At 36.5% G+C, this 72,089-nt stretch overlaps 3 protein-coding genes and 2 long non-coding RNA genes across 12 annotated transcripts; 2 read left to right on the plus strand and 3 right to left on the minus strand.

Annotated features, from left to right (window-relative positions):
- The first annotated feature begins 21,110 nt into the window (after positions 1 to 21,110).
- LOC113705479 (probable sarcosine oxidase) lies at positions 21,111 to 22,780 on the plus strand. Its single transcript, XM_027227341.2, has one exon. The coding sequence runs from the start codon at positions 21,334 to 21,336 to the stop codon at positions 22,561 to 22,563; it is 1,230 nt and encodes a 409-aa protein (XP_027083142.2). The 5' UTR covers positions 21,111 to 21,333; the 3' UTR covers positions 22,564 to 22,780.
- Positions 22,781 to 36,654: 13,874 nt separating this feature from the next.
- Positions 36,655 to 38,474, plus strand: LOC113705859 (uncharacterized). Its single transcript, XM_027227767.1, has 2 exons — positions 36,655 to 37,948; positions 38,053 to 38,474. Exons 1-2 carry the CDS (start codon positions 36,655 to 36,657, stop codon positions 38,472 to 38,474), a joined length of 1,716 nt encoding a protein of 571 aa, XP_027083568.1.
- Positions 38,475 to 39,478: 1,004 nt separating this feature from the next.
- On the minus strand, positions 39,479 to 42,555 carry LOC113705293 (uncharacterized). Its single transcript, XR_003451848.2, has 3 exons — positions 42,301 to 42,555; positions 40,613 to 40,687; positions 39,479 to 39,829 (listed from the first exon to the last, which is right to left on the minus strand). It is a non-coding gene; the product is annotated as an uncharacterized lncRNA (long non-coding RNA).
- Positions 42,556 to 45,299: 2,744 nt separating this feature from the next.
- Positions 45,300 to 59,297, minus strand: LOC113707389 (uncharacterized). 7 transcript variants are annotated; one of them, XM_072063735.1, is made up of 10 exons: positions 59,063 to 59,297; positions 58,830 to 58,899; positions 57,666 to 58,170; positions 51,994 to 57,569; positions 49,728 to 50,508; positions 48,934 to 49,619; positions 47,030 to 47,156; positions 46,852 to 46,933; positions 46,563 to 46,721; positions 45,300 to 45,757 (listed from the first exon to the last, which is right to left on the minus strand). In XM_072063735.1, exons 2-9 carry the CDS (start codon positions 58,881 to 58,883, stop codon positions 46,619 to 46,621), a joined length of 7,914 nt encoding a protein of 2,637 aa, XP_071919836.1. In that variant the 5' UTR covers positions 58,884 to 58,899; positions 59,063 to 59,297; the 3' UTR covers positions 45,300 to 45,757; positions 46,563 to 46,618. The 7 variants fall into 7 exon arrangements, with proteins under 7 accessions (XP_071919836.1, XP_027085495.2, XP_027085494.2 ...); XM_027229694.2 differs by having other exon boundaries at positions 51,994 to 57,558; positions 57,679 to 58,170; positions 58,830 to 58,954; XM_027229693.2 differs by having other exon boundaries at positions 51,994 to 57,558; positions 57,670 to 58,170; positions 58,830 to 58,954.
- Positions 59,298 to 70,883: 11,586 nt separating this feature from the next.
- On the minus strand, positions 70,884 to 71,568 carry LOC140013917 (uncharacterized). 2 transcript variants are annotated; one of them, XR_011820769.1, is made up of 3 exons: positions 71,423 to 71,568; positions 71,054 to 71,202; positions 70,884 to 70,934 (listed from the first exon to the last, which is right to left on the minus strand). It is a non-coding gene; the product is annotated as an uncharacterized lncRNA (long non-coding RNA). The 2 variants fall into 2 exon arrangements; XR_011820768.1 differs by lacking the exon at positions 71,423 to 71,568 and having other exon boundaries at positions 71,054 to 71,206.
- Between the last annotated feature and the right edge of the window lie 521 nt (positions 71,569 to 72,089).

The raw sequence follows: 72,089 nt of genomic DNA on the forward strand, positions 1-72,089 counted from the left end.
GAAAGTAGTGGAAAAGAAAAACAAGAGAATTAATAAACAAAAAAGAAATAAGATAAAAAAAAAGTAAGGCCACTTTTATTTTTAAGTATCAAATAAGGGGAGCAAAGTGGTTATTTAATGAGTTTAGGAGGTAAAATGCAACTAAGGGTAAAGTTCAAGGGGTTTAGATCATTTAACCCTTTTTTTTGGACCAAAGGCGAAATTTCTCTTCTTGACGGCTTAATATGTGTCTTCCTCCATGGGTTTTACTTGAGGTAATATTAAAGATGTGGAATGCCGCTTGGTGGCTTGAATTTTGAAAACTTTTATTCCATTCTGGTGTCTTTGAGGTTTGAATTATGTTGTACCTAGACGTTAAAGGTTGGTGACATAAATTCACGATGGTGGAAGTTGTGATTGTGGTGGCGTGTTGTCGGTGATGTGCAATCTGAAGTTAGGATTCTGGAACTCAGAAGAATCGAGGAAGAAGACAACTAAGGTCTTTGAGGGGTATTTTAGGCTCTCCATTTTTTTTTATGGGGAGGTTAAACTTAGCTAGTGAATGTTCATTGACTGAGGGAAGAGGCGCAACTGTTATGCAGTTGCGAGTTTTAAGGAGTTTCTAGTCCCGTTTGGATTGCAGGTTTTTGAATTTTTTGTAAAAAATATATTATAACGATATAATGTGAGAGCCCGTAAAACCCTAATATTTTTTCCTAGGGTTATTTCCCCTTTAATTGCATAATTTTGCATTTTCTGGCTTAGAAATATTTTTTTGAGAGGATTTTATGAGCAGTTATAGTTTTAAGATGATTTTTCTAGCATTGGAGAGATTTTTGAAAATTAAGAGTAAATAGTGGACGTGGGACCCACTAGTGCGATAAGTTCGGAAAAATTCGGCCAATAAGGTTAAGTTTCGGATACTGTGTAAAATTTATCGGATGTTAAGTGATAAGTAGTGTGTGTGAAGTGATTGATGTGAGAGAGAAAAGAATGATAAGATTGCATTTAATAGGGTGACACATGTCACTTTCTTATTGGATACCTTTTATGAATCACTATTCACCTTTTGACATTTTTTTGACTTTTGACCCAACTAAGTAAATATCCAAAAATTCACCAAAAATCATCATTTTTTTCTCTTGTTGGCCGGCTCTCCTTAGCTCAAGAAGGAAGGGAACTTCTCCATTTTGCAAGCTTCCACTTGGTCCAATCTACCACAAACCAAAGCCTAGAGTTGATTTCACTCCATAAAAACTTTCCTTCTAGTGTTAGTAAGTAGTTTGGTGAGATTTGTTTGAAGGACTAAGGTGCTCCACATCTTCCTCTCTCTTGTTTCTTGGTAAGTGAAGCTTGAAACACCCTACTACCTTTAATGATGGTTATATGATGCTTAGAAGTGGCATGAGTGTGTGAAAATGTGATTTATTTCTTGATTTGAAGAGTTTTGGTGAAGTTTTTATTTTATTGGGATTTTTTCTGGTTTAATATGATCTTGATGTTGGGGGCTTGTATGATGAATTGTAATGGTTGGAAATGACTCTAGTGAGTGTGAATTGTGGTTAAATGCAATCAATTTTGGATTTGGTGTGAAATTTGAAAAGTTAGGGTTCTTGAACCCCAATTCTGTCCGGTTTTAGATCACTGTGTTAGAGGCCGAATTGGACTTTGCTCAAAACATGAAAGTTGTAGGTATTGATGAGGTTGATGTGCTTGTAAAATTTCAGGTCATTTGGATTAATGTAGAATGAGTTATGACGAAATTACTGTAGCTGTTCTGCTTTGAGCAGAATGCGAAAACTGCGATAGTAATTGGCCATTTTGACTGGAATTGGTTTGGATTTTGGAGTTGGTGTCTTCTGATGAAATGTAGCTGAGTGTCTTAGCTAACATATTCCTTTGGAATTTCGGCATTTGGACTTGTAAGGACTGAGATATACTGATTACAGTTTTTTGTGTTTTGCGAACCTGTTTTAGGAATTCTGGGTTAGTATTTGGCATTTTCGACCTAGTTAAGCTAGGAACTGGATTGAGTGGTCTTCTACATTATTGTAGCCCTGTTCCATAGCTTCGAAACGGTGGGTCTTACATCCCCAACCGATATTTGTAGTGAGAGTTGTACCATTACCGCATAATGAGTGTAAAACAGTTTTCTATTTGGGGCCAAGACTAAGGCCATTTTCTAATTTCTGGTTTGCTATTATGCTCATTTATGCATATGAAACCCTATTAGGGTTGTGAATTGGTGTTGTTTATGGCTCGGCATGGAGTCTTATTGTATGTGTTGCATGATTCTAGGGCGTGAAGGTAGTGCACGACGGCTTGGTGATCGTGGTACATGAAATACCACTTACTTGCTTGGTGAGTATACCACTCACTAAATTGTTACTATGTGGCTTTGTTAAATGTTATGTGATGCCTTGATGGCTTATTCGAATATTGAAATTGATTAAGGTGAGGGTGTACTTGATCGCCCTCACCTCTTTTGATATTGTCACTGAATGGCTACCGTTTTATTGCATTACTGAACTTGATATATTGGTTGGTGAATTCCATTTCATGGAAACTGAATTGATGTCGTTTGGACGATGTCCAACGGCCTTACTGCATTACTGAGCTCAACCCCGTTTGGTAGTCAATTGGATCGAGCCGGCGAGGGCTTGGTCGTGAAGATTGAATCGCCACGGGGACTGTACTGGGGAACCTTGTGGTAATGAGACCCTTGGTTCCGGTAAACTCGAGTATTACCAAAAATATTACTGAATGGAGTGCGGGCCCGGTTGGGGTATGTTGGGTGGAAGGAATGGAAGTAAAGAGTTGTCTACGGTTTGGTATTTTAACATTGACGGAGAGTCAATGAGGTTGGTTCAAGATTGCAAGCGTGGAAATGGGCTCTTGAGAGCCGACCGTATCCTTTTACCGTTTTGCTTCATTGCTTATTTGTGCACTTTAAATGAAGGTTCATTCTTATATGACTTTGATTGCTTATTGGGTGGTATACCACTGGGCTTTGGCTCATTCCGTGTTATTTGTTTTCCTTACAGGGATATAATTGCTTTTGAAAATGGACTGGATAGTCAATTGCCATACTGAGCTTGTAAATGTCTTTTGTATAGCTCTTGAAGTGAAACCCTAATGTATAACGGGTTCATTTCCTTTTGATAGGCAAATCGAATATGTACTCCTTAATGAATGGTTTTGGCATGCCATTATGGTTGTAAATGTTGATTTCCGTTGTACATATATGCTTGGCTATGGTTTAGATAAATTTCGGCTTCGGTTTTCGTTTTATTTTATTTTATTTTATTTCGTGTTTTGACTTGTTTGCGCGCGATGTTATGTTCCGGAACGTTTTAGATTGACGTAAACCGTACCGTTAGTCCTGGCGAGAGCTGGGCAGGCAGTCCGCTAACCCCTTTGGTTCGCCTTAGGGGAAGGTGGGGCTGTCACAGGTGGTATCAGAGCCTAGGTTTGAATTAGCCTGGGTGTAATAGAAGTGCTCGACTTGAGGGTTTTATTGATTATGGTTTTTTAAGGTTATTCATGTTGTTTATTCCTTTGCTATAGGATGGATGCCAGTGGTGACCCGAGTGACCGTCCGGCAGGAGATCGTCCTCATAGCACGTTGCCACCGATTAAGTATCAACTTAGGCAGAAGGGGGCCGTGGTCCGTTGGAGCCCGGCCAGCCGCGTTCGACAGTGTGGGTGTCGTAGCAACTTTGCCTACCCAAATACACTAGTTTTGTCGGTGGCAAAGGAACGCGAGGAGTTTGCTAAGGAAAATACTAAACTTGAAGCTGTGGTTGCTGCGTTGGAAGCTGAGGTGACTCAGGCTAAGGCGACCAATGAGAAGCAAGCCTCGCGTATTAAAGAGCTAGAATATGACGTGCAAGAGGTCGAGGAAAGAGTTGATGATCTATGTGATCAGTTGAGAGATGCACGCGAGCGCGAGACTAAGCGAGCTCGTAAGGTCAGGGGTCGTGCTGAGGCGATCCTTAACCTATGCGACGACGGACTCGAGGAGTCTAGTGACGAGGCCTCGTATGCTGGGGCCGAGGCTGGGGAGGAGTCTACCCCATCGCCTGGGTCTCAAACCCCGGCGACTGATTAGGCCTTGATCTTAGAGGCTTCTTTTGGCTAGTGGTGGCTCTTGTATGTATATAGGGATAGGGATAGTGCCTTAGCTAACCGTTTTGGATGTAGAGTTAGCTATGTGTAAATCTCTTTTGATAGGCCTATCCTCAGGTGGATCTTTTGTGTACGTACGTGCTTTGGCCGTACCTGACTGACTGCTTGTATATATGTTTGGCTTGTATATGTGTGTGCTTTTGATCTTGTTTGAAATGCATCGCTATGTGCTAAGTGAAAGTTTATTTGTTACTTACATGCTTTGTTACTGCTTTGGTTTAGTAATCTTGCCTAGACCAAGTATACCTTATGGAAGGAACACGAAGTGGTCGGGGACGTGGGCGCGGTATTAGGCAACCCACACCAGTTAGGGAAACGGGGGAAGCTTCTACTGGACCAAATCCTGAACCCCAGATAGACCCCAACGTTCAAATAGCTGCTGCTATGCAGCAAATGACCAACCTACTTGCACAAGTAGTGCAACAACAGGGCCAAAACCCAAACCCTAACCCCGAAAATCCTGGTAACCACGTTGAGAGCGAGGATAGAGCTCTTGAGCGTTTTCAAAAGTTTTCCCCACCAAAGTTTATTGGGGGACCCGACCCTGACGTCGCCGAGAAATGGCTGGAGAAGATGGTTGATATATTCGCGGCTTTACACTACCCGAACGAACGGCAGGTCACTTTTGCCGTGTTTCAACTGGAAGGAGCTGCCCGTTCCTGGTGGAACGTAATTAGGCAGAAATGGGAGCGAGAGCAGACACCGAGGACATGGGTGAACTTCATCCGGGAATTTAATGCCAAGTTTTTCCCTCCTCTAGTCCAGGAGAGGAAGGAAGACGAGTTTATCCGGCTCCGGCAAGGGGCTCAGACTGTGGCGGAGTATGAGAGCCAGTTTACCCGCCTGTCCAAATTTGCGCCTGAATTAATCATGACTGAGCAAAGAAGAGTGAGGCGCTTCATTCAGGGCTTGAACGTTGAGATCCAGAAGGACCTCGCGGCGGCTCAAATTACAACGTTTAGCGAGGCTATGGAAAAAGCCCAACGCGTTGAGAGTGCACGGCTTCAGGTCCGAAACTTCCAGGCTAAGAAGCGGGGATTTCCTGGGAGTACGTCTGGACAAGGTGAGAAGAGCACTCCCTCCAAGTTTGGACGAGGAACTGGAGGTGGTCGTCATTCTGGACCAGGCAGAGGGACTCCGTTCAGGGGCGGCCAAGCTGGGCGAGGGCAAAGGGGAAACATCCAGAGTGGCTCGGCTTCGGCACCTCATGGACCCTGTGGGCACTGCGGAAAGACAAACCACACCGAGGACAATTGCTGGAGGAAACTGGGGAAATGTCTGCGGTGTGGAAGTGCGGACCATCAACTGGCTACATGTCCGGTCCTGAAACAAGACGAAAAGGGGAGCCAACTACCGTCGAGAACCAATACTGGATCGGCCAAGAGAGACGGATCCAAACCAAAAGTTCCGGCTAGGGTATATTCCTTAGAGCCTCATCAGATCCCAGAGTCTTCCGAGGTGGTGGAAGGTACGATCCCTATTTTCCACCGCTTTGCCAAAGTTTTAATTGATCCTGGTGCCACTCATTCGTTTGTTAACCCTGATTTCATGTGTGACATCGATATAAAACCTGCTAGTTTACCATATGACTTAGAGGTTAGTACACCTACGGGGAACCAACGTTTGGTGACTAGTATGGTTTATAGGGATTGCGACGTATGGATAGGTGAAAGGAGGTTTTTAGGGGACTTGATTAGCTTATCCATTAAGGGGTACGACGTGATTCTGGATATGGACTGGTTAGCCAAATATAACGCCCAACTGGATTGTAAAACGAAAATAGTTGAATTTCGCATTCCTGGCGAGACAACCTTAAGGTTAGATATAAGGGGTAGGTTAGCCTCATCTGCTCTCATTTCGGGCATTCGAGCTAGGAAACTGATAAGTAGAGGGGCGCAAGGATTTTTGGCCTTCTTAATTAACACCCCTACGGATAAGTTAAAAGTGGAAGACGTGGCCGTAGTGAGGGAATTTCCGGATGTGTTTCCTGATGAGTTAGTGGCCTTACCTCCGGAAAGGGAGATAGAATTCCGAATAGATCTTTTACCTGGAACCGCACCTATCTCCAAAACCCCTTACCGAATGGCGCCTGCAGAACTTAAAGAGCTTAAGTTGCAATTACAAGACCTTTTGGAGCGGGGATTCATTCAGGAGAGTGAGTCTCCTTGGGGAGCTCCGGTCTTATTTGTGAAGAAAAAGGACGGAACGTTGAGGATGTGTATTGATTATAGGGGGTTGAACAACGTTACGATCAAGAACAAGTATCCACTGCCCCACATTGACGAGTTGTTTGACCAGCTGCAAGGAGCAGTGGTCTTCTCGAAGTTGGACCTCCGACAGGGATACTATAAGTTATTGATAAAGAAGGAGGACATTCCGAAAACTGCCTTCAACTCGAGATACGGGCATTACGAGTTCGCCGTTATGCCCTTTGGATTGACTAATGCTCCCGCCGCCTTCATGGACCTAATGCATAGGGTTTTTAAACCCTATCTAGACCAGTTTGTCGTGGTGTTCATTGACGACATTTTGGTCTACTCTAAGTCACGTGAGGAGCATGAGGAACATTTGAGAGTGGTGTTGCAGACCTTGAGGGAACATCAGCTATACGCCAAGTTTAGCAAATGCGAGTTTTGGTTGGAGAAAGTGGCATTTCTAGGGCACGTGATCTCTCATGAAGGTATTTCGGTGGACCCGGCGAAGGTTGAGGCCGTGACAAATTGGAAGAGGCCAGAAACCCCCACGGAAATTCGTAGCTTTCTAGGGCTAGCTGGGTACTACCGAAGGTTCATTAAGAATTTTTCCAAACTAGCAGGACCTCTAACTGACTTGACAAAGAAACATGGCCAGTTTATCTGGAACGGCCGATGCGAAACGAATTTTCAGGAATTAAAGAAAAGATTGACCATGGCTCCAGTACTGGTCTTGCCAAATGGAGTGGACGGGTTTGCAGTATATGCAGACGCGTCGCGAGAAGGATTGGGATGTGTTTTGATGCAGAACCGGAATGTGATTGCTTTTGCCTCTAGGAAATTGAAGCTTCACGAGCAGAACTATCCGACTCACGATCTAGAATTAGCTGCAGTTGTGTTTGCTTTGAAAAAGTGGAGGCATTACCTATATGGGGTGACCTTCGAAGTGTTTTCGGATCACAAGAGTCTTAGGTACCTCTTTTCCCAGAAGGAACTGAATATGAGACAACGGCGATGGATGGAATTTCTAGAGGACTACGATTGTACAATCAACTACCATCCGGGAAAGGCAAATGTAGTAGCGGATGCCTTGAGTCGTAAAGTGCAAGTAGCAGGGCTAATGATTAAGGAATGGGATTTGCTAGAATTCGTGTGCGAGTGGAAACCCTGTCTTAGGAGCCATAAGGTGATATTTGGCAATATTAGGGTTACATCCACTCTACTGGAACGTATAAAAGAGGCGCAAGGCAAGGATTTGATGGTGCGGAAGTGGAGAGAGAAAGTGGAAAAGGGAGAAACTACGGACTTCAATTTGAGTCCTGAGGGTCTTCTGAAGTATCGGAACCGAATTGTAGTACCAAAGGACGAGTCATTAAAAGCAGAAATTCTGGAGGAAGCTCATCGGTCCAAGTATACAATCCATCCGGGTAGCAGCAAGATGTATCAAGACCTGAAAGGGACCTACTGGTGGGATAATATGAAGAGGGAAATCGCGCAGTACGTGCAGAAATGTCTCATTTGCCAGCAAGTGAAGGCGGAGCATCAAAAACCATCGGGTTTGTTACAACCCTTGGAGATACCCGAGTGGAAGTGGGAAAACATCACTATGGACTTCGTTTCAGGTTTACCAAGGACGCAAAGGGGACACGATGCCGTTTGGGTGATCGTTGATCGATTAACCAAATCGGCCCATTTCTTGCCGGTGAACATGAAGTACTCAATGGACAAATTGACCCGCTTGTACATGGATGAAATTGTAAGGTTACACGGCGTGCCTGTGAGCATCGTCTCCGATCGGGATCCACGGTTCGTATCACGATGGCCAGTCGGAACGGACGATTCAAACTCTTGAGGACATGCTACGAACGTGCATTCTGGACTTTGGAGGCAGTTGGGGTCAGCACATGACCTTGGTGGAGTTCGCGTACAACAATAGCTTTCATTCATCGATTCAAATGGCTCCGTACGAAGCTCTCTACGGACGCAAGTGCCGCTCACCGATTTACTGGGATGAGGTTGGCGAAAAGAAGGCACTGGACCCGACAACTATTCCATGGATGGAAGAGGCTCACGAGAAGGTCAAGTTGATAAGGCAACGACTTCAAACCGCCCAGAGTCGCCAAAAGAGCTACGCGGATAACCGAAGGAAGGATTTGGAATTTGAAGTTGGAGATCAAGTATTTCTTAAGATCACACCCTTACGAAGTCTTACAACGGGGAAAGGAAAGAAGCTTCAACCGCGGTACGTCGGACCCTACAAGATCCTTCAAAGGGTTGGAGCGGTCGCGTATCGATTGGAACTGCCATCCAGTCTATCTCGAATCCACGATGTCTTTCACGTCTCGATGCTAAAGAAGTATCATCCAGACCCATCTCATGTGTTGCAACCGGAGGATATCGAAGTGGATGAATCACTGGTTTATGAAGAGAAACCAGTCCAAGTACTCGATCGAAAAGTCAAAGAGCTCAGAAACAAGAAGATTCCGCTAGTGAAAGTGTTATGGAGAAACCACGGAGTGGAGGAAGCTACTTGGGAAATGGAAGAGAAAATGCGAAAGAAATACCCAAACCTTTTCGGGAATTAAGGTGAGAAATTTCGAGGACGAAATTCTTTTAAGGGGGGGAGAGTGTGAGAGCCCGTAAAACCCTAATATTTTTTCCTAGGGTTATTTCCCCTTTAATTGCATAATTTTGCATTTTCTGGCTTAGAAATATTTTTTTGAGAGGATTTTATGAGCAGTTATAGTTTTAAGATGATTTTTCTAGCATTGGAGAGATTTTTGAAAATTAAGAGTAAATAGTGGACGTGGGACCCACTAGTGCGATAAGTTCGGAAAAATTCGGCCAATAAGGTTAAGTTTCGGATACTGTGTAAAATTTATCGGGTGTTAAGTGATAAGTAGTGTGTGTGAAGTGATTGATGTGAGAGAGAAAAGAATGATAAGATTGCATTTAATAGGGTGACACATGTCACTTTCTTATTGGATACCTTTTATGAATCACTATTCACCTTTTGACATTTTTTTGACTTTTGACCCAACTAAGTAAATATCCAAAAATTCACCAAAAATCATCATTTTCTTCTCTTGTTGGCCGGCTCTCCTTAGCTCAAGAAGGAAGGGAACTTCTCCATTTTGCAAGCTTCCACTTGGTCCAATCTACCACAAACCAATTCCTAGAGTTGATTTCACTCCATAAAAACTTTCCTTCTAGTGTTAGTAAGTAGTTTGGTGAGATTTGTTTGAAGGACTAAGGTGCTCCACATCTTCCTCTCTCTTGTTTCTTGGTAAGTGAAGCTTGAAACACCCTACTACCTTTAATGATGGTTATATGATGCTTAGAAGTGGCATGAGTGTGTGAAAATGTGATTTATTTCTTGATTTGAAGAGTTTTGGTGAAGTTTTTATTTTATTGGGATTTTTTCTGGTTTAATATGATCTTGATGTTGGGGGCTTGTATGATGAATTGTAATGGTTGGAAATGACTCTAGTGAGTGTGAATTGTGGTTAAATGCAATCAATTTTGGATTTGGTGTGAAATTTGAAAAGTTAGGGTTCTTGAACCCCAATTCTGTCCAGTTTTAGATCACTGTGTTAGAGGCCGAATTGGACTTTGTTCAAAAAATACAAGTTGTAGGTATTGATGAGGTTGATGTGCCTGTAAAATTTCAGGTCATTTGGATTAATGTAGAATGAGTTATGACGAAATTACTGTAGCTGTTCTGCTTTGAGCAGAATGCGAAAACTGCGATAGTAATTGGCCATTTTGACTGGAATTGGTTTGGATTTTGGAGTTGGTGTCTTCTGATGAAATGTAGCTGAGTGTCTTAGCTAACATATGCCTTTGGAATTTCGGCATTTGGACTTGTAAGGACTGAGATATACTGATTACAGTTTTTTGTGTTTTGCGAACCTGTTTTAGGAATTCTGGATTAGTATTTGGCATTTTCGACCTAGTTAAGCTAGGAACTGGATTGAGTGGTCTTCTACATTATTGTAGCCCTGTTCCATAGCTTCGAAACGGTGGGTCTTACACCCCCAACCAATATTTGTAGTGAGAGTTGTACCATTACCGCATAATGAGTGTAAAACAGTTTTCTATTTGGGGCCAAGACTAAGGCCATTTTCTAATTTCTGGTTTGCTATTATGCTCATTTATGCATATGAAACCCTATTAGGGTTGTGAATTGGTGTTGTTTATGGCTCGGCATGGAGTCTTATTGTATGTGTTGCATGATTCTAGGGCGTGAAGGTAGTGCACGACGGCTTGGTGATCGTGGTACATGAAATACCACTTACTTGCTTGGTGAGTATACCACTCACTAAATTGTTACTATGTGGCTTTGTTAAATGTTATGTGATGCCTTGATGGCTTATTCGAATATTGAAATTGATTAAGGTGAGGGTGTACTTGACCGCCCTCACCTCTTTTGATATTGTCACTGAATGGCTACCGTTTTATTGCATTACTGAACTTGATATATTGGTTGGTGAATTCCATTTCATGGAAACTGAATTGATGTCGTTTGGACGATGTCCAACGGCCTTACTGCATTACTGAGCTCAACCCCGTTTGGTAGTCAATTGGATCGAGCCGGCGAGGGCTTGGTCGTGAAGATTGAATCGCCACGGGGACTGTATTGGGGAACCTTGTGGTAATGAGACCCTTGGTTCCGGTAAACTCGAGTATTACCAAAAATATTACTGAATGGAGTGCGGGCCCGGTTGGGGTATGTTGGGTGGAAGGAATGGAAGTAAAGAGTTGTCTACGGTTTGGTATTTTAACACTGACGGAGAGTCAATGAGGTTTGTTCAAGATTGCAAGCGTGGAAATGGGCTCTTGAGAGCCGACCGTATCCTTTTACCGTTTTGCTTCATTGCTTATTTGTGCACTTTAAATGAAGGTTCATTCTTATATGACTTTGATTGCTTATTGGGTGGTATACCACTGGGATTTGGCTCATTCCGTGTTATTTGTTTTCCTTACAGGGATATAATTGCTTTTGAAAATGGACTGGATAGTCAATTGCCATACTGAGATTGTAAATGTCTTTTGTATAGCTCTTGAAGTGAAACCCTAATGTATAACGGGTTCATTTCCTTTTGATAGGCAAATCGAATGTGTACTCCTTAATGAATGGTTTTGGCATGCCATTATGGTTGTAAATGTTGATTTCCGTTGTACATATATGCTTGGCTATGGTTTAGATAAATTTCGGCTTCGGTTTTCGTTTTATTTTATTTTATTTTATTTCGTGTTTTGACTTGTTTGCGCGCGATGTTATGTTCCGGAACGTTTTAGATTGACGTAAACCGTACCGTTAGTCCTGGCGAGAGCTGGGCAGGCAGTCCGCTAACCCCTTTGGTTCGCCTTAGGGGAAGGTGGGGCTGTCACATATAATATATGTGAAATAAAAAAACGATTGAGAGATATATCAAGAGAATTTTTCTGTGAAAATTATCAATCCAAACAAAGCCTAAAAGTCTAATTCGTAAATATGGTCAATTTTATTCCTCAACAATTTACATTACTCCTACATTAATCTACATTACTTCTATACCATGGGCAAGAAAGAGCCCAGTTAGGATTGTATGAGGATCGGAGGTGCACTATTAAACGAGACAAACGCACTATTGCACTCTTTCTTTCTTTCTTTTTTATTTTAAATGAAGGGGCAAATGTAGAGTAAAGGGTCAAAATAGTCTCTAAACTATTTATCAGAAACCAAAATAGTTCCTAAACTTTAATCATGACCAATTTAGTCCCTTAACTTTATATTTCTTGCCAATCTAGTCCTTTTTGGATTGTGCCATCAATGATACCAAATTCCGCCGAAGGACAGAGACGCACAAAAAAAAAATCCACATTCTAAACCCTTATTAATATCATTAAAAAAAATTTGGCAGGACAAAATTTTAAAAATTTTGGGCAAAGTTTGGCCCATATTACAAGCATTCCAAGACAATAATTCAATACACAATGTCCTTAAATTAAGACATTCGACAACAATTATGAGAAATAATTGTATCAGTCACTAAATCTAGTACATAATTCATTCATCAATAAAATAGTTGTTATCAAAAAACAAAAATGTAGATGTCCCTTTGTATTCTTAAGGGAATTAATTCATGATTTTATGACTACTTATGTGTAGAAGTTACAATTCATAAATCTATTCATGTAGTGGAGAAACCGTTTCATAGGTTTCTTCATATTATTGTAGTAGTGGATATTTAATAGGATTTATGTACCTTTAATCTTGTAGTACCTATATATAGAGGTACATTGAGACCCTTTGAGTGGACTTTTGTATCTTGTTGAAATATAAGGATATCATTCTCTCTTTCTCTACTCCTTTCTCTAATACTTCTTCAATTCCTATTGTAGTATTTCATTTTATTAGTTTTATAACACGTTATCAGCACGAAAGCTCTACTTTTGAGCAAAAGGTGAAAACGGAGGCGCTACTTTGAATAAAAGTGAAGCACAAGATTTTGCCAAAATTCTGCCCGTATTTCTTCAAGTGACTTTTGAGGTAAATTTCTAAATCAAAAACTTATTTTAATTTCTTATAGCTAATCTTACGAAACAAGAGTTCGTACCTCTTGATATTTCTAGAAAAAATTATTTATCATGGGTATTGGATGTTGAAATCCATCTTGAGGCAATAGGTCTTGGTAATACTATTGTTGAAAAAAATGAATCCTCAAACCAAAACCGTGCCAAAGCTATGATTTTCCTTCGTCATCATTTAGATGAAGGATTAAAAATAGAGTATCTTACTGTCAAAGATCCTCTTATCCTTTGGCAAGATTTGAAAGAAAGATTCGACCACCTGAAGTTGGTCGTTCTTCCAAAAGCCCGATATGATTGGCTTTACTTACGGCTGCAAGATTTTAAATCTGTCAATGAATATAATTCAGCCATGTTCAGAATCACTTCTCAATTATCATTATGTGGCGAAAAAGTCACAGATGAAGATATGTTAGAGAAAACATTTTCTACTTTTCATGTCTCTAACATGCTCCTATAGCAGCAATATCGAGAGAAGGGTTTAAAAAATATTCTGAACTTATTGCATGTCTTCTCTTGACTGAACAAAACAATGAATTGTTGCTGAAAAATCATGAGTCCCGACCAACTGGTGCAAGTCCATTCCCTAAAGCGAATGCGACCCAATTTCAAAATTCTGGTCGAGGTCGTGGACGTGGCCGTAGAGGTGGCCGTGGAGGAGGCCGTGGACGTGACCGTGGCCGTGGACGTGATCGTAGTAAATTTGTGCCCCATGAAAATTTTAACCGTAGCAAACAACAAAATGTTTCCCAAAAGAGGGAAAATAACTACGATCAGAAAAATGGAGAAAAGAAAGTTTATGAAGAAAAATGCTACTGGTGTGGTATGGAAGGTTATTGGTCCCGTACCTGTCGTATGGCTGAGTATCTTGTTGACCTCTATCAAGTATCATTGAAAAAGAAAGACAAAGGTGTTGAGACAAATTTCATTGATCAAAAGAATGATTATGATGATGCTGATGATGCTGATGCTGATGCTGATATGACATACCTCGATGTTGTTGATTTTTTTGAGCATCGTGAAGATGTCAACAAATACTCCATGATTATTTAAATATTTTTATGATGTTTTATCTTTTATGTAATTTTTCTTTATATTGAATATTTATTTTCGCATCTTTATTAATATTTATTTTTGTTTGAAATTTTCTTCATGAACAAGAAATGGATGTCAAATATTTGGGATTAAATAATAGTGATGATGACATTTGTCTCATTGATAGTGCTACTACGCACACCATATTGAAAAATAAAAAATATTTTTCTTGTTTAAAAATGGGAGAGACAAATGTTAATACCATTAGTGGTAGTGCAAAATTGATTGAAGGCTCCGGAAGAGCCACTATATTTCTCCCTGAAGGGACTAAAATTATTGTAAATAATGCACTATTCTCTCCCAAGTCTCGAAGAAACTTATTGAGTTTTAAAGATATTCGCGAAAATGGATATCATATCGAGACAATGACTGAAATAAATGGTGAATTTTTATAAATCACAAGTATCATTTCTAGGCAGAAATGCGTATTAGAAAAATTACCTTCTTTTTCTTCTGGATTATATTATGCACAAATTAGTGCAATTGAAATTCATCACCTAGTAGACCAGAAGTCTACTCATCCCGATGATTTTATGATTTGGCATGATCGTCTCGGACATCCTGGATCTATAATGATGAGACGAATAATTGAGAATTCACATGGCCACTCATTGAAAAATAAAAAAGTATTAAAAGCCAATGAATTCTCTTGTGTTGCTTGTTCTCAAGGAAAATTAATTATTAGACCATCACAAATTAAAGTTAAGACTGAATCCCCTGCATTTCTAGAACGAATTCATGGTGATATATGTGGGCCTGTAGATCCATCATGTGGACCATTTCGATATTTTATGGTGCTAATTGATGCATCAACTAGATGGTTACATGTATGTTTATTATCTACACGCAACTTAGCATTTGCGAGATTGCTTGCTCAAATAATTGAATTGCGAGCACAATTTCCAGATTATCCAATAAAGAAAATTCGTCTAGATAATGCTGGTGAATATTCGTCACATGCTTTTGACGATTATTGTATGTCTATTGGAATAACTGTTAAACATCCTGTAGCTTATGTTCACACACAAATGGTCTAACCGAATCACTTATTAAACGGCTACAATTAATTGCTAAACCATTGTTGATGAGGTCTAAACTTCCTTCATCTGCTTGGGGACATGGTATTTTACATGCAGCAACACTTGTGAGAATTAGGCCGACAAGTTATCATACTTATTCTCCCCTACAATTAACTTTTGGTTATGAGTCCAATATTTCTCATTTACAAATATTTGGTTGTGCGGTATATGTCCCAATTGCACCGCCCCAACGTAGTAAATTGGGCCCCCAAAGAAAATTGGGGATATATGTTGGATATGAATCACCTTCAATCATTAAGTATATGGAACCATTAACAGGTGATTTATTTACTGCGAGATTTGCAGATTGCCATTTTGATGAATCATATTTTCCGACATTAGGGGGAGATAAAAATCAACCTAAAAAAGAAATTATTTGGAAAAAATCGTTGAATTTCCTTGATTCTCGTACTAAAGAATGTAAACTAGAAGTTCAAAGGATTATACATTTGCAAAGAATTGCAAATCAATTACCGGATGCATTTAACGACTCCAGAAGAGTTACTAAATCACATATTCCTGCTGAAAATGTTCCGATTAAAATTGATGCTCCTGAAGGACAAATTACAAGTGCTAATGAGTCTAAAGCACGCTTGAAGCGTGGGAGACCTCTTGGTTCTAAAGATAAAAATTCTCGAAAGAAAAGAGGGGTAGATGAACCAACAATTAGTGACAAAATTCAACCTTCTGAAGAGATCACTCCTAAAGAGCCAATTCTTGAAGAGAATGAAATTATAGAACATTCAATAAATTTTGTCACTTCAAGAAAAAGCTGGAACCGAAAAGAAATAATTATTGATAATATTTTTGCATATAACGTAGTAGTTGATATTATGGTAGAAGACGAGGATCATGAGTCTAGATCTGTTGATGAATGTCGACGTAGAAATGATTGGTCAAAATGAAAAGATGCGATCCAATCTGAATTGGATTCACTGGTTAAAAGAAAAGTTTTTGGACCTGTAGTCCAAACACCTGAAGGTGTAAAACCAGTAGGATATAAATGGGTATTTGTGAGAAAAAGAAATAAGAAAAATGAAATTGTGAGGTATGAAGTTAGACTTGTAGCCCAAGGATTTTCACAAAGGTCTGGATTTAATTATGAAGAAACGTATTCACCTGTAGTGGATGCTATTACATTTAGATATCTTGTGAGTTTTGCAGTACATGAAAAATTAGATATGCGTCTAATGGACGTCGTTACTACATATTTAAATGGGAATCTTGAAAATGATATTTATATGAGAATCCCCGAAGGATTCAACATGCCTGAAACATGCAAATCAAATTCTAAAAATATTTATTCTATTAAATTACAATGGTCTCTGTATAGGTTCAAACAATCTGGACGTATGTGGTATAACCGTCTCAATGAATGTCTGACAAAAGAAGGTTATACCAATGATCCAATATGTCAATGTGTTTTTATTAAGAAAAATGGATCAAATTTTGTGATAATTGCTGTATATGTTGATGATCTAAATTTGATTGGAACTCCTGAAGAGATTCAAAATAGTGTTCAATATTTGAAGAAAGAATTTGAGATCAAAGATTTTGGAAAGACAAAATTCTGCCTTGGTTTACAAATTGAGCATTTGAAAGGTGAAATTTTTGTCCACCAAACTGCTTATACCCGGAAGGTATTAAAACGATTTTATATGGACAAAGCACATACATTGAGTACCCCAATGGTTGTCCGATCATTAGATCCTAATAAGGATCCTTTTAGACCACGAGGGAAAAATGAAGAGATACTTGGTCCTGAAGTATCATATCTCAGTGCAATTGGTGCACTAATGTATTTTGCTAATTGTACAAGATCTGATATATCATTTGCAATAAATTTATTAGCAAGATTTAGTTCCTCGCCCACAAGACAACATTGGAATGGTATTAAACATATTTTTCGCTATCCCCAAGGAACAATAAATCTTGGTTTATTTTATTCAAATAAATTCAAACCTGAATTGGTTGGTTATGCTGATGCTGGGTATTTATCCGACCCGCATAAAGCAAGATCTCAGACTGGTTATTTATTTATATATGGAGGCACAGCCATTTCTTGGCGATCTACAAAGCAATCACTAGCCGCCACTTCATTGAATCATGCTGAAATAATAGCAATTCATGAAGCCAGTCGAGAATGTGTTTGGTTAAGATCAATGACCCACTATATCCAGAAGAATTGTGGGTTATGCTCCGAAAAAGAAAATTCTCCAACTATATTATATGAAGATAATTCAGCTTGTATAGCTCAATTGAAAGGAGGATATATTAAAGGAGATAGGACGAAACACATTTCACTAAAAAATTTTTTTACTCATGATTTGCAAAAGAATGGTGAAATTGATGTGCAAAATAATATGGCTGATTTATTTACCAAGGCATTACCAACTGCGACATTTGAGAAATTGGTGAAGAGTATTGGAATGTGACGATTAAAAGATCTCAAATGACGTTTGCATCAAGGGGAGAAATTATTACACAAGAATAGTGTACTCTTTTTCCTTCACTAGGGTTTTTGATCCCACTGGATTTTTCCCTAGTAAGGTTTTAACGAGGCATATTCTTTGTGAAATAGACATTCAAGGGGGAGTGTTATGAAATAACAAAAATGTGGATGTCCCTTTGTATTCCCAAGGGGATTAATTCATAATTTTATGACTACTTATGTGTAGAAGTTACAATTCATAAATCTATTCATGTAGTGGAGAAACCGTTTCATAGGTTTTTTCATATTATTGTAGTAGTGGATGTTTAATAGGATTTATGTACATTTAATCTTGTAGTGCGCATATATAGAGGTACATTGAGACCCTTTGAGTGGACTTTTGTATTTTGTTGAAATATAAGGATATCATTCTCCCTTTCTCTACTTCTTTCTCTAATACTTCTTCAATTCCTATTGTAGTATTCCATTTTATTAGTTTTATAACAATAGTCAATAAAGCACTAAATTCTAGTTACGCAAGTACAAGTTTATATGCTACCAAAATAAAGTCTATATTCAATTTCAGTCAAAAGGCACCAAAAATATGCACAGCCATGGCAAAATTATAAGGCATTCTTTTTTTAAAAAATTTGAAAAAAAGTCCCGCCAAAATTTTTTTAAATCATTTTAATGAGCGCTAGAATGTGGGCTTCCTGTTTTGCCCCTTCGTCAATCTGCAAAATTTTGTTTTATTCGTGGATCAGTCCAAAAAGGACTAAATTGGCTAGACATATATAGATAAAGGAGTAAATTGATCACAATTAAAGTAGAGGGCCTATTTCAGTAAATGTATTAACCAAAAAATGAAGATGCTAATTAGAACAGTTCATGGGTCCCCCATATAATCGGCCGAATCCCATGTATCACGTGTATGTGCTTTACTGCGCGGACATGTGCAAGCAATAAGACAACTGAAAAGTTGGATGCTTTCACTCTTTTGGAAATCATAGCGGCAGCGGTCCCTTGTCCGGACTGCTAATGCTCTATTTTAATGCTTCATTTGCTCATTTTGCTTACGTTCATCGTATTGTCCTGTAACCTTTCAACTTTAGATACTTGCGTGATAGCTCATCCTTCTTGTATTTTTTTTTTTTTTTTTTGTGATTACTTAAATAACCACTCTATTGTCCATAATATTACATGTCTACTTAAACTATTTTTTAAGGGATAATTTCAGAAACCTCTCCTAAAGTTTCTGATAATTGCACTGACCTCTCTCGAGATTTTAAAAACTTCAAAAACCTTCCCTAAATTAGGTTATCTTATAACAAATCAAGCCCAATTTGAAAAAACAAACAATAAAAAATTAGATTAAGAAGAGAGAAAATAATATGATTCCAGAAATACTAAGCACATGTTACATTTGTTAGTCAATCTAGTATAAAAGAAAAAATTGTTATTTAAACAAAGTCAAAATTTAGGAGATGTAAATGCAAAAGTTGGCAAATGCAAAAGCATCAATTTTAGGCTTTTACAACTATTTACATGGCTTTTTGTAACAGTTACTTTCGAGAATACTTATATAACAGTAGCAATTAATACACAATTGGAGAGCAAATTCCAAAGACTTTAGATTCAAGAATTGGGGCGAAATGACTAAAAATATAGTAAGAAAATTAGTTTCAACTACAAATTGGAATAACAAAATATGGCCTTTTTAGGCCTTAGAAAAGGTTTGAACATATATTGTAGTTGTAATTGCAAGTTAGAATTTTTTTTAGTTCGAAATTGTGATTATTTAGAAATTGGTGCCCTTTTCTCATGGCAAATTAAAAATTTCTTTAGCTCTAAATTATGATTATTTTTATTTATATGGTTAATTACTGACTTAATTGATTAAGTCCACATGGTTGCCAAATACCATGTAAACTATAAGGTTATTACAATCATTTCATTGGGTTTGATGTAACCATTGGGATCCAATTTTATGATAGGGGATGTCTTTGAAATTTTTTAAACCTCGAGAGAGGCCAATGCAACTATCAGAAATCTAAGGAGAGATTTCTAAGGAGAGATTTCTAAACTTATCTTTAAAGGATTCTAGTAACATATAACTTTGAAACTTCTAATATATATATATATATATATATAATCGATAGTTTTATCGTCTTATAGTTTCAGATTTCAAATATTCACAAAATTATGAGGATAAAAATAAATAAAATATAAAAATAAAATGATAGAATATGGATAGAATTAAGAAAACTAGTGATTGAGAGAAGTTTATAACTTTCAAAGTCACAACGCATATGATACTGCCATTTTCTTTTTCCAAAATTGCATATGCATTTCTGCGTATTGCATGGTACAAGTAATATTCAGAAATTTACACACTATACATTTTTTTGTCTATTTGGTGAGAAAGAATCAAAATTATGAAAGGACTCTTCCTCTTTCATGTTGAGTCCATAATCCATTAAAGACCACTTGAATGACAACAAAGACGGCTTGGATGACAATCTGTTTTTTGTTGGCTATAATCTGGAGTCGGCGCTGATAGGTGAAATAAAGATGGACAACTAAAATTGTTATCCTCTTAAAGTTGGAGATTTCAATTTGTGTTTGAATTTGACCACTCAATTGCAGTATTATATATTATGTTATAGCCCATTAAAGTGGAAATTTGTAGAACGGGCATCCTAATTTTTTTTTTTTTTTCAGACACAGGGGGTATCCGGGCCGACTAATCCCCCTGTGGCCCGAGAGGGGAGGCCCTACCCCCTCGAACACGGTAGCCCCAGGCAAGACTCGAAACCTGGTAAGCGTGGCCTGAAGAGGCGCTTGCTACCGGATGAGCTAACCCAGGGAGGGCGGGCATCCTAATTCACTTATTTAATTAAGAGGGAATAGTTTTCAATTATTCATTGAAAAGAACATTTCTACTAGATTCTATGCAAAATGCACAATCATTTATAATTTTATATGCCACAAACTGTACATTATGTTCACAAAATAGTAGAAATACACATGAAAATAACTAGTCGAAAGTTGTGCCCTCTTTATAAGTTAAGATTCTGCTTACACGTAAGCAACAGATTAAGATTTTGCTTACCTGTAATCAAAATCTTAATTGATAGAGAGGTCATGACAATTGACTAGTTAACATGTTTCCTTAATTTCCCCCCAATTCAATACCTGTAAAATTCTAGCATGTACAGCTTTGACAACTGCAACACAAAATTCTTGCTTTCTTTTTCTTTTTTCTTTTTCTTTTTGTGTTACATTTTAGTTATAATTTTTTGATAAGATTCTAATCCTAATAATATTAATCGCGCTTTCAATATTATTTTTTTTAACCCTCTCATCCCTCCTCACATCCTTCTTACTCCTAACTATCAGGCGTAGGATTTGGTGAAAAAAACTCTAAAAACCTTCTCCTAACCACTAACATTTTATCATGTAGTTTTCATTTATCAGACTACATGATAAAATAAATGGTACAGGTACGATTAATAAAAAAAAAAGAGTGCAATTAATAATTCTCTAATATTCATAATATGTAAAAGTAAAATGGAAGCCTCTGAACGAGGTTAGAATTACCAATTTAACTCAGTTGTTGGAATTGATCTTGGAAGTACGGAGAAAATGATTTTGTAAGTCTTAACCTATTCTTTTTTGCCCTTTAGTTTGTTCCCAATTGTTTTAGCATAAAAGCATTGAGAAAGAGAGAGAAGTCCAGAGAAGAATCTAATCTTTCTCTACTCCATTAAATTCTGGACAGCCTAAGAAGTCAGGGATGGAAAATCGCAGTGAAATTTTTGATGTAATAGTGGTGGGAGCAGGCATTATGGGCAGTTCTACAGCTTACCAAACTGCCAAACGAGGTAAGAAGACGCTCCTTCTTGAGCAATTCGATTTCTTGCACCACCGTGGCTCCTCCCATGGCGAATCAAGGACCATTCGTGTAACCTACCCTGAGGAATACTACCCCAAAATGGTCTTAGAGTCAGAAAAACTGTGGGAAGAAGCTGAAGCAGAAGTTGGTTACAAGGTCTACTTCAAGACATCCCAATTTGACTTGGGTCCATCAGACAACAAATCCCTCCAGGCCACCATATCCAGCTGCCAGAAAAACAGGATTCCTGTCCGAGTTCTCGACCATAATCAAGTTCACGAAGAGCTTTCTGGTAAATTTCAGTTAACTGAGGATTGGATTGGTGTGGTGACCGAGCATGGTGGTGTTATTAAGCCCACCAAGGCGGTCTCTTTGTTTCAAACACTTGCAATCAAGAATGGTGCAAGCCTTAGAGACAACATGGAAGTGGTAGATATCAAGAAAGATGATTCAGAAGATGCCATTTTGGTCTGCACCAGAAATGATCAAAGATTTTGGGGAAAAATATGTATAGTCACAGTTGGAGCCTGGATGAAAAGATTGGTCGAGAAAGTTACAGGTCTAACTCTGCCTATACAACCCCTGGAAACAGCTGTACACTACTGGAAAATCAAAGAAGGGCATGAGGCTCAGTTCATGATTGATAGTGGCTTTCCGACATTTGCAAGCTACGGTGAGCCTTACATCTATGGCACTCCATCTCTGGAATTCCCAGGACTGTTAAAAATAGCAGTGCACGGTGGCCACACCTGCGAGCCAGACGAGAGAACATGGGCTGCATCGCCTGGTGCACTAACTGCATTGAAAGAGTGGATCCAAAGCAAATTTGGAGATCTCATCGACTCAAGTGGGCCCGTGGTGAGACAATCTTGCATGTATTCCATGACACCAGATGAGGATTTTGTGATTGATTTTTTGGATGGAGAATTTGGGAAGGATGTCTTGGTTGCTGGAGGCTTTTCTGGGCATGGTTTTAAGATGGGACCAGTTGTTGGGCGGATATTGGCTGACCTTGCTATAGAGAAGCAAGCAAAATATGTGGAGTTGAAACACTTCAGTATAAAGAGGTTTGAGGGAAATTCTAAAGGAAATGCTAAGGACTTTGATGATCAAGTCAATTCAGTTGGTTGAAAATTGACTGATGTGAACACCGATTTTATATCCGTCAGATACTTTAGCTTGTTAAGGTGATTGAATTGCTGCAACTTCGAGCCATCTGTATCCGGTGTCCATTATGCTTTCATTGTTCGGTGTAGTGTTTCCTATCTGTTCTCTCCTAGTCCGAGAAATGTTAATTTGTTCAATTTGGCATCAAGTATTTAAGAAATTGATGATTTTCTTGATTTTACTTCTCTGGCTCTATAAAAATGCTCAAAGACAGGAGAATGAGTCGCGCCCCTCCCCAACCCCTGTCCCAAAAAAAAAAAAAGTTTCCCCTCAAACAATATAAAAGCATAGTTTGTGTGATACGTGCAATCGAGTACAAAAAACTCATGGATTTCGGCAGGCATTTTGTCGAACAAGTTATAGGCGTGTACTTCTGTTTCCCCTTTTCCTTGGACAAAAACTTGATAGATTTGACAAAATACATCTAGTGGCTCAAATTTTACCATATTTTTATTGTGCATTTAATGTTTGAATTGGTCAAATGGTGTGGCCAATATTGTTTTTAAATTTGGATAGTCCGATCGATTGAATCGAAAATTGATCAGCATTCAGTCCGAATCTCTTTAAAAAACTGCCCGTCTAAGAATTGGTCAACCCGGTCAAATGTTGGGTTTGACTGAGAACTGCTAAAACCGAAACGATCCTGGTTTTCTGACCGATGCCGATGGTATTTCATCCTTGCAAGCATTTTTTAGCGTGCCTAAAAGATTCCAACCAAATCCCTCCTCCACTCCCGCCTTTGCGGTTGGGTTTGTCTTTTTTTCAAGGTTTAGAGAATGGATACCTTCTTATTCACCTCTAAATCTGTAAATGAGGGACATCCATACAATAGTCGTGATAAAAAATCTGATACAGTGCTTGATGCTTGCCTTAAACAAGATCCTGAGTAAATATTGGTTGCTTCTTCCCTTTTTTATTCCCATGTTTAGATCTTTGACTAGCTCCAAGAGAAATGAGGTAGCAACCCATATTAAGAGAAAAAATTCATTCTCTAAATTTTTTAACCTGATTTCCTGCAATTTAGTTCTTGAAATATTTGAAATCAAATAGGAGAGAAAAAAAAAAAAAGAATAGAGTAAAGAAGTGAAAAGAAGTGAAGAGAAGAGAAAGGAGGAAAAAAGGAAAATAACAAAGATAAAGAAAATTTTTATGTGTGTTTGATTTGTGGGAATAAAGGACAAGAAAAGAATTACGGTGAATGGGAGGAAGAAGAAGGAACAAGATAAAGTGAAAAGCAAAGGAACAAAGGCGGCGGCTAACATCACAATAGGTTAGGTTGTTCCAAAAATTTTCTAATAATTTCATTTGACCCCATATTATTTTAAGAAGTATAAAATCAACCTATTATATTTTTTTTAAACTACAAATTTACCGATAACTTTTACGTGCATTCCTTTTGGACTAAATCCAAACTCATCAAATACGTATATAAAGTTGTAAACCACCAATTTAAAGGGAATTTTTATATTATTTTAATTATATATCATTATTATATATTTATGACATCATCCGATTAAACTTCCAGTTAAACCCGATTAAAGCTATTGACCCCGGACACCTAAACTCAACCGAGTTAATACTCGACCCAATCTAAAAATATAGGTGGCAAATTTTGAGCCACTTGATTTACAAACGGGGCATAGACAGGGTCTACCCAAGTTTTGCCTTTTCCTTGGGAGTATCGAACCATGACATGATAGAAACTGTCTTCACTCTCAACCACGTGTGTGCATGCATAATTTGTAGGGTTTAATCAAGGGATAATTTCAAAAACTTCTCCTAAGATTTTAACTATTTCACTGGCCTCTCTCCAATTTTTGTAAATTTTACTAACCTCCCCCAAGGTTAATTATCTTGTAACATGTTAGGCCAATCAACAATTAAAAAAAATGATATTAAGAGAGAGAAGATAATATGATTGCACAGCACCCTTTATCTACTACCTGTTAGTTAATCTAGAACGAAAAGTGAATAATTATTTTTCCAAACTAAAACTTAAAGAAGTGTAAGTGCAATTTAATGAAATTACAAGGCAGCAATCAAAAGTTAGCAACAGCTTTGATATGGCTTTTTACAACAACTATTTACATGAGATTGCATATAAGAGCGAGGACATAGAATTTGAAAGGAAATTTTATTGCATTTTTTATGTCAAAAGTGCAGATTCTGTGAATGGTATGAAGGCCCTGATTTTCAACAAAGAGGAAAATAATTAGCATTTAAACGAAAGGACAAGTACAGTATCCCCAAGTGAATCAATTGAATAATTTAGCATTTTATGGATATGGTTGAATTCAATTAATAACGGTTAAGTATGATTTAAATTATTATGCCAGCATAATTGCCTAGTATTTTTAAAGGTGTTAGGCTAGTAAAGTCTTTTTGTTGTGAGTGAAGTAAGCATGGGGCTCCAAAAATTTGATAGGGGAGGACGGTAAAATTCACGAAACCTAAAGGAAAGCTAGTGAAATTATCCCTTTACTCAATTCATAAAGTTGACACCAGACATCCGCAACCTCTCTCAGGTGCATAAAGCGAATAATCTAAATACTTGTTCATAAGGTCATGTGAATCCACTCTGTCACACAATATATTTGCTAATGCACATAAATGTCCTGATCTGAAATTGATCCAGTTTTGTTTAGCTGTAAGAATTGCTTTATGTTGTATGTCGGGACAAGTGGCCATGCACTTTGTCCGATTATCTAGGCTCCCAAGTGGGGATGGCTGTTATGGAAATAGCATTTTTTTAATCACGACACTCAACTAGGGGTGGGCACGGGTCGGGTACCCGCCCCTAACATGATTTGGCTGACCCGACCCTAATATATCGGATCAGTCATTTTGCGACCCTAACCCGCTCCTAATATTTTCGGGTATCCGAATAGCGGGTACCCGAAAAAAAGGGGCGGGTCATAGGGTACCCGACCCTAAAAAAAACTATTTTTCAATAAAAAAAATTTATTTTCTACTTAATATCAACATGTTTTTCAATAAAAAAAAACATGCTTTTCCAATTAATATTGGTTGAGATATTGTAATTAAAGTCCATACATCACCATTCTCACACATTTCATCCAATAATCAAATCGATCTCATAAATTTAGTACATATTAGAATATCTAATAGACAAAACGAAGTTTCATAATAATTTTGAGTACATCACCATTTTCACACATTTCATACTTCTACAACACAACAAACACAAGGATAATAAGTATTTGGTAACTTCCCCAAGGATAATATGGTACAAGACCGCATCTCAAATAAGTCAATTGTGAAATCAAGTTCGGAAAAGAATTGAATAGAACTAATTATTTTTGAAAAAAATATAACCAAAAATAATGTTAAAAATCTTCCCCAACTTCTTTACATCTTTGAAATAGACCTTATGGTATTAAGGTGATGAAAAAGAAAAATAAATTTCTTACACTAAATAAAAGAGACAAATTAAAGAGATATAATTGCAAATGAATGACACAAATATTTTAATTATCTAGCTAACAGAAAATTGAAACTCCAAACAAAAATCTTTGATTGAATTGATGCAAGATTTGCAGGAAAGATCGATGGAGGTAGAATAAAAATAAAAAAGATGAAAGGGATAAACAATTTTTATAACAGAGTTTCACAAATTTTTTTTTTCATTTTGTTCATGTTTCACCGAGAATATTCGCTTTCTTCAAAAAAAATGAAAAGAGTGGATCATATAGGATTAGAATATGAGGTTGCGAGCCACTTCACTTGCACTTAGAATTAAAAATTACAAAATTATAAAATGATCCCTACTTTTTTAATATTTATAAAATATACCCTGCGGGTCGGGTACCCGCGGGTTTTTATTTTTCTGATCCGTATCCGTACCCGATTTTTCGGGTACCCGACCCTCATTTGCCCCGCTAAGAAAAATCGGATCGGGTATCCTATTTTTCGGATCGGATCGGATCGGGTTCATCGGGTTTTCGGATCGGCGGGTTTTTTTGCCCACCCCTACACTCAACATTTTTGTAAACATACGCCAAAAAATAAATTAAAAAAAGCTTAGAACATGTTTAGTGATTTTTCTGAACATTTATTTAGCTATAAGAATTTGTGCACATTTCTAATTCTTTCCCAATCCCAAATTCTTTTCAATTTACGATGTCAAGGCTTAGGATCTGACATCTGCATAATAAACAAAAGTATTTGTTGCATCATAAGACAGCAAAATACTACTGTAACTGTGGCACAAACAAAAAGGCAGAGACATTGATCATAGCAAATGATGGCACAGAGCGGCGAGGACCGCTGAATGATGATTGATTTAAATGTAGTGAAGTATTGTTGAGGGACTCCAAAATGCATGGTGATTTCGGATCCGTCTACGGTAGGAATCCTTTTTTTCTAACATTTTCTCGTGAAAAATTCAAGAGTTCGGCAAGATAAACCTAGATCCCGAGCAACCTTCAAAACCTATGGTACGGTAGGAATCCTTTGATCATGTCTATCATAGGAAGTGTGTACGTCAAGTCAGATGTAGTCTGACTTCCGGTAGGAAAACAAGTCACGTACAAACTTGCTCACAACGTGCCTGGTAAGAATTTGTGGGATCCAGAATGATTAACGGATACACCAATCACAATTATTGGATTTAAGCCATGCCATATCTATTTGTAAATGTTCTTTATGGTAGTCATTTTAATTGATTTTGTAACTAAACACAATATTACCTCGCCAATTAGTTTCCCTTTTCCGATTCACTATTATCTGCATAAATGAAAACTTCCTCTACTTGTTACTCACATCTCTTAAATAATATTGTTCGTCGTGAAATCACATTTTTTTAAATGTATTTATATTCTATTAATACCTATTGATGAGTACGAATTCTACATTCTTTTGTCTCTTCTTTTATTGTTAATAGTCAATATGCGCTGTCCAATCTCTACTGCACAAATTTGATAAAATTTGCTAAACACAAAGTTAATAGTCGTTTCTTATATTTACTGAATTATAAATTGCTAAATTTCTAATATATTCCACAGATTTCCCAACTCACAAAAAGTTATACCATTGCTCCTAAATACAAAGTTACAAATCAATTAACTATGTTTAACGATCACGGACACCCCCACTTATTCATTTTCCATTAAAGGCTCTTCACTTATTACACTTTTTTCCCTACATTATACTTCAATGGTATGAAATGTTACAGTGTTTCGTACAATGACCCAATTCAACCGCTAGTTAGGGTTCACTGCAAACTAGTCGTTATACTATGAATGAGTTATTTGTGCGTCTTCTTTGTAACTTTCAGTAGTATGGTTTTCCAAAATGGGTTGATTGCACTTACCTTCCTTGAAGTTTAACCAAACTATAAATTGAACCCATAGAATTAATCATATTACGGTCTCCCTCTTATCATTAACACCATCTAAGTACAACAAATAGATGTGAAATTACAAAAAATACCATCTGCATGCAATAGTACAACTTCACAGAGTAATAAGTTGTTAATTGATAAAAGTAAAAAAGAAAAATAAGTTTTTTTTTTATTTTTTTAATGATTACATTTTCCTTAATAAGAATTTAAAAATAAATGGAACTAAATAGAAAAATAGAAAAGTTTGTCGTAGATTCAAATAAGATTCTTAAATGAGGAAAAAGGAAAAGAAAAATGAACAAACAAGAACCAACCTGGAAAACAAATCTAACCAAACGAAAAACTAAAGAAAAAATATGAATAACTAAATTTTCAATGTTATAAAATAATCAAATAATTAATGGATGTCTATTACAACATATCACTATTTTCAAAATAATAAACCTATTAATATTTTTGAGGCGATAAACCCATCACTATTTTCGAGATAATAAACTTATCATTATATTCGAAAAGATCTTATCGCTATCTTGATAAGAATTATGGTTGTTAGTGTAATTTGAACTGTTCTATACTCTCCTATAAATATGGGTCATCCACTCTTGTATCGTATGTACAGAACTCAAGATCATTTGAGTAAATGAAAATATAGATCTTCTATCTTGCTTACTTTTCTCTTTTCCTAAATTCATCAGTTTTCTTGATTTTCTTAGCATAGTACCCACCGTATAAATAATACAAATCCTATATCATATGAGTATTAGTTTTATAACATGTTATCAACACGAAACTCTACCATTGAGCAATTATGAATCACAAGTCTCTACCATTGAGATGAAACATGAATCTCTACTTCTAAGTTAAAGTGAAACATGAGTCTCTATCTTGGGTAAAGGTGAAGCATGAGTCTCTACCTTTGAACATACATGAAACACAAGACTCTACTTTTGAACAATCAAAATATAAGTCTCAATTTTGAATGATTATTGAACACACATTTCAATTCTTAACTCCTCCTTGAGGTAAGTTATTCTTCACAAACTTATTTCAATTTCTTATAGCTAACTTTTGAATAATCGTACAGTATAAGTGCCTATTACTAAATAATCACTAAACACAAATATATACTTTTCGATATCTTTGAGGTAATATTTTTTCTTTCAATTCTACTCGCTTATCTTAGCAAAAGAATTATTTATTATGGATACTAGATATTGAAATACATCCTAATACAAAGAGTTTTGGAGACACTATTATAGAAAATTAATTGTGCTTGAGGATCCATTTATCCTTTGAAATAATTAAAAGAAAGAGATTCGATCGCCTGAAAAAGGTCGTTCTTTCAAAAGTCTATTTGATAAATTTATATATAGCCACAAAATTTTAAATCAATTAATGAAAACAATTCCACAGTGTTTAGAATTACTTCTCAATTGAAATTATGTAGAGAAAATATCGCTCATGAGATATGTTGAAAATAATATTCCCTACACTTGATTCCTTGAATACTGATACGAATCTCGATCCTCCAAGAAGAATCGAGAACGTGAACCACAAGCCCTAGACCTAGGTTAAGGATCAACGTTTGGGAATGGAATTCATAATCAATCAAGGACAACTCGAGATTGATTAGAATAGGTAGAACGACGACACAATCAAGGTGAATACTTGATTAATAAGTCAATGAAGGACCTTAGGCCAACTCTAAGATGTTCAAAGATGGCTTTCACAAGCCGCAAAAAGCTCTTTCTCACAAGAAAGAAATCTGAAATTTTCTCAAAATTATTCAACGTTATGTAAGACATAAAAACTAGGGTTTTTTTATAGCCTTTACAAGAGTCACTACTCCTAACCATACTAGAACCCACTTAACCAACCCTAACTACTAAGAATTAACTCAACTAGCTCAAGTCGGTTGGTTTTAAAGCTTATCAAGTTCATTTGCATCAAGCTAGGGACATCACATTGTGTCTTGGCTAAATGTTTTAGATTATTAGTTATACTTGTCATTTGTTACTTTAGTTCCAGCCGAATTGTTAGTTGGTTGGTTTAATGTTAGTCACATTAAGCTAGAAATTTGCAGAAATCAAACCTCAAGAATGCTGGAAAAATAGTACACAACAAAGCTAGAAACTTGCAGATTTATTGCTGCAAAGATGAACCTTTAACGAGACCAAGAAACTCTAGACGATCATGGTATAAAATCTATACAGATTTGGGGTTGAATTTGGACAGATTTTGAACCAGAAATTGAACACACTTGGATGCTTAATTATTGCTGGAAATCTCCCCTACAAAACCAGATTTGACTTGGACAACAATGACACAAAAATCTGGAAAGTAATGGACTTAAACAAGACAACTAGAATTAGGAAACTATGATTCTTTGTAACCCAAAACTGATTTGGACTCTTTTTGGACTACCTAAACTTGATTAAAACTGGAATTAAGGACTCAAAGACAATGATGCGAACTCGATTCCCCAAGCTCCCACTCTCGAAGAAACGAATTGCGTAGGCAGTGGAAAGATCTATCTTGATCAGGTTATGGATACAAAGGATGGACTCTAAATCAATCAAGAATAGTTTGAGATTCTTTAGAACGGTAGAAAGGCATTACAATTCAATACGGTCTTGAATTGATAAGCCAAATTTGAACAAAGGAGACACAACTCACTTTGTATCAAGAGACGATCCCAAGGAACAAGAAAGAGAAAGAACTCTCACAATTTTATTCATAATCACCATCTTTGAAAAGTTGCATAAGATTGGTAATTTATAGCCTTACATGACTCAAAACCCTAATTCTAATTGAAAAAACATAAGAAATAACTTATTGTACTAAACCTGCTGGATATGCCTTGGTAGGCTCACAAGACCCAAACAAACGTTAGGAAATAGAAAATTACTTAAAACTATGAAAGTCGCTAAAAATTGGAAAAATTGGTCCAACAGGAATCCGTCGGACGTTTCTACATTTTTCCACCGGTTTTGTCAACCAATTATAATCCATTCCACAGTTAGCTTAGTTAGGTCTCCCAGTAACACTTCTTCCAAGCCTGGATTCATATCATTCCCTCCTTCTTGAAGGCGATTTGTTCTCCAATCGAGTGCTTGCCTTCAAAAGAGCAATTCAAGGAATATCTTGATGAATGTGAGCCAAGAAACATGCATTCTACTCAATTTGATCACGGGCCCACTCATGTCTCGACTCACGAACCATGAAGCACAAACACTCTCCACCAAACTTATCCGATCCTCTGTCACTCTCTTCCCCATGAAAATGATTCGACCTCAAATTGATACCTAAGTCAAAGACAAAAGAAGAAGAATGAATGATGATAAAAGACTTGCAATTACTAAACTCACCTAGCTAATAACAAGTAGGAAAAACTTGGTCACCATGCATCATTCGAAAACTCTTAGCATGATCTAAAGACATACTAGAACTACTAAATGAATAAGCATCATAGATACTGACACAATGATCACATGACTCAAAGACAATGAATGAATCATAAGGATTCAAAATGAAACTCTCACAACACAAACAACTGCAATGTAGAAAATGTCTCAATTCTACACTAAAACTATTAACGCAATGCAAACCAATAGGACAAACACAAAAACTAGAATTTAAAGTAGTAATTTTAGCTTCAAAATTATTCAAAAGATAACTCCCTTCCCATACAAGAGACTGGTTTACTAAGGCAGTACACTTTGCTATAGATTGGTGGTAGAAATATGCAACTTCTCGAGAGATCATTACTCCTTCAACTGGATTAGAAATAGTGCATGTCATAAAACCCTTCACTTGACCTTGCTTAACCTGCATAAGACAATGAACACTAAACAAAGCAAAGATAAGATTATTAGTAGACAAATAAGAAGTCTCACTAATTCCCTCAATTTTTACAATCATACTCTTAATCTCAAGAGAACTCTCGCTCATGTTCTCGCTCAAGCACAATGCACTGTCTTTTTCATTATACCTTCTCTTGACTTTTACTTCATGTACATTCACATTTTGTACATCATTGAGCTCACTCGCAACTTCCTCCTCCCATTCTATAACTTCAATAATAATTTCTTCAAACTCAACTCTACTTTGGATGGGTTTAGCCGGATTTGCAATAGCAACAACTTCCACAAAGTCCAAGTTAGAAGGTGACTGATTATTGCATTTTGCTTTCTCCTTTACTCGCTTCGCATGTAGAAGTCATTGGTAGATATCCCACCATGATTCCTCATGTGACTCATTCTTAGACTTAGGTGTGGAATTTGTCAGATGAACCTCCTCTTTCCTTCTTTGAAGTCTCCTTTCAATTTTAATCGTCATACTTACCACATCCCTCAACTTCATATGAGATAGTACTTCAATGCGATCAACAATCTTCCTTTTCATTTCACTCAAAAATCGGTCAATAGCAGTGTCTAGATTTTCTTCAATCCCAACTTACTTCATTATTGACTCCATCTCTTCAAAATATTCAACCACGGACTTAGAACCTTAATTAAGTGAAATTTTTGCAGCAACTCTCTAAAGTAAGTAGGAGCATATCTCTTAAGCATTATCCTCTTCAATGCATCCCAAGTGGCAATTTTTACACATAATCGACGTTCCTTCACAAATTGATTCCGCCATGTTAAAGCATAATCATTAAAAGCACGAGTAGCCAATTTTACCTTCTCCTTCTTAGTATAAGATTGATGTCCAAAGAAGCATTCCACTTTCTCTACCTATCAGGATCTTTAAGACAACTGAAAGATGGTATGGATATTTCAAAGTTAGAAGAACCAACTCCTCGATATCCTCTTAATTCCTCCTCATGACGTCGCCAATCATGAATGTGATAAGGTCCTCCACTTGAATAGCTAGAGGTAGATCTCTCCATTTGACCAAAAGTGTGTATGTGAATCTGGAAGAATGGTTAGTGACAAGAAAGAAATTTCCTCACAACACTCCCTTACATCTATCCACTCACTCTCGTGTTTACACTCAAGTAAGTACGCTCTATTAATCTCACTACTCTTTCAAGTCCTTAATCATAACTCTTGGGACTAATTGAATTTGCTCACAATTGATCAAGAATGTTTAACAATTCAATCAACACAGTGGCAATGGCTAGGAGTTTTTAGGCGAATGGCTAGGAGTTGATGAGACTTGACTCAAATAATTCAAAAAATGACTCAAAGATGGACGAAATTATACAACAACAGAAGAAACGAATGGCTAGAACTAATAAAAACAGTGACTCAACAAAAATTTGGAAATTTAGTGATTCTATCCAATTGTACTTCGTTGGAATTTGGAAACTTAGATCAATTGATTCTTGGATTCACTTTGGAAAGCAAGATGTTACTTTAAGGAGCTTTCCTAAGTGTGTCTAGCGGCTTAACAAACCAAATTGGACAAGGATCCATGTGACCAGATTTTGGCAACAATCCAACTCAAATTAGGTTTCCAAATTCAAGACTATGATCCGTCTAACAACTTGTTTCTTTCTTTTTTCTCATGGATCAAGTTTTCTTCCCTCCTTTTTTCTTTCAATTCAAATCAAGAAACAAGAACAGTCACAATTCCAAGTTCAAGAAAATAAACTAGGGTTTCAAGAATCACAAGATTTTGAAATTTTTGATTCAAGGTTTCCAAGAATCACAATGATACAATCCAAGAATTTCAAAAAACACCCAAATCAACTACAAGACTCAAGAACAACAAGAGACAAGCACAAGGTATGAAAATATTTTTTTTTTTCGGATGAACAGTATTGCTACAGTATGATGAATAGTAATGATGCGATGAACAGTGTTGCTACAGTAGCGAAGAATAGCACCGCTACAGTATGTGAACAGTACTTTTTTTTACTCAATTAAACATACAAACAAAGATGACTCAACAAGAAACAATAATTGAACAAACGATAACAAAGGCGATCACACAAAATTCAAACTCTAGAACAGTGAACAAAATTTTTTTTTTTGAATTAGGTAGGGTTTGGTAGAAAAACAAAGAGGAAAACAAGAAAAGAAAAAGGGTATTAACCTGGATCAAGAGTTGAAACTCTGATACCAACTGATACGAATCCATACTTGGAAGAAGTGTAATCGGGGGTCCTAACTGAGCTAGCCGTGGAACGGATTATAATTGGTTGACAAAATCAGTGGAAAAAATGTAGAAACTGTCCGACAGATTCTTGTCGGACCAACTTTTCCAATTTTTAGCTACTTTCGTAGTTTTTAAGTAATTTTCTATTTCCTAATGTTTGTTTGGGTCTTGTAAGCCTACTAAGGCATATCCAGCTTGTTTAGTCCAATAAGTTGTGTCTTATTAGTGTTCAAGTCACATTAAGAAACTTATATTTTTTCAATTAGAATTAGGATTTTGAGTCATGTAAAGCTATAAATAGCCAATCTTGTGCAATTTTCAAAGAAGGTGATTGTGAATAAAATTGTGAGAGTTCTTTATCTTTCTTGTTTCTTGGAAACGTCCCTTGATACAAAGTGAGTTGTCTCTCCTTTATACAAATTTGGTTTATCAATTCAAGACCGCGTTGAATTGTGGTGCCTTTTTACCATTCTAAACAATCTTGAACTATCCTTGATTGGTTTAGAATCTATCCTTTGTATTCATAACCTGATCAAGATAGATTCTTTCGCTGCCTGTGCAATTCATTTCTTCCAGAGTGGGAGTTTGGGGAATCGAGCTCATATCAGACGAACACAATGTAGCTGGACAAACCAGATTTAAAGGCTGGAACAAAGACTCAATGTGGCAGAAATTTTGGAACTTAGAAAAGGTTCTACCCGAATGTATTTGTTGCTGGAAATCTGGACAGTAAATCCAAATGGCTTTTGGATTCAATCCTAAGAAGAAAATGCTGTTTTAAGATGTTTTCTGAGGAAACTTTTGGGTTTTGCAGCTGGAAAAAGCCAACCAAATCAAACAAAGATTCTATGTCCAGCTTTGGAAGAAAAATTCCGAATTGCTTTCGGTTGTCGATTCCAATTTGGCTTCTTGTTTCCAAACTATTTCTTTCTTCTTTTTTTCTCTCATGGATCGAAAACCAAATTCTATCTCCTCTTTTTTTTTTTCCCTTTTCACTTCAGATCACCCAATTTCAAGAACAAGAACAGCCGCTTGCAATATTCAAGAAGACGAATTGGTTCACGAGTTTTGGAACTTTAGTTCAAGAATTTCAAGAAACCCCCACTTTTCAATCCAAGAACTTCAAGATTTCCAAGATTTCTAAGAAATTGATCAAGATGCTTCAAGAAATTCAAGACTTTTGTCCAGAAATTTCAAGAACTATAAAGTTTTTCAAGAAATCAAGGAAACCAGTCACGGATTATACTTAAAAAAAACATGGATACAAATAAACCAAAAAAGAGTATAACCCATAAGACACAAAATATAAAACAAACATTGAAAGTTACATAGAATATGAATAAATAATTCATTCATAGTTTGACGATTAGTTTTCAATGAACCTTAACCCATGGTTGAATTGGGAAATTGTATGAAACATAGTAACGTTGCATACCATTTCAGCAAAACGTAAGGGGAAAAACCGTAATAATTGAATAGCCTTGAATGAAAAATGAACAAATAGGTGAGTGTGATTATAAAAAATTGTTAATTGATTTTGAACTTTCTATTTAGGAGATATGGTTACTTTTCTTAAGTTGGAAAATGTATGCAAAAGATTAGAAATTTACCAGTTTAAATTTTATAGTAATAGTTTAAATTCTACAAAGTACAATTAATTCTCCATATTTTTCTTCATTAGTGTAGTACTTCAACAATAGTTTTAAATTTCAAAGAGTTCTTCTACCACATCTACACCACTTTAAATTAAAAAAAAAGAAGTAAAACTCTAACCAGATTTTTTTTCTTTTAAATATTAAAACAGTGGCAGATGTAGTAGTTGGTCAGTGGAGGCACGTACTCTCCACTAGCCAAGTGAAAATGCTTAAAATAGACTTAAAATCTGTACATGCGTTTTGTGTGTGTGTTGGGGGGGCAAAAAGAAAAGGACTATAATTCGTTTGAAATCTATTAACAATTATAAATTGTGCCAAGATCTCGATCATAGATGTCATAGTAATTTGGCAAAGAACATGCAAATGAAGAGAACCAAGGTGGCTGATGGCATGTCACCACTTTTTTGTAATTAAATCTGTAATTTTCTCTATGAACCCAGATAAAGCTCCTGGGGCTGATGGCATGTCACCATTTTCTTTCAAAAATTCTGGACTACCATAAAAAAAGAAGTGGTAAATGCAATCCAAATCTTTTTTCATACTGGTCACCTCTTAAAGAGTGTTAATCATACTGTGATCACTCTCATCCCCAAAGTGTTGAATCCTACATCCCTGAAGCAGTTTAGACCCATAAGCCTCTGCAATACTATGTACAAAGTCATTGCTAAAATCCTAGCAAATAGGCTAAAAGGTGTCTTGCATTGTTGCATTTGCAAAAACCAATCTGCATTCATCCCTGGTAGCCAAATACTAGACAACATAATGGTCTCTCATGAATATTTGCATTATCTAAAAAACAAAAGACAAGGTAAGGATGGGTTCATGGCAGTGAAGCTAGACATGTCTAAAGCTTACGACCGAGTGGAATGGAGTTTTCTGGAAGCAATCATGACAAAGATGGGATTTCACTGCAAATGGAGAAACTAGATTATGGAGTGCTTAAGATCTGTATCCTACTCTTTTAATATAAATGGGGAGGTTAGAGAATATGCGAACCCCAGAAGAGGAATCAGACAAGGGGACCCTCTATCCCTTTATCTATTTCTACTTTGTTCTGAGGGATTTTCCAACCTGATCAGGAAGGCTGCATCAAATAGGAAGCTCTTAGGGATGAGGATAAGCAGACATGGACCTAGTATTACACATCTGTTCTTTGCAGATGATTCATTGATCTTTTACAAAGCAAATATGGATCAGGCAACTGAGTTAACGAGGGTGCTGCAAGTGTATGCCTTGCGGTCAAGCCAACTGATAAATCTGGATAAGTCTTCCATACTGTTAAGTAAGAATGTGAGGCCAGAATTGATGCATGAGATTTGTCAAACCACGGGGAACATGCAAAGAGTAAGTCAAGGCAAGTACCTCGGATTACCAATGGTAGTATCAAGAACAAAAGAGCAGATTTTTGCATTTGTCAAGACAAACATACAACAGAGAATTCTCAAGTGGAAAAATAGATTCTTAAGTGCAGCAGGAAAGGAAATAATGCTTAAATCAGTAGCTCTAGCTATGCCTACGTACACTATGTCCTGCTTCAAGGTTCCATCTAGATTGTGTAAGGAAATCAGTTCACTAATGTCAAACTATTGGTGGGGAAAGGCCAATGGAAAGAATAAAGTACACTGGTGCTCCTGGAGGAAGCTCACTCAAAACAAGAACATGGGAGGCTTAGGCTTCAAAGACTTGGAGGCATTTAATACGGCACTACTAGGAAAACAGGTATGGAGGCTGATAACACAACCTAACCTTCTAGTCAATCAAGTTATGAAGGCAAAATACTTTCCCTGGACCTCCATATTCAGGTGCAAAGTCCCAAACAATGCATCCTGGATATGGAGGAGCCTTGTGGGAGCTAGAGAGCTGGTGGAACAAGGGACCAGAAGAAAGATTGGCAATGGAAAAAACAAAAATATATGGGAAGATAGCTGGATCCCAGATACATCAAATGGAAGAGTGACAACCAGGAGAGCTATGGACAATGGACTTCAGAAAGTGGAAGAGCTGATTTGCCAGAAGAGATGGAACAGGAATTTGGTTTTCCAAAATTTCAACAGAGAAGATGCAGACAGGATCCTGAGTATACCAATAAGCTTATCAGGAAGGGAAGATAGCCATTTTTGGATACATGGGGTAGATGGAAATTACTCAGTCAATTCAGGGTATAAGGTGCAGGCTCTTAACAATGATAACAAGCAGAAAAGAAACCAGATGGAGGGCTCTACAAGTTGGGAGAATCAAACCAGAAAGCTATGGAGGAATTGTGGAGACTGAAGGTAAAGCATAAACAGAAAATATTCCTATGAAAATGCCTCAACAATGCTCTTCCAGTGAGAGACACCATCTATGGCAAAATCAAAGTTGGGGATCCCATTTGCAAGAGATGTGGAGAGGAAAGGGAGACGATTGAACATGCACTTTTGAACTGCAGTGAAGCAAAACAGACATGGAAGTTAGCCCCAATCCAATGGAAAGGAATGATGGAACAGCATGGAAGTTTTAAAAGATGGTGGATATCAATTGCAGAAGCCAGACACAGACCAGAAGGATGGCAACATATTTCTTTATCTGTCCATATTCTCTGGCAGATATGGAAAGATAGGAATGAGGTGGAATTCAATGGAAAGAAAAACCAGCCATGGAGGACAATACAGAAGGCACAGGAGGATTGGTTAGAATTTGGGGAGATAGATAAAAGGGAAACTAGGATGAGCACAGAGGAAACAGAAGCACTACATCAAAACAATCAGTAGTTAGTTTCAGAATATGGTATAGTGAAATTGAGGATTGGAATAACAAGAGATATGAACAAGCCTTGCCTAGGCATTGGAAACAGTCTGACAGAAGGAGATCAAGGACCAAAGAGAGGATGGGCACTACGAGACAGCAACTCAGGATCAATACTGGTGGACGAAGCAGTCGCACTAAAACTGGCATTGTATAAAGCTACCAACATGCAACACAGGGAAGTGCAATTCCAAGTGCAAAACCAGCAACTCCTCAACCATATTCAAACAAAAAAAGTAAGGGATATCATATTAGCTACTGTTGTGGAAGTTATTGTTCAGCTAAGAGATTTGTTTCATATGTGCTTCTTTTGTCTAGTTAAAAATGATAAGAATCAACTAAGCTCCAAGCTTAGCAACTATGCCTTGGGCATCACCTTAGATGAGGAACTTTGGTTTCCTTAGTGGTAAAAATGCCGCTTGTAAAGCTAAATCAAGCCTTTGCTCGCACTTGTACATATTTTGTCAAGAAATACAATCAATTATCGTTTCCAAAAAAAAGAGAGAACCATGGTGGCAACAAACTCAAGTTCCAACAAAAATTTTGAATTTTCAAATTGATTTTACTTAACACACAACATTTTTTCTTGTCGCTTAAGTACCTTATTTAGGGTTATTTCTTTAGAAGGAGCTTAGAAAAAATTTAACTAATTTGTGCTCCCACTAAGAAATACTTTTAACTTTGCCACGGACTACAAGCCCTTACGTTTGCAAACTAAAAATAATTCTACCAACTTTTATCAAAATTTAAACTGCTTAATTCAACCAAAAAAAATAATAATTATTGAATTATATGTAATTGTAAAACTCTACATACTTTTTTTTATAAGAGCAATGCTAAATACTTTTTCTTAAAAGTTTAGGTTGATTGTAACCATTTGTGGTTCCTGTGCATAGCATGGGATAAAAAGCTTACCAAATTTGCAAATTGAAGATTGAACAATGCATATTGAATATTAAAAATGACAAAAGAGACAAATGAATGTAAAATTTATACTTGTAGAGGAATAATGATAGAACATAAATACTGTGACGCCCCCCACTTCTCCCAAGGGCGAACCCAAGGGTATCCGCGGGACGCCTGCCCAGCTCTCGCCAGGACTCAAGACAAATCAAATCGAACTTAACGATACATACCAAATACTACGAGTCAAAATAAAGAAAAGTCGCTTCCTTAACTAAATATTTAAATCTTACATCATGTCTACAAAAGATACATCAAGTTCTAAAATGCAATCATTAAAAGTCGACTACACATTTACAGCCCCGATTCCAATCAAAAGTATAATCTAGTCGGCTTTACCAAAATCTTCCAATCCAACCTGTTAAGGAAAACAAACTAATAGGATGAGCCAATACTCAGTGAGGCCAAGAAAACACACATGCAAACACATAATCCAAGTAGCAACAACAATTACATTGTAGGTAAGGCTATCAAATTCGAATAATTCACATTTCGAATAGGAAAAATAAACAGAAACAATTCAAGGATACTGTAGCTCTCAGGAGCTAAATTCCACGTAGTCGAGTCGAAGTCTTGATCACATCTCACGTTGACAATCCGTCAACCACATAAGTATCAAATCCGTAGATACACCATTTTTCTTCGAATCCCGTCACCGTTACACCCCCTTACCGGACCCGCTCATCAAAGTTTTTGATAATACTCGAGTATATCATGGCAATACTGCACGAGTAATGCCGAGCAAGATCTCTCCAATAGATCATGCTCTACGAATATCTCATGGTTTGCTAAGCTTATCGACCAAGCCCATGCTGGCTCGATTCGCAAAGTTAGCCAACGAGTTTTGGGCGTTCCCCGAATATGAATACGAATACGAATATAAGTCGATGAGCAACGCTCAAATCGACAATTCCAAATAGGAATCACAAATACGGATCACATATACGAATCACAAGTACAAATCACATCCACATTACCATGTACAAGTCGGATACGAATTCACATAGCAAAATTTGAATATAATTTCATTTGAAAGAGAACGAGTGCGATAAAGTACACTCTCGTCTCAAAATTTCAAATTTACATAACAGATAAGAAACAGATAACCACTTAACAACAAGTTCATGCACTTGACACTCACAGTGATTCAAGTAGCGAGTTCAAATGATGGTTTAGGCGTCTCCCGTGAGATCCTCTGGAAGGTCCTCTTGAGCGCCTGAACATTTAATAGTGAATTATCATTCACACATCCCAATTATCAAGGAAGATTGTGCACTAGTACAATCTGGGGAAATTTCATGAAAATGAACCTCAATTACTAGTAAATCGAGGTTCAAGTGGAGTTTCTTAATGTACAAGAGCAATTGAGTTTTGTTATCTTGGAAATCAAGCATAAACGTTCAAGTATTATCGAAGGAATAAGGAATACTTGAAAAACTCCATTTCCTTGAAATTCAGAAAATTTCAGTTTTGATATGATATTTTGAAAAAAATCGTATCTCAGATTCCACATGTCGAAAATTGGAAAATTTGGTACCGTTGAAAACCTCTTCCAAAGTACTAAAAGTTTTTAGAAGACACTTTTCCATGAATCTAAGTGGAAGGTGTTCAAAAATGAGCTTAAAGTTGCTGTTCCAAATCACCCAGGATTGAGCCGGGGTTGGTTTTTCGCTAACTTTGAAAATTCATCAGAATTCACTATTTGCAAATCAGCCCTTGAAATTTGTAGCTCAATTAGAGGTGCAAGTAAGGTTTAGGGCAGAACAAGCGGATCTAGAATCGGAGTTTCGAGCACCAAGATATGGTAGCTCAAAGTTGGGTAAATTTCAAGACTGTTAACAAATTTCCAGATTTGGTTCCGACTTTGGACCTTTTATTAAGTGTCGAAACGGACTTGGATTGACACCAAATTTTGCAGTATAATACTCCCATATGAAGGGTATCTCTCTATCAAATTTCAGGGAAAAATACCCTCGGAAAGGTGGTTAATCAATCAACCAAAGTTTGGAAAAATCCTTAAGGCAATCTGTCCAAATCTAATATTTTCAAAAACGAGGCAGTCGCCGTATTTTGATCATAACTCCCTCAATTTAACTCGAAATTGGGAATGGTTGATAGTGTTAGAAAATAAATTCACAGGGCTAAAATTTCACAGAAGAAATCGTTCCAAGTTTCAGCATGCAACTGGTTCGAAATTAAGCCTAAAGTTGCAGCATCATCAAATCATTGCGGCAGAACGGAGAGACAGGACAACTGAATTCAGATGAATGGTGCGGTTCACACACATGGAACCAGAATGTACATTATACACCGTTGGAAACATGGGAACGTCTAGTTTCAAATGCCGCTAACGGCACTCGATTTTGACGTCGGAGTACGGAGTTATGGACGAAATACGAACACTGGTCTGGTTACGACGGCAACCGTTTCCAGATTACTAGCTTTGGAAAGTAAATTCTTTTGATCAACCAAAACTCAATATTTTTCAACGAAATTTTGTACACAACTTCTACAACATGTAAACAACACAATCAAGTCATTAAATCCTCAAATATCTGCAGTAAAGTGGCCGAACAAACAGGGGCAAAATGGTCAAACTTGGCCATTGCACTCAACGTGAGTTTCCAGCAGTTTTCCTTCAACAAATCACTAACTTAAACACTGATCCGATATCATAAACTTCATCAAGCACAAAATCAGCAACAACCCAAGAGTGGGAATTCATAGAGCCCACTTTTTTTCCAACAATACAAGCTACTAAAGTGAAGATTTCAGCTCAAATGCATAAATCAACCTCCATAAGACAAGTTTAAGGTAGTTGATCATTACCTACTTTGATGGTTGTTTAAATCAGAAAATTTCGGTCCCTTTGAAGCCTGAAGAAAACCGTGAAGCTCCTCCCTTTTTCAGCTTAAAGTGTTGTCCAAGTGTAGAGTTAAGTGTATGTGAAGTTTTGGTTGAATCTATGGAGGTTTTGGTAGTGATTTGGTGAATTTGTAGAAGGAATGGTGAAGCTGTTACGGCTGAAGCTATCCGTCCATTGCAGCTAGAAGAAATGAGATGCGGTTCTGGTTTCCTTTGCGTACAAAAGACGCTTGCCGTCTAATATTTTAAATACGTCAAATCAATTACAACTAGTGCCCTACGCGCGCGTTTTGTGTTCGATTTCTCTTACGTTTGTTGCACTAGTGCACTAAACCTCTAGGGCACTTACATTCATATAAATATTATTCATTCTTAATTGTCCCAAAATAATGGTTCAAAGTCCCTCAATTAAGCGCGCATGTGAAAACACGTATTTCTAATTTAGGCGCAATAAAATTGAAACTTTTGAGAAATTCTTATAACGATCGTACCACTAACTATTACTTGTGTGTTTAAACCTAAAATTGTCTATTTTAGGACCATTGTATAGTCTCAAATTTTTGAGCTTATTGTACTCCCAATTGGCTAAAGTTTTCAGACACGTTTTCACTTTTCACTAAACAAGCTTCTAAGAAAATAATTTTTGAAACGAGACACTTTAAAAATATAATGAAGCTATAAAACCATATATTTAGGTCTAATAAGGATAGAAAATAATATTCGGGGCAAAAATCCAAATAGATAATTAATTGAGCCAAAATTAGGGGTTTAAAAATAATAATTTTACGAGTCCTCACGTGAATTGAGTATTAATTCCTCAATTAACCTTTCTTAATCTATTATTGATCGTTCTTAATTCTCCAATATTAATACACTCTCGATTCAAATATAGTCTCGAAAAACGTGCACTTGTTGTTCCGAACTAAACGAGTTTTCGAAAAGTGAATTTTTCTAACAAAACGCTTTTAAAAATATAAAAGAGGCGTCGTTCCATATAAATGGATTTTAAATGATCGAAATAAATAATTTGGAGAAAAATGAGTAAATAAATATTTAAACAAACTACTAATATTCGATAAAATAAAATATAAAATTTCGGGTCCTCACAAATACACTGAAACAATGTGACACTCTGACGAAGAAAACATTTTAAAAGATGTCACTAAAGGGTCAGAGGAAGTTTTCATTGCTCAAATAATAGTGAATTGGAAAAAGGAAACTAATTTGCGAGGGAATATTATATGTGGTTACAAAACCATTTAAAAAGAATGCCTTAGAGAAGTATTTTCAGTAAAATACTTATGACTATTTATGCACAGGCCCCTCGCACTGTTTTCACATATTTATTTTACTCACTCTCCATATACAACAATAGATTTCTTTATTAAATAGCAAATTTTGGAGGCTATTTAATTTTGCTTCAGAGTCCCACAACTTCCTAGCCATGGTCATACCAAACGAGATTGGACATCATGTTAGTGTCAATTCCTTCTGATACCGTACCCACTTCCAACAGTAGACATGGTCAAAGAGCTCCTAGCATAGAGCGACCGTATCGTATCGTAGGTATTTGTCGAGTTACACGTTTAAAGAAATGGATTATTCCATCAATTACTTCAGAGGATCTGCCTCCTCCGGTTATTCATAAAACCTATGTCAGAATGCATACTCCTAGGTTTTTGTTGAATGTTTAAGGGATAATTTCTGAAATCCCCCCTGACGTTTTTGACTATTTCACTGCCCTCCTTCCATATTTTGAATATTACATTAATCTTTTTTTAAATTTATTATGTTGTAACATTTAGATCCAACAAGCAATTAAAAAGTGATATTATGAGAGAAAGAGATAATATGATTTCACCATTGCCCCTCATCTACTAAATTGTTTAATTCATTTAATACCAGCCCAAACATTAAAGAAACTAGTAGAATTTGTTGTTTGCCATCAAGAATTAAATCGCACATGACATCAAAATAGTATATTATTCTATATATTTCACTTGATAAAAATTCCAAAATGCACTTTTCAATTACAAATTCATTGTCAAACAAGATCAACAACAAATAATCAAAATAATCTGCAACCAAATTATTACAAAGAGTGAACTTTAATACCATAAAAATCTCAGCAAGTAACCATTGACAAGAATATTTATGATGTTAAAGTTTGTTCTTTGTAATATTTTGGTTGCAAATTTTTTGATTCTTTATTGATGATTGTGCTTGACAATAGGCATGTTACTGAAAAAAGTAATTTAAATCTTATATTATGTGAAAAATATAAAATAATATATTATATTTTGATGCTACGTGTGATTTGATCTCTATTAATAAACAACAAATTTTAGTGCTCTTCTTAAATGTATGAGTTATTATTAAATTAATTAAAAAATGTAATAGATAGGGAGCAATGATGCAATCATATTATTTTTTCTCTCCTAATATCACTTTTTAATTATTGATTGGATCTAAATATTACAAGATAATTAATCTCAAAGGAAGTTAGTGCAATTTTCGAAACCTAGAGGGAGGCCAGTGACATAGTTAGAAACCTCAAGGGAGGCTTCTAAAATTATCCCAACGTTTAAAGAAGTGGCTTACTCCATCAAGTGCGTCCAATAATCTGCATCCTCTGTTGTATTGGTGGCATTGCCAGGTTAAGGAGTGTCATCGTGTGCACACGCATCTCAACTCTTTCAAAAGTTTGTTTAGGCTAAACAATGGAGGATGGAACAAGGAAACTCAACAGAATCCTGGACGCAACCTGATGACAACAGAGTCCAGGAAGAATAAGAGTCTACCCAGTACAGCTACACAAGTACTTCAAATGTCCCACAAAATGGATACTTGAAATCTGTTGTTATTATAAACGAATAATAAACACAGATATTACGATGTAAAACTCGAGAAGATAAGGAATAATATAATACATAAATGACACATTTCTTGTATATCCGACCAGCTTTAATCATGCAAGTCCCCAAAAGGAATAGATCTTGGTCACTGACATTGCTTATAAACATTTGTTGTCAAAGGAAGACTGTATATATTACCTATGGAAAAGTTCTCTCGCTTGACCTACATATCACATATACCTCCATATCTAACAAAAATTAAGGACAATCCATGCTACAATACTTGATTGTATACAATACTTGATCAAGGCAAACAACCTCTGACCTTCAATTGGGTTCACTGAGAGAATTTTAAAACTATACCCTAAAAATGCTATTCTCTCTGTTATTGACACCAAGTAATCTGTGATTTACGGTAAAATATGGGAAACCACAGTTTACTGATGGAGCAAAATAATGAATGAATTCACCACATCTAAGCAGAGGAACCTCATATAAAACAGACAAGCTTGAGGAAATAATCAATGCGAATCCAGATGCAGCTTCCATCTGAGCACAATGATGATCTGGAATACAAAGGAAACAGGAGCAGACTATCAGTACACAGCCAAATTCAGCAGTAAAACCAGATTATGCATGAATAAATCAATAAAAATCTACAGAAAGGCCAAATCTAGGAGTCAAACAAGCAAGTTCAAATGAGATCTGCCAACGTAAAATGTGGTTGCATGCTTATGCTCTGTAGCTTCAAACTGTTATAAAAAAAATTTTGATTCATTGATTTATGCCTTTTTTTTTGTTCGGAATGGGCAAATGATATGCAAATTGAATACAAAACATAAACACCTCAGACACTTCAGCCTTGAAAAAAACAAATTTACCCTGTATAAGCGGTCCTTGTGGCCTTAAAAACACCTCCTCTTAAAATTAAAAGACCTGATTATTTAAACATGCAACTAACATCATGATTTATCTTAAAATCATCTCTAACTGGAAGAAAACACTATCAACTAATTACCTACATGATAACAATCACCTCATCATAGTTCACAAACTGAAAGTGAAGTCCCAAAAGAAAAAGATAGGCCACAATAAAATTTCCATGAATCCATCTAAACTAATTAGATTTTCTTTGGCCCTGACATCTATTTTAATAAATGTAGTTGGGAAGAAGCTATTAATCCAGCAATGCAAATGTACAAAAATTTCCGCTAAGCGGCTTTATATTGACCACATTCCCCAAATCAAATAAGAGGTCATATATTTCCAAGCTATCCATTTACTGTTGCTCACACAGAATATCGAACTCACAAGGGCAGATACAAAGTAAAACTATTGTTTAGGAGGAAGAGTATTATGACGGGGTTTTACCCTTCCAGTGAAGGACGGAGTTACAGAATGCAATAAAAACAGAACTGCAAGCTTCTTTAAACAACATATGTGGCAAGAAGAGCGTGTAGTATAGCCCAATAGATAATAACACCAAGGCGCAAAGTAGGTTGTCGCATTAGTGTCCGATCACATGACATCCTGCGGTACAAACAAACATAACATTTAAGCCAAGTCATGAATTCCACCAGAAAAAAATCCAAATAGAAGAAAAAATGTAGACATGTATGCTCAAAATGTAGTTAGGTACAGAAACTGTATGAAGAAATACCATAAGCCGTCAATCATATCAGATACTGGTCTCGTAAATCGAGGCACAATTCTTGATGTGGTTAGCGACTTGAATCCATGAGCTGAAATAGAGGATTAAAAAAAAAACATTGGAGGACTTCATAGTAATTCTGTTTATTATAACTTAATATCCCGGTATAGCATCCAGGGTACCATACCTTTGTCATCATCATCATCCTCTATCCCACTAACAGGATCCATATCTATAGCAATAGCAACTTGATCACTATTGGTTTTGCGTCCACCTCGAACTTGAGGGGCAGCGCTTCCAGCCCTTTTGTTAATCTGTGCCAAAAGCATGCAAAATGCAGTGCCATTTAAAAAATAAAAATAACAAAAAAGGACCTCCACTTACAGAGGAAAAGTGGGAAAAACTCGAAGAAGAGAGCTAAGCTTAAGCATTATGTATTAAAGAACACTAGATTAATGATACAAGAAAAGCAATTATATTTCACAAAATATACAGCAAGCTCGACTCAAAAAATGACATGTCATGCATATATCTTTTATCTCCATTTTCTTCCATATCGTCTTTACCCAACCACTCAAAAGTCTTGATATCCTCCAAGACCAACTAATTATCAGAACCGCTAATTCGAACAGTCAACAAACACAATGAAAGCCAATCAAAATTTCCTGCAAAAGCCAGCTCTTTAGCAACAATGCCAAACCCAACTATACTCCCATTTCCTCTTTCTCAAAGACCAATTTACTTTGATTGTTCCTGCAGAAGCCAGCTCTTTAGCAACAATGCCAAACCCAACTATACTACCATTTCTTTCTCAAAGACCAATTTACTTTGATTGTCTTGGAATTCTCAAATTTTGACAAAAAATATCATTATCTTCAACTAACTTGTTTCACCAAGTATACTTCTGAAATTGTTATAACATGTAGGAAATATAATTTTACTTTGATTCAGATACTGTTATCACTCGTTTGTTCTTATAATGTTGGGAAATTAGACCACATACATTTTATACACAACCAAAAAATGGCCAGTTGTTTTTTCCCAAAGTATCACATGCGTATATTGTATCCTAACAAGAAAGAAACTTCACACAATTATTAGATAAGGCATTTTTAGAATTCCAAGCAGCCATGAATTGGGTGGTTTGTACATGTCTCTATGATAAGTTTAATGTATTTCAGGTTGTTTTCATGCCTCAAAGATATTATTACAATTTTTTAGTAGTGCTTTACAGTTGAGATGTACTGTTTACCATTTTAGGAAACGCTGAAAGATTAGAGCTGACACGTATCAAGCACATATACTCAAGTAGCTAACTTTGACTGTTCAAGACAAGCTTGATTCCTACATCTCTGGCCTTTACAAAACTTCAGTTAAGTTTCCTTAGTTGTTAAATTTGCTTCTCTACAAAGTTTATTGCAGCCAGACACTAAGTCTTGGTATCCAAGCCTAGCTAATGTAAGAGTTTCCGCAAAACCTCATAATCAATGAGAGCATGGGCACTTGAGTTTGATAGGGCTTATTTCGACTTTTGTTAGCTCGTAACAGCTTCCACAAAAGTTCAAAATATGATAATTCAAAAATGGGAAGGCAATGTAAGCAATTTCACTCAAAAATCCCAACAAGGCAATTTACATCTTGAGAATCCCTAATTGCTGTACACCCAATTTTAAATTATATAAACTACTAAAAACTGTAACCAGGTGCAAATCATTACTTCATAAACGCCAACCTGCAATTCTTTCATGGAGTTTATGCAGATCAACAGAAGACCAAACCCCACCCAAAAACGTGCAACTTGAAAAGAATGGAAGTTTGTCATCTCAAAAATGTTCTACTTGCAAGAGACAATTTTCAATACCCCACTACTAAGGTTGTTCCTTCTTGATGACTTATGGCTTGCACCTAACTGTTGACATCTTCCATCCCTAAAGATAAAGAATTAATGTTCCAGAGCTAACCAAACACAAACTTCCAAAACAGTGTCATAGTTCTATATCTCTAACTCACACCCGGAAAATAATAATTATGAAATATTCAATCCACAGCAGCTCAAGGAAATTGAGACACAACATAAACAAAAAGACATACCAATGATTCAACTTCCACAATTTCAGATTTTGGACTTGTTGCCTGTCCTGAATCGCCTACATGTCTAAGCATGGTTAATTGAGAATCTTTCTCAAGCAGTGCATTTTCAAGAAACTCTACTTTCCGGATCAATTCTTCTACTCTACTCCTCTCTCCTTTCAACAACAATTCTCTATTTTGCGCCACTGTCCGAAGTTCCTCCAACTCTGATACAATGGATTCAATTTGCTTTTGCAGTAGCTCTTTGTGTTCACGAACTTGGTTAGTCTCAGCATCACTAGAAGGCATATCCCGCGCCTGAACTCGAGAAACTGTCATGTCTAGCCATGTCAAGAGTTCAAGGACTTCATCAGGGTTCCTTTTGTTGCTCATCTGGGTTGCTGTAAGTGCTTCATTGGTGCACCTAGTAACTTCTTGCCTTAAGAAAGATATCTCTCCATCCCGTTCTTGTAATTGCAACTGAAGCTTCTCAACCTCAGAGAGAAGGTTTTCTGATAGATGATGAAGCTCATCAAACTTGCTGACAGTGACAGAAAGCTTCTTCAAAACCCTTCCTCGAGAAGCTTCAAGGTTCTCCAAGTCTAGATTCTTTTTCTGCAAATCACTTTCTAGCTCCAGAATTTTGTTAGAAAGGCCTTCCATCTGAGACTCCTCCTCATCAAGTGCTTGCATGAGTGCCTCAATTTCTGAAAAGGTACAAAAAGGAAAATCAAGCATAAACTCACAAAGTAGAACAACAATTGCAACTATAGCCGATAAAATTTGAGATCAACAGAACAAAGCAACAAAAAGACCTTGATCTTTCGCAGCCAGGGCATCTGTCAGTGAGGCAACTCTCTGCTGCAAGTCTGCAGAGACAGTTTCCTGATATTCTAATTCTTTGACTCTTTTCTTCAACATCCTATGCTCCTCGTCCATGCCATTTACCTGAATCTGCAGATCATCTGCCCTAGTTGTTGCAGATCGAAGATCTTGCAAGTAATTCTTTGCTATGACTTCAGCATCCTTGATCTGACTAACAAGCTCAGTACTTATTCTCTCTCTCTGGATATCCTTCTCATGAAGTTCTTTCTGCAAGTTACTTACAATAGTCTTCCATTCCATTTGTCTATCTTCTAAAATCTCATTTTGCCTACTGATGAGATCCTTTACAACAGACAACAATTTCTCTCTCACTGACATAATAACTTCCTCGGAAGACAGAATATTCTCTTCAGTAGAAGTATTTCCTCCAACAGAAGTTTGAGAATTCAAGTCAACCCATGGAACCTTGGAAGAGAAATCAATCCCATCCTGCTGAGATTTCCTGTTCTCAATCTCCACAATTGAAAGAGTGCACGCTTCATAAAGCAATGAAATATTCCTATGTGCAACAAACAACTCCGAATCTTTGTCCTTCAAAATGGATTTTATCTGGTGAAGATTTCTCTCACCATATTCAGAGGACTCTTTTAGAGAGGAAACCACAGTGTATAAACCCTTAACTATTTCAAATATATGGCTGGCTTGTTCCTGTATTGAGTTGTGGTGTCTCTGCAATAGTTCTTTAATAAAACCAATTTCTGTTGTAGGAACCTGAAAATATTGCATGCAAAATAACAATCAATTATATCCAAATTAAGATACAAGTTATAGCCCTTTTAAAGGACAAAGATAACCACAGTAAAGAGCTGGGATCTAAAAGTAATAATCTGTTTATAGCACTCAGATGCAAGTACAAGAATTGAACACAATAAGGAGCTGGGACCTAAAAGTAATAATCCGTTTCTATAGCAATCAGATGTAAATACAAGAATTAAACACCATGAGCAATAGCTTATTGGAAAAGGGAGAAAATTCAATGACATATCCATCCTACACCTCATATATAGCAAAAATCTGTCCATAGTGCTTTTTCTGTCCATGCTTAAAATTTGGAAGTCAATTGTTTGCATTGCAACTACTCTAGCCAAATGGAAATTTGACACGAATTTGGAGATGAAAAATGCAAAAAAACTTCACACAACGATAGAATACAAGTATTTTGATTTAGACATGCAAAGGGATGGACGACTGAAAGAAGAGTACAATGGAGCGGCTAATGATTTCACGATTTCTCTTTAAACTAATCCAAGCCTTTTATCATGTTAGTTATGCAGAAGCATGATGCAAAAAGCAACTACATGCAGAATAGATGTTGCCAGCACTTGAAGAAGCTTTAGCTGACTGCTGAACCCTATCCTTCTAAGGGCCAAAATCCGAGTCAGACAAGATTGAGGCCTGACCAAGGAAACAAGCTAATGGTACATTCTAGGTCCTCTTATGCAAACTTTATGAATATTGGAAAATCACTCATATATATGTATGTATATGTATATATTTATATACGTATATATGTATGCATATGTTAATGTATGTATGTATGTATGTGCGTGCGTGTGTGCATATATATATATATATATATATATATATATATATATACACGCACACGCATATGTACATATGGGAACTAAATATGTATAGATACAGATATATATTTACGCATATGTACATATGGGATATACGTATATATGTATGCATATGTTTATGTATGTATGTATGTATGTATGTGTGTGTGTGCATATATATATATATATACACGCACACGCATATGTACATATGGGAACTAAATATGTATAGATACAGATATATATTTATGGGAACTAATAGACCACAAACTGTGGTACTCAGATGAGTAGAAACATGTAACTCCAAATATCCACTGCACTAAAATAGGATATTTGGAGCGAGACAAAGAGAGATGGGGGGAGTAGTAAGAAGAAGAAGAAAAATGTTCATTGTTTGGGTACTTGACAGATTCCAGTTGGAAAGACCAAAACTAATGTTTGATGAACATAAGTATGGAGGGGGTTTTCTTGGTTTTTGGGGCCGGGGAGTGGAGGAGGATGTACTACTTGGATCATTTTGAGCATCTTTACACTCCTCACTATCCTTCATCACGGCATCAAATAAGTACAAATAAAAAAATGCACTGCCTAATGTCAAAAAAAGGAGCGAAACTGACAGAAAAAGTAACACTACCTTGTTTTGAGATTTAGGGAAGGTTATGCTGCCAGAATCACCAACAGCTATCCCAGCAAAAGCATCAATAGCTGACCTTGCATCTGTGCTAGGAGCACTAGGTGATTCTAGGCATGACTTAATGCTCACCTCCAGATTTTGCAGAATCTCCAAATCCTTGGAGAGAACTTCAGCAAGTGAACTATTAACAGTAGAAATCTCCTCCTGCATTTGATCCACACTAGACCTTAAGATTGAGACTTCGGCCAAGAGGTGGCCCTTTTCTTCAGATTGAACAGCAGACAACTTCTCAACATGTGCAAGAGCTTCAAATTTTGCAGCTTCAGAGAACTCCTTCTCTCGAGAAACTTCTGATAGCTCCCTAGCAACCTTCACAAGATCTTCTTGAAGGGCATCATTTCTTTCTTGAACCTCATTTAACTCTGCAAGCAGTAGCTCAGCTGCTCTTTTAGATTTCCGCGATTCTTGCATAGAAGAATCCAAAGCAGCATTTAAATCAAGGTATTTTTTCCCAATTGCTTCAAGCTTTTGAACAGGATTTCCAGAGTCAAAACCAACATCAATAACCATCAAACTTTCCAATATCAGGCTCAACATATATTCTTTCTCATGCAGGCAGTGTTCACTGTCTGATAAACGGTCCCTCAGGGACGCACACTCTGCTTCAACATTTTTTATCCTTTCATGGCTCATGGACAAGTTCATGATTCTCTGCTCATATTCAGCAATAGAATTTTCACGCTGACTGACCTCATATTTAAGTCGGTCAACCTCAGCATTTACTTCATCAATTATTTGTTTCAGATTGTCTCTCTGTTGAACCAAAGACTTTCCCTTTTTGACGGCAATGTTTAATTTCTCTCTTAAAGAAGCTGACTTCTGTTCTTCATGATTAAGAAGCTCCTGCAGTTCTTTCCTTTTTGCATCCAATTCTTCAACTTCAGTAACCAAATTCTGATTCTTCTCCAAGTAACTGTCTCTCTCCTCCTTCAAATGTACCACTTCAGCCAGCGTATCCTCCAGCCTTTTGCTGAGGGCTGCTACATCCTCAGTTACTCCAGAATCTCTAGTTTGCTCTTCATGATCAGAAACACTAGCCTTTTCATTGACATGCCCATCAGCAACCAGATTACCAACCAAAAGCGTTGAATATTTGTCAATAAGTTTTCTCAGCAAATGTTCCAGATATTCCATATTGTTGGAACCAAATTCTAAATCATCTGTGACAGAATCCTGAAGAACATTATGAATCAAATCCTGCAATCTTCTCAGCTCAGCTTCAACATGATTTAAATGCTCCTCATCTACAAGCTTCTGATCCAATTTCTCTTGCAAACAAGTCACTTGCTTCAGCAGCTTCTCATTTTCAATTTCCAACTGTGATGCCTTCTCTGAGCTTTCATGATAATCATCAGTAACAGTTTCCAAATTCTTCAGAAGACACTCTTTCTCCACAATAATAGAATGGTAAGCTGATTCAAGTTCAGAAATCCTACTCTGGGACTCTTCCAGATCACCAGTTAATGATCCATTAAGTGCATCCAAGTAGTCAATCCTCTGCTGGAGAGATTTACAATGGTTCTGAGTATCCAAAAGAGCACCTCCCAGCCATTGAATCCTATCCTCTGGCTCCAGTGACTGCAACTGCAGAGGCATTTCAATCTTTCCAAGAATATCCTCCCACCGCTGCACAAGGTTGTTCCTTTCTATTAAAGATTGTTCAAGCATCTCATTATGCTCTGCCAGCCCATAAAACTTACCTTGGAGCTCTTCATATCTTCTTCTGAAGTCATCAGCCAAATCTTGATTTTGTTGTGTCTCTTCTTTCCAGCCATCAACACTTGCAAATCCACTCTCAGAATAGCACTCTCCTCCAACAGGGCTTTTCTGATCCCAATCAGTAGGAGGAGGCGAGTTTGCAGTGATTGACTTGGCTAACCAATCAACCTTTTCAATGATATCTCTGGAGTGAAAGTGTTCAGGCAGTTCAAGATCTTCTAAAATCTCTTCAATTCTCTGAAGAATAGAATCCTTAAGAAGAAATGATTCTCGCAATGCAGTAGCAGAATTACGGATGTATGCGAGCTCAGATTTTAGGGCTTCCATGCGCTCACCAGCCTCAGAATAATTCTGAAGTTTTGTTTCAAGCTCGTGAATCACAACATCTTTTAACTGCAAATCCTGTAAGCATTTTTCCAATTGATTAGATGTCTCTGCAAGGGATTGCTTGAGATTGTCACGCTGCACAATCAAACCCTTCCCCTTTGTAACAGCTATGCTGAGCTTCTCCCTAAGAGATGAAACCCGATGCTCTGACTGTTCTAGTTCAGCAATTCTCTCCTGTAGTTCTGCTTGAAAAGCAGGAATATCCTCGTTGACAGTCTTCCAACTTTCTTTCAAAACAAGGTTTTCATTTTCATATTGAACAAGTATGAAAGTCAAGTGATCCAGCTCTTCCTGAAAATAACCAAACTGCAGCTCATTCAAATCAGGCTTTTCCTGGGCCAGGCTTACCTGCTCCTTAGCTTCCTTATATTTCTGAATGAGAATGTAGACAAAAGACTCTAGGCCTGGCACAGGATCAGCAATATTCACATTGAAGCTACCCAACAAAAATTCTTCTTTAACATTCTGAAACAATTCTAGAATAGCATCTAGATGGAAAGATCTTCTTTTCAGTTCATCAATTTCTCTTACTTGATCCACCAGATGTGAATTGAGCTTGTCATTAGCAGATTTAAGTTGCAATTTTTCATCAAGCATCTTTTCCAAAAGGTCATTGAAAAGACCAGGATCTAGCAGGTTCTCATTATTTACGCCCGTTGTTGTTCCTTCCACATGACCACATGATTCAACAACCCTCCTGAGCTTTCGGTAGTTCTTGTCCAAAACATTGATAAACAGTTCATTTTTTTCTTGCAGATTGTTGAACTTCAAATTCAATTCGGAGTAAGCACTCAAAATAGCTTGATGGTCTCTCTCAGTGCACTTGAGCTGTTCAAGCAGACCTTCAATTGCTTTAATGGCAGCATTAACCGAAGCAGCAATCCGACTACCTACATCAAGATTTTTTTGGCAGTCATTTGACAAAGTAATGGAACATAAGGTCTCAACTGACATATCAAGCTTCCTGACTTCCATAACTATCTGATCAACAAAAGAGTTCCATTCCTTGTCAACTAGCAATCCCCTATCACCAACTTCCTTCTGAAGCATTTCAACTTGATTAAAGAAAGAAGAAACCATTTGATCCGAACTTTCGCATATCTCATCCAAATTGCTCTGGAATTCACTAATTTTGGCTTCCAAGATTCCCATCTTGTCTTTAAGCTGAATATTATCTGAAATACTAGTTTGAGAGTTGCAGATATGCTGCTTTAGAGCTTCACATAGAACCACAAGCTCAATGTTTTCTGCTTCGAAATGGATACAATGACTCTTCAAGGACTCACAGGAAGCCACAAGCTGTGTGTTCAAAAACTCAGCAGATATTCTACTCTTTCTCTCGCCTTCAAAAGATTTACTGGCACTTTCAGCTAGCAGAAGCATCTGCTTAAGAACAACTTGCAGGCTTTTTGTTTGTTGTTTAGCTTGCATGAATAGATGCCTAGTTTCTGCACTTTCAGATGATGGCACTTCATCTACTTCATGGTCATCAGCATGAGTTTTTGTTTCAAAAGCTTGAATAAGTTTTGATACTCCTGACTGAACATATTTACCGCTTGAACTACTTAAGGAAGCCAAAATTGAGTGCATGCCTTCAATTGCATTCTCAAGTTTTTGCAGTACTTCATTTGCCTCCAGGTGCATTTTCCAAAATGCTGACCCCGATGACACATCAGGATCACCCATAACAATCTGTCTAGGAAGTGATCCATCAGGAGCACTTTCAGATGAGGTCCTTCTGAACTCTGAGATTGCAGTTTGACTTTCTTCAGTCCTTGGAATTTGAGATGAAATATCATCACTAGCTATGATCTGTCCACCAGTATCTTTTACTTTATAAGCAGTATCCTCAGGACTAGACATCTCAGCAATATGCAGCTCAATATTTGTTCTCAAAAGTACATTTTCCTGGCTGAGTTTTTCAACATGCAAGTTCGCTTCTTCTAGGTCTCTTATGGCCTTGCTGAATTCTATCTGCAAGCCTGCTAATACACTCTTAGACTCCAGCAGCTCACGCGATCCACTCTCATTCTTGCTTGAAAGATGTTGCTTCTCTTCCTCAAGCTTGTTCCTCTCCTCAATCAATGATGCAAGACTTCCAGTTATGTCTGACAACTCCATCTGAAGGCCATCTACTAGAATCCTGCTGTCAACAATATTCAATGCTAGCTTCTCATTCTCCTGGACCAAATATTCTTGTGCCACATGTAGCTTTCTTTTCTCATCCTCTAAAGCAGCAAGGAGGCCACTCAAACTTGCATTTTCTGCTTGCAGAGACTGAACCAAGGCATTGGAATCTGACAAGTCTGAGAGCAATTTACCATTTTCACAGGCAAGAAACTCCTTTTCCTCATCAAACTTTCTCGTCTCCTCTTTTATTGATGCAAGACACTCACTTAAGTTGACATTTGCCAATTGCAGTGATGCCAATGAAGCTTTGCTCTGGGCCAACTCTGCTGCCATCTTGTTATTCTCTTGTAAGAAATTCTCCTTATCTTCAACAACTTTCATTTTCTCCTCCATCACCAAACTAAGCATCCCATTTAAATTTTCATTTTGGACTTGCAAAGATGCCACTAAATTCCTGCCATCAGCTACCTCTGATGCCAGGCTTGACATATTGCCTCCTGAAATTTCCAACCTATTCTGCAAGTTATCAACTCGGGCTGAAAATTCCTCAACTTCAGCCTTTGAAGCATGCAATTGTTGACTGAGTTTCTCCCTTTCAGAACTAAACTCATGACATTCAGATCTACACTGTTTCAGCTCTTCAGAAAGGATTGCATTCTGTCCTTGAACTTCATGAATTGTAGTACTGGATACAGATAATTCATCAACCAGCTTCTCAAATTGATTATGAAGTTGCATTTCAAGTTCCAACTGCTCAAAAAGTTGCATTTGACTTGCATCTCTTGCAAAACTCGAAAGATACAGCTCTTGTTTGAGTTTTTCAACAAAACTAAAGAATTCTGAACCATTCAAACCCAGAGAACTTGTCAACATCTCAAATAGAGATTCTCTTGAACAAAACACAAATCTGAATTGATCATTCTCATGCCCCTTCATCACCTCTTGAAGTTGTGAGAGGCTAATTGAGCATGCATCTGATCTAGAAGGCAATTTCAGCATATTGTTCCTGAAAGAAGTTGCCAAGCCATCATCCTCGAACCCGAGAAGAACCTCTGCAGCATCCTGTTTGTAAATGCTGTCTACTTGAGCACTTTCACTTGATGAACCAAATGCATCACTGATCTGCCCATCTTGAACATTTGGACTTGCAACAACATCATCTGGTTGGGTGCTTCGATCAGCTTCATGTACTACAGCATCAGGTACCACTCTTTGAGTCCATATCTCACTACCTGGATCAGTTTGCTTTGAAACTGAACTGCCAGCTTCCTGCATGGCCCCTACCCAGAAACAAATGAGAATCTGATTACAAATCAATTCACACAAAAGGAGAATAACAGACAAAAATTATTTGGTGTCCAGAGAAAAGGCACAACCTACATCTGTTACCTGCTCTTCCTCGTTCCTCTCTACTTCAGATGACAAATCAACAGGCCCTTGCATTTTACAGGATGTAGATTTCTCCTCGGATACAAAAATACCCAAACTTCTTGAATCAACAAATTCAACATTTTCATGGCCATCAGTAACACCTCCACCTTCAAATGGAACTGATACTTTGGCATCTTCAACATCATGTTTAGAATCGTCCAATCTCAGCTTCTCATCTGCCAATTCCAAAGTTGTTTCACCAGCACCAACTTTCAATGACAGATCAACAATAGAAACATTATCATCAACCACTACCGGATCATTTAAAGGATTCAACTCCGATGAAGTAACAACTTCACCAGCATCAGACACTGACAATTCTTCATCAAGAACTTTGTCAGATGTTGCTGTAGATTTTGCAGCATCACTGTTTGCATCACGTCCAGGTTTGCTGGACTTACCAGATGATTTAGCCCCTTTACCATCTTTCTTCTGCCTGAATTGTTGTAGCTGACAATCCATCACAAAAATAAATAAATAAAGGTCAATATGTAAACCTAATGCCAAACAAACGGCTACATATCCAATATTAAAATATAATACATTTAAAGATAAAAGGGAAAATTTGTGAAAGGGCTCACGTGGAGACATAATTCAAAAGGACAGAATAACTCTAGATGTTTATTAGGATTACAGGAAGTTTGTACTGTATTATCTATACAAACAGTACCGGTAATGTACCCTAAAAACTATAATTTTCACAGAGAAATCAGCACCAATGCCTTCTTAATAGGTAGAGTCCAGTATTATGCACACATTAGGCATTATGCCTCCAAGCACACCCTTTTGCGAAATTTCCCCAAGAAATGAGTCGGCCACTGCTCTTTTACTCGACCGATCAAAAAAGATTACTTGAATGCTTTTCAAATAAACATTAAAACATTTAAAATTCAAAATTCAAACACTTAAACCTTTGCTTATATTAACCGACCATATCAGCATTAACTAGTAACTGCATCATTTCAGAATCCAGTTATCCAAAAAAAGACTCAAACAATTGTGCACTGAAACTAAACAAAAACAAGCTTCCTTAATACTACTATATCATCCCATAATTGAGTGCACAAGAAAATATTCTCAAAAAGCTGAAACCGCACCGTCGATGTTACCTTTTTACGGCCGGCGGCGAGTAGATCGGTCCTGTTCTTATTATTTTTGTCCATCCGATTTTGATCCACTCTGATTGATTAAAATCTCTTGTTAATACATCTTCATCAGCATTGTCTTCTTGTAGCTAAACAAATAATTGATTGACCAAATGAAAACTCAGTACGCCACTGAAATTTAAACAGAAAGGAAGAAAAAAGAGTCATTTTTGTAAAAGAATAAAACAGTAGCGTACCTTTGGAGCTTGAATCCTGGAGAGAAATCACGAATTCGATTTTCTGCTGGGCTTAGGGATATTTTTATCTTCAGATTTTGGGGGTAGAAGGGATTTTGGTTTGGTTTGGTTTGGTTTGGTTTGGAAGTGTGGAGGAATTTTAGATCGAACGTAAAGCATCATCGTTTGGTGGGGGGAGTCTATTTGAAAGTAGGTCACGGAAAATTTGCAATCAGGGGACCCTTTTTTTTTTTTTTTTTTTTTCATTTTACTCCTATAAACTATAATTTCAATATCAATTTACCCCATAAAATTATTTTTTAGGCAATTTATCTCACAATTAAACCAATTTAGCAAGTTAAAAAACTTTGGAAGAAAGTGTCTTCTTCTTTGTATAATAAAAATAATAAAAAATTTATAGTGAATATTCTCCTCTTTAGTATGAAGAAAAAAAGTCAAAGTATTAATTTCTTTCTTCTTGGCAATCTTATTAATATTAAAAAAATAGAAAGATCGAAAGGGGGAGAGAGAGCTCAATTCTTTTTTAAGAAAATATAAATAAGAAAGAATTAAATACTTTTATTATTTTAAAATTATCTCACTTTACTGTTTACTACCAAATTTCAATTCTAATCCCAACAACCTTAAATTAATATGATAATGTTAGTTTTTTTTTCTTTGTAAAATCTAATTTTCTGTCTCCTTCTTTCCTATCTCTTTTTCTTTTCATAGTATTAATAAGTGTGAAAAAAGAAATTTGAGAAAACCCTTTTATTTTTATATTTTTAGATCTCTTAAAGTGAAAAAAAAAAGAATAATCATTCTAAATTTTTTATTTTTAATTATATATATAAGGGTAAATATATTTTAAAAATTTTTTACCATAGTAGTTAGATTAACGATGAAGTAAAATGTCAAGAAAATAATGTTAGGAATTAAATCGATTATATCACTATAATTTAAAGGAATAAAGTAATACTAACAGTGTAGTAATGCTATAGAATAAAAGGGTATTTTTGTCCAAAATTTCTTAATAGATTGAGTTGAATTACTTTGGGGATGAAGTGACTAAAAGATAACGTTACGAGTAAAACTGATAGTAGTGATATAGTCTAAACGGGTAAAGTGATAATAACCCTTATTATTATTATTAAAACGAGTCAAACGGCATTATTTTTCAAGGTTTTTCATGGTCGTCACGTGCTATGAGCATGTTTTTAGTAGTTTCATTTTTTTTACTTTATTATTGATGATCTAGCCACGTGAGCTACGCATGATTTGGTGTTTTCCTCTTTCGTGTGTCGTCTTTACGTCTCAATAGTCTCTAGAAAAAGTTTCCGGATTCCTTTCCTTAATGGAGTAATCTTCTGAGCTATTCTAATTACTTCGTGGATTAGGCCTATACGCTTAATTGTATCCATTGTTTGGTTCAATCGGAAATGATGTCTCTTCTGGTCATCTGGGTTGGAAATTTTGTCTATCCTCTAACATTTTTCGTTTTGCCCATTTCACTCTATTGTGGTTTTAGATCAAACATTCCCTTTCCCGCTAGATTTCTTGCAGCTATTTTGCTTTCTCTTGGTCGATTTCACCGATCTTCAAGTGGCTTTCCATTCTATATTATGTTTTTTTGTCCTTTTTGCTAAGCTCGCATGGTTTTGTGCGTGTTTTTTTTGTTTGCATCTTGTGGGATTCAATGTTTGCGTCTTGTTTGTGCTAATATTTTGAGCCTTTGGCTTTTATTTCCTCAATCTACACTTTCCTATTTTCAAATATGAAGATGAAGCTATTGATTTTATTGCCTTCCACTTTTAAGTTTTTTTTATCACTAGATCTGTTTTTTGCTTGTTGCCTTTTTTTTATTCTTATTTATTTGTTTTGTTTTCACTTTTCAACTGTGAAGATGAAGATACTGATTTTACTACTTTCCACTTTTTAGTTTTTTTGTCACTGAATATGTGTTTTGCTTGTTCCCCTTTTTTGGTTCTTGTTTTTTTATTTAGTTTTTCGTTTACTTCATTTCTATTTGCGTTTTATGGGATTCAGTGGTTTTTCTGAACATTGAGTTGTTTCTTTTATTGGTTTGTAACATTTATCTTCTTTTCTTAGTCGTGGTTCTTGATTTTGTTTTGGTTTTCCTGTTCTGCATTTTCATCTCTTGTATTTTCATTTTCTTGGTCTTTAACTCGTGTTTCATTGAGTAGATGATTGATCTGTAGAGTACCTTAAGTGTGACGACCCCACCTCCCCCTAGGGCGTACCCCAGAGTTTAGTGGACCACCTGCCTAACTCTCGCCAAGATTTACTCTCACATACATCAAATAAAATAGTTCACAACTTTAAAAGTAAATGAAGTCACAGTTCCCAAGCTTGGAACGTACATGTACATTCATTTCTATTCCAAACATTCATACAATCTCAAATATAACAAAATATTTAAATTCCAGATACATTCAACCCTAGTCGAACACTAGCGCGAGTACAATCGTAAAATTTCAAAAACTAAACTATGCTAGTCGGTACCAACCTCACGCCCTCGCTCGTACCCCCTGTAAGGAAAACAAATCTAATAGAGTGAGTTAAAGTTCAGTGTGGTTCCAAATAGCAAGTTAACCATTAATTCAAAGTGAAAATATCAAAGTAGCGAGCATAACAAGTCAAGAAAATGAGTAATACGCTTCGTAAAGCCAATCACTGGATATTTAATATGTCAAGTAAAAGGATACAGCCGCTATTGTAAAATAGCTCCGCCATAGCTTGATCAAGGAGTAGTTAACACTCCGTCAACTTTCAAGCAAAGTAATCAGTCTAGTAGTGCCCCACTTAACGCCAATCTCCGTCTACCATTCAATCCCCTTACTGGATCCAAACGCCAAGATAAACACGTGTGGTAATACTTGAGTATACCAATTAATCGAGGAGATATCACTTCACTCGACAAAACTAGAGACCCAGGGTTCATTATTTAATCGAACAAGCCTTTGCCGCCTCGACTCAATTAACTAGCTACGGGGTTTCTGGAATTCCATATAAGATGCAAATCATATTCATGTATATCAAATCAATTGCAACCAAGGAATAACAATATATCACATTAGGGCAAGTGCGATAAAGTACATCATTGCCCGACCAAACCAATCAAATATCATCCGACCACATTGGTCAAGCATTTAAAACAAGTATCAAGTTCAATCAGGTATTTGGAAGCACTCACCAATACTTAGTGCTTCTTAGGATCACACTCAGGTGCAACTCCTTGTTTGGAGTCCAAATCTGCGATAAAACATCATTTACGAGTTTGAAATCAACTAGGGTTCGAAACTTAGAAGTTTCGCTTAAAGAAAATCAAGTAACTGAAACTCATTTAGGTAGTATTTATGTTACTTATCAAACTCTAGAAAATTCATGCTTGCTCTTTTAGTGTTGATAACAAAGCGATTAAAACATTGGAATACGCATTTAGGTCTAAAAGACGCGGAAAACGTATTTTTAGTGGTCGCTACTTTCGCCTTTTAAAGGATACGAGTTTTGGCCAAATTTCAGCTCATATACCTCTACTAATAGTAACTTGACTACCATAGACAATCCAAATTTACTTCGACTTCAAATCGTCACTCAAGTTTCAAGTTTACTCGCTTATTGTGATACCCCAACTTTTAGGATCATCTCTTGTTTAGTCTCAAAGAGGATATTACGGTTTCTTTAGTTTATTTTTATTTTAAAAACATTATTTTGTTTCAAAGCATATACTAAAGCTATTTCTTTGGGTTTGATTTAAAACCTTGTTTTGTTTTAAAAGACTAGAAACCCTAAAAGTCTAATCAAAACCCTAGTTTCACTTGTGATTGACCGCTTTCTCAAATTTCTCATATTTCAACCGAAATCCTAAATTCAATTTATGGAATTATAAAACCCCTCACGTTTTTCTTAAAAATGTCCTTTTATTTGGAAATTATTCATTTATTATGGCCCTACTACCCAATCACCCCACAATAAGTGTAAATGAATATAGAAGTAAGGGTTTTCGTTGTCTGTTTTCAAGTTAGAGTGAATTAGAGTTTTCACGTTTTTCCATAGTGTGACTATTCGGTACGGAGTGAGGATCAATTTTGGTAGGTAAGAGTGACTTTTAGATGAGAAAATATTATATGATTAGAAGTGATAATAATAAATTAGTGATTAGAAGTTAAAAATTTTAGTATACGCGATTTAGGAAAAATCGGCTCAAACCGACGGGTATCGATCACTACCGATTGAACCCACCACTTGACCACCACTTCCCTACCACCACATACCCTTGATATTTTTGCAAAATATCTCCCTCATCCTCAGCCTTATAGCCGAAATTATTGACCCAAAATGCATGGAAAAGAAAACAAAATTTTAGTTGGTTTTAGTGGTGACAAGTGTCGGCCACCTATGGTTCCTTGACCAAGCCAAAGTCTTACCTTCTTATCTTCTATTTGAGCTCATTCTTCCTCATTTTTTTTTGTTTTGGGCGAGCTTAAGGGAGAGATAGAGAGCAAGAGAAACACCTTCAATCTATCTTGAGTTTGAACCATTTGAGTGAAAACAAGAAAAACTAAATCGATTAATCACTAGTTTGGAAGCTTGGGAAGCTTAAGGAACCAAAAATTTCAAGAAGAGATGGAGGATCATTCTTGCAAGCTCTTGTCTTGAGGTATAATGGCTGATTAACCTTTCTTTCTCCATTAATCATGATTAAGTTGGGTATTGATGTTAGAATTGTGCTTGTGATGCTTGTTTCAAATGGTTTTGATGATTAGAGGGATGACTTTTGAGTTAGGGTTTCTTGTGGGTTAGGTGTTATATGATGTGTATATATGGTATATAATCTTGTAAAGGAGAAAGTAGTGGTAGTTTTAAGGTAAAAATGTGAATTATAGCTTGACTATAACAAAATTCCAGATTTCTGGAAATTGTAGCTTCAGTTCTGCCCGGTTCCATTTCATTATGTTAAAGGCCGAATTATGCTTAGCACAAAACATGAAAGTTGTAGATAATGATATTTTATGATTGTCTACAACATTTCAGCTCAATCGGAGCAACGTAGCCTATGAAAAGATGAAATATCCTGACTACCATAGGAGTAAAGTCAGTGGACAGTTTTGACAGTACACTAAGTTGGTTGTATTTGTTCACCTTGATACGTACTGAACTAGTTTTTAGCCAAAACATGAAAGTTTTAGTACTATATCTTAGCTTTCCAACGCCTCTAAGAAAATCTTAATTGGACTTTGGTAGCTTGAGATATGGCCATTTGAAGGTAGTGCAGTTAACTGGCCTATTAGTTGGAATCTGGTTCTGTGAATTGGGAATTTGACTGGGTTACACTAGAATTTGGACTAAGTGATCTTCATCAAAATTGTAGCCCTTTGTCTTAGCTTCGAAACGGTATAAATTTCATCCCAATCCTATAAGCGTAGCTTCAGTTGTGTCCGTTACGCAAAACAACGTCAAATTTGTCTTTTGCTAAACTTCATTTCTGCACATGTCGTTAGCTTGATTTTGTACTTGTATGACCTTGAGCCTATTGAATGACTATTGAAATGAGATTATTTTGTGTGTAACTTTGGGTTTGTTTGAGGAAAATATTGAAGCCATAAATGGCTGGAAAATGGGTAAACACAAGGAGCATGCCACCAAATTTTCACGAGAAAGATAAACTAGCTTTTGGAGTTCTAGTTCTGTATTTTGCAAATTTAACTTGGATACACTGAAAAATGGGTTGAGGTATCTTCATGGAAATTGTAACCTTTTGTCTAAGGTTCGAGACACCATCTAGTACATACAGCTCCAGTTATGGGCAAAATCGTGTAACCCGTTTTGTACCATTTTCATTTTCACGGACGCACACGTGCATTTCTCAACCGTTTTTGCCGTTTTGGACCGTTTAGGTCTACTTTTGTTATTTTGTTACCATTTCGGCCGTTTCGGCCAATTTCGACATTCTTTTGGTCTTAACATCATTTTTGACCGTTTTTTATTATTTTGACCGTTTTCGACCGTATTCGATCGTTTAAGTTATAAACTGCTATTATGTGGCCATTTCACTTATGTGTTTATATAATCTATCAATACAGATTGTGAGACTTTTGACGGTGATGGTCAAATTTAGTGAATTGTATCGTTTTTCGTGCCAAGCTTTATCAAGTGAGTAATTGGGTTGTTATTGATGTGAAATTGTTAAAGTGTTTTGTATATGTTAAATGGGTACTTAGGCGAGGGTGTACTTTATCTCACTCGACCTAAACCCATCCTTTGTTTTGATTTCCTATGTGAGAATACATGCCTTATGTTGAGTATCACCCTTTTGCTGTATGCTGATGAGGGTGATTACATGACTTGAATTGAACCCCATTTGCTGTGTGCTGTTTGGGGTAAGTATTTGTTGTGTACTTTGTTGAGAGATACCATATATTGAGAGATCGGATATCTCAGGGCTTGGTTCCAACCCAGTTCCAAGGGTTAGACGAACTATTCGAACCAGTTGGGGGTTAGTCGAAGATAGTTCCATACTAAACTTGGGACTTAGTTCCTTGTTAAAGATTTGACGAAAGCTAAGTTATTTTGTTTCGCTCGAGCTGCTGTATGCTGTTGACTGGCCAGTGGGGGCTGATAAGGTGAACGGGGAAAGTTAAGTGGAGTCTACGGACCATGAGTATTTTGGTTGACGGTGTGTCAACAGGCGTTCAAGTTCGGGGAATTGAACTGATTTTGGAGCCACCCGTATCCTACCATTGTAATGTTACTTTTCTGTTGTTGATGTGAAATATCCTGATTTACTTATTTAATTATGTGAGTTTACATTTTTACCCCTGATTATTCACTAAACATATAGTTTACCCCATTCTATTTGTTTTCCAGGGGGCTGACGCGGGGATCGCTCGGGAAGGTGTTTAGTGTTTTGATTATAAATGAGTTGAATTTGTACTTGTTATAAGTTGACTAGTAAGATATATATAGTTACCATGGTAGTTGTAGTTATCAGCTTTTCAGGGATTACTTTCTGGTACTCGTGGTATGTATGATTTGATGTACTAATTTATGCAACTTTTGAGGATGTGACCATTTAAACAGAACTTTCTTTTAGTGTGAATCTATTTTCTAATTTTAGAGTATCGAGTCCTGGCGCGAGTTAGGCAAGCGTCCCGCCGATACCCTCGGGTTCGCCTTGGGGGAAGTGGGGCGTCACACTTATCTTTCGAGTGAAAAGTTGGCAGCATGCCCTTAGTATTTATCCGTTTTCCCATCCAAGTACAACTTGGATTTACAAACTAACAAACCTCCAATTCAACCACAAGTGATAACCAACAACATTCATCTATTCAAGTCCTCAAAATCAACCAAACAAACAAATAATAACTTATCACTGTGGACCAAAGCTAGAAACCAGTTTAAAGAAGAACTTATAAATGACAGATTTGTCATCCTTCGGTGTTTTGGTCATAACTGTAGCTAGGTATATCGGATCGAGGTAAATTTTATGACGTTTTGAAACTAAGACATAGACGTACATTTTCATGAAGACATCAATACCCAGTTCTCGCATTTTTAGGATAAAAAATGGACGGTTAGAGGCACATGAAAAACAAATAAAAATATTAGAGGTTTTTATGCAGTCAGGAGTGCTCTGGTCAAATCATGAGCTAAAATAATCCAATTGATCTGAAAATTTGCAGGTAGAAAGTTAACTCAAATACCTATAACTTTCATGTTTTGTCTAAAAGCTAATTCAGTCTAAAACATGGAGAAATTCGTAGCCAAAATTGATTCCAAAAATAGAGCAGAACCTACCAAATGCTGGAAATTCAACTTTTAACTCTACCAAGTCACAATCAAGCCCATAATCACTTCACAAGTTCCATTTCCAAGCTCAGTAACATCATTTACTAGTTAAACAACAATAATCAAAAATGAAAAATGCAAACCCTAGCTGAAAATTCTACTACACCAATAAAAACTAGAAAATCAACCATAGTAAGCCAAATCAACCATAGTAAGCCAAAATTAAAAGATTCTATACCAAACTTAACAAGATTAAATAAGAAAAAAGGAAGTCTTAGCCTTGTACCTTCCAACACTTGTTGCTAAGTGAAGAACCAACCACTTTCTTCCAAGATTTCCACCACTCCTAGTTTTCTAAGCACTAAGAGGTAAGTTTAATCGGTTTGGTTTGTGTGATTTCAACTCAACAAGGAAGAATCAAGGTTGGAGTTGAAGTTGTTTTTCTCTCTTTTTCTTTCTTTCTTGCTCACGGTCACATGAAGAAATGAGGAAGACAAGGAGCCAAAATGGAAGATAAGAAGAAAGAAGTTGTCTTGGTCAACCATCCCTAACTTTCCAACACTTGGCACCATAAGATGTTTTCTTATTTATTTCTTTTCTTCCCTTTTTTTTAATCCAAAATTTCGGCTGCTTTGGAGGATATTTTAGGGGTGATTAGCTGAAATAAAAGCAAGGAGATTAAGGTAATAAAGTAGTTGTGAGGACCCGAATTTTTCTTATTTTATTTTATTTTACTGGCTTAATTAATTATTTACTCACCCGTTTTCTCTGAATATTTTATTCCAACCTCTTTATACACTACAAGAAAATTGTTCATCAGTGACAACACAAAGTCATCACAGAACATACAAAAATCGTCACAAATACCTTTTATTGACGACTTTTTGATCGTCACAAAGTCGTCACTAAATCCCCGTCGGTAAAAGTAAATAGTGACGACTTAAAATGTCGTCACTAAATAATTCTCATTAGTGATGACTTTAAGTAGAGCATTTTTGACAAAAGATCAAGTCGTCAATAAAACACTTCCAAATTGTCGTCACTAATGACAACTATTTAGTGACGACCCGAATGTCATCACTAAATAGTTGTCATTAGTGACAACAATCCGGAAGTGTTTTATTGACGAATTGATCTTTTGTAAAAAATGCTCTACTTAAGGTCGTCACTAAAAAGCACCGAAAGCCATTATATATAACTATTTTACTGACAACAATTGTCGTCACAAATGTAGCTTAGATTTAGTGACAGTCTCTGTTGTGACAAGAAGTTTTTATTTTCTATTTTGTGACAACTTTTTTTTATCATTAGATAATTTCTCAATAGCTTAATAGTCATAATTTGGCCTGTAATCATTGCTAAATCATTGATTTTAAACAAACCATACAAATAAACATGAACGATTGATAGCCAAAAGTATTTGCATTAGATTACATGGTAATAATATAGCATTCTCAAATGCCAAATTCAAGTGTACATTACCCAACTAATGCCTACAAAAATAACATTTGTCCAAAATATCACTTGTACAAAAGGTACATTTACAAAAGCAATCACAGTTTAAGAAATTGAAGAACATCTAAATGAACCACTCCATGAGCAAAAGGCAATTTTGTCTTCAACATTCTTCAACCATAACCATAGATATCTTCCAAAAGCTAGTATGAATAGCATTTATCTGTCATAAAAGAGTAAAAGAAGTAGGTAAGGGGAGGAGTACAATAATAAAGAACAAGTAATGAGACTTAGATTATTAAGACAAAAATTACAATTCATTAAGAACCTCATATAATTTGGGCCCACATATTACAACACCAGCATATGTAAGGACGAAAACTTCAGGTTAGTCTTTTATTCAACTTCCTCTGTTAAGGTCGGCTAATGGGGTGTTTCTGCCGGACAAGTCCTTCCCCACACCCCAAACTACAAAATTCCAGTCAGTTATCCATTGGGATAATGATAATTTACCGACTATTTGTCATGATCAGTTCCTGAACTTGTGGGATGCTGCAGATGTTGATCGACTTGAGCTCTCAGCATTTAAAAGTAGAAAAATCAAAAGCAACAGCTCTGTTATCGGATTTGGCCGGCTGCATCTTTTGCTGGTGGAAAAGGTATCCATTTGCTTATAGAATCCCTTTTTCGAACTCTGTTAAGAGCCAACATCCAACTTAACTGAGCTTTCATGACATCTTTAGAAGTTCCTGCAAGAGATTCTTGTACTAAAAAGGTCGCTCTTGCGTATTTATCCATTGAGGTATTTGACACCAATCTTTCACCACAAGGTCCACATATATCATTACTTTTTTTTTTTTTAACAACTTCTATCCAAATTGTCCAAATTATAGCATCACTGTCCTGGCTTTTGATTAACTCGCTGTAATGATCTTTTTCATATCCTTGTATTATAGGACTAGGAAACAGTACTTGGACCCACAATTAATCACCAATCCTAACTTCAACCACCAAATGGTCGATATGCAGTAGTTGAAGAATGACATACTTATGAGGCTTTACCTAGTAGCACAAACAGGATAGCTCAACCATGTACAAATTTCTCAAACCCAATCGCGTCCCTAAGATGACCTTTTAGCAGTAAAATAACGAACATCAGACCAAACAACCCACTTTATACCAATTGCAAGAACAGTGAGCAGGTCCTACAAGAGATGAAGGAAATTCTGACTGCATATATTGCTATCATTAAGAATCTGATAGTAGATATTAGAAAGCTAAAAATGCATATAGTGGAAAAATATATGAATAAATTAGTCTGCAATCAAAATTTCCTAACATCAGGGAAAGCCCAGAAACCATACATCTTTTGGGGGTTATACCATATCAGTACAGAAGTGATACATGAGCCTCACGCTAAAAGGCCGCTCTCCATCACACCACATTCCCAACATTGTAAAACAGATGAGTCCATTCTCCATGAAAACTGATTTCAAAAAAAGTTATATACAAAGTTTCTCCTAGGAATCCAAGCATTCATCGACTCTCTCAAACATTTCTAAAGAATGATGCAAATTGCTCGGCATGGTAGCATGATCCCAACAGTGACACACTCCCAATCAAGAGATGGAATTAATTTAAACCTGGAGCAACATCTACTTCTTGTGTGGGTTCAAATCTATAAAAACATAATGCCTGCAAACTGTGAAATAAATGGACCAATACGTGTATGTCATAGAAAAGGTATTCCTACTTTCTATCAGCTAGTTCCCAACTTCATACTTATCTTAATTCATACTCAGAAACATAAGCAGAAAGTTCATGAAAAGAAATAATTTATTTTCATTCTCCATGAACTGTATCACAGAAGAATAAATTAAACTAATACATAACCCCAAAACAAAAACCAAAAAAAAAATAATAATAATAAGCTCTCGGAAAACATGAAAAAGTACTGGAGACAAAGCATGAATTTCTGGTAAACAGGATATGCTATTTAGTAATTCAATAATACGTGGTGCAGATGTCTATCTGTTTTTACAACATAGAGTGGGGGTAAAGAAGGCAGTGAGAGGTATGCAACAGCAAAAAATTTGCTAGGGTCGGTATCTGATGGCATGGTTTTTAATTTACTATGGCCAATCCTCAAAGCTCAGCAACATTAACCATTTGGAAAATATCACAAATTCTAAGAGCATGACAAGCACCTTAACAAACAAGCAAGTTTGAGAAAAATACATCTCAACCCTTATCCTAAATTGGCATGTTTGAAACTTGAAACAACCTGAAACAATATACCTGAAATCAATCTCTATTACAGATCGAAAGAAGGTTATTAGATGACACCTGACAACTGTCCATTCAAATTCCAAGTTCTTGATCAAACTATTACACGGCAGAATATTCTTACAACCAACAAGTATTATAGATTATGAGATGCTAAACAATTAGCAATACTGAATGGGGACAATATTTGAAACAACTATGAAGAAGGCAAAAGGAAAAAGGGAAAGATACCATTATAAGGCAAAGGATTTGCACCGTCTCTGACAAGTAGATCTTTGACACCTCGCTCACATTTCGCACAGTCATTTGTGTGTATAGAATGTGATTCCAAGTCCTTAACAGTCTGCAAGACAAAAGAAAAAGAAAAGATTAGAATAGGAGTCAAACCTTACCATCTAGAGTCCAGACATATGAGACATAACACTGGAAAAGTAGTATCAAGGACATTAGATAGATGGATACCTCTTCCCACGAATTACTGACTACCGCAACAACGTTCTCAAATGGCAGTTGTTTCACCGTCAGCTTACCAATTTTCTCCTTGAAATCAATAATCTCGATTTTCTGTGCTTCTAATTTCTCAACGAGCTTCTGATTTTGAAATTTAAGCACTGCCGCATCAAAATTAGAGGATATGCCAAAAGCTATTATCAAAATTAGGGCCATAAAGCAATTGGAGAAAATGATCAAGTAAATAACAACATAGCTATGATAGCATCTAATAATCAAGAGCTGCTAAAAGATTTTGGGCAGAAATTTGCAAAAAATATTGTAGAATATTAGGAATTTTGGAAAAATTGGGGAAAATGTATAGGAGAGAGAAAAATGAACCTTTCCAATGAAAACCTTGCCCTTTAATGCTGGACAGCCATGGTGATGCTAGTGAGAAGCCAGAGAACGGATTTGTTGTGTGGGTGAAAGTGATAAATGCCGTGCGGAAGCTCTGTTTTGGGAAGCTCTGTTTGTTTCAGCTCGGTGAAAGTTTGTGTTGCTCAAGTGTTCCGTTGCTTTAACTCAAACCAAGTGTTCCGTTGCTTTTGTTTTCAGAATGTGTTCCGCTGCTTTTGGTCTTTGCTTTGCTTTGGATATTGTTTTTGTTGCGCGGCACTTTCACTATGATTTGATCAAAATTTTGACTTCACTCATTTTCCCTCCATTTGATACCAAAAATCATGTTTTTTTTTCTGGATTTGTAATATGGTTTGAACCATAGATTTTAATGCTATAGTATTATTCTTTATTTTTTAGCAAAAAATAAAAAAATTTCATCAACATAGGTGGCAAAATTTGTTAATTTCATATAATTGAAAATGTACTTTTATAATTTGCTAATATTTTATACTAATTTCTTATAATTGCAGCACTAAAGAACATCATGTAATTGAAAATAATTAAACTCAAATTATATGGTTATAACATAGTTTCAATAAAAATAATCATTTTCCCAACATTTGAGAGCAATCATCATGCTTTTTTTTATTTTTAATTTGGTTTGAAG

Source organism: Coffea arabica, chromosome 8c (assembly GCF_036785885.1).
Source record: "Coffea arabica cultivar ET-39 chromosome 8c, Coffea Arabica ET-39 HiFi, whole genome shotgun sequence".
NCBI classification, from domain to species: Eukaryota; Viridiplantae; Streptophyta; class Magnoliopsida; order Gentianales; family Rubiaceae; genus Coffea; species Coffea arabica.

Excerpts from the sequence above, each read along its gene's own strand:
- LOC113705479 (XM_027227341.2), top strand. The coding sequence starts at position 21,334 with ATGGAAAATCGCAGTGAAATTTTTGATGTAATAGTGGTGGGAGCAGGC.
- LOC113705859 (XM_027227767.1), top strand. The coding sequence starts at position 36,655 with ATGGAGTGCTTAAGATCTGTATCCTACTCTTTTAATATAAATGGGGAG. Across the intron at positions 37,949-38,052 it reads CCAGATGGAGGGCTCTACAA|TGAGAGACACCATCTATGGC; the intron begins GTTGGGAGAATC and ends ATGCTCTTCCAG.
- LOC113707389 (XM_072063735.1), bottom strand. The coding sequence starts at position 58,883 with ATGGACAAAAATAATAAGAACAGGACCGATCTACTCGCCGCCGGCCGT. Across the intron at positions 57,570-57,665 it reads AGAGCAGGTAACAGATGTAG|GGGCCATGCAGGAAGCTGGC; the intron begins GTTGTGCCTTTT and ends GTTTCTGGGTAG. Across the intron at positions 50,509-51,993 it reads TCCCTAAATCTCAAAACAAG|GTTCCTACAACAGAAATTGG; the intron begins GTAGTGTTACTT and ends CAATATTTTCAG.